Below are 72089 nucleotides of genomic sequence, written 5' to 3' on the forward strand. Positions count from 1 at the left end.
CTCCCTCCTCCTCCCTCCCCCTCGCCGTCACCGGCGTAGAGCTAGCTAGCGCGGAGGACCCGCCCCCGACTCCCCGCGCGCCGACCCCTCCCGCCGCCGACGTACGGACCCCGGCCGAACTCGCTCGGCCAGCCCGTCTCGACTTCCGTTTCCTTCTAGCAGACGCCCCGGTAGGCGCTGGTCCGGCTCCGCTCTGCGCAACCCGCCCCGAATTCTCGCCCGCATCGCGGATTTCGTTTCTCGCTTGTTGAAATGCTGGGGAAATGTTTCGAATCCGGGCCGGGGTTTCTCCCGTGTCCGAATCGCGGGGTGGTTTCGGTTTCTGAGGGTTCGGTCGTTGCTCGAGGGAGATGGTTCTAGAACGCTCGTGCTCGACTCCGCGTCTCTGCTATTTCGAGCACGGAACGCGCTGCAAACCCGCGATTCGAGGTTGGGTTTTTTCCAAGGTTTTTGGTGGGTTTTTGGTTGGTCCTTGCGCGCGGGAGCGGTTTCGATCGGATTTCGGGTGCGGATTTCTAGGGTTTTGTGCTGTTGATCCGAGCAGGGGGCTCGAATTGGACCAGTGCTGCTGGATTTGGGGGTTTCTCCCGGCGCAGGTACGGCCGGCCAGAGATGGAGTCCATCTCGCCCCTGCTTTTCCGTGTAATTTTGGGCCGTGCTCGAGGTCTATGTGGGTGGATTTTCCGCGATTTCACGCAACCTCGTCCTTGATTTGGCCATTTTCTCTCCATCTTAGGCCTTCCGATCGAGCAGCAGGCAGCAGCGCGATCGATTTCCCGATTTGGGGGGAGAATGTTCCCTTGGGTACTTCCAACTGCACATCTGTTTTGTGGCGAAATGTCCGGAATGCTGTTCTAGTTCTGGTCGTAGTGCGTTTGAATCATCCGCGGCTGGCCATTTATAGCGTGTTAGCTTCTGTTTTAGGGTGCACCACATCCTGTCATCTTGGTTTCCTGGTTCCCACTTCAGAGGCTTTGCTCAGAAATCATTGTTATGCTGTATCTCCCGCAGTATTTGTTCAATTTGTGCTGAGTGAGTAGGTTAAGGACAGAGTGAGGTTTTCATGATTTTGTTGATAACTTCAGACACGCTGGTCGGTGCAAGACATCATATCAGCATGCAATGTTGTGTTCTGCCACCCCTATGCGATGATCCACCGGTTTGCTTTAATACTTGTTTCAGTGAGAGATTGTTGCATTTGCTTTTGAAGTCTATTTGAGCTGGAGCAAGTAGTATTCATCTCGGTGCTGTACATGAGAGAAGTATTTTACAGAGCTTACTGGGTAAACATACATAGAGGGGTTGCGTCACATTAAAATTATGCACTGTCCATAGCCCATCTTAGTTTTGGAGAGTAGAGAGTGGATTTGGTGACCGCGTGTATACGTGAGCACGTATCCATTACCGTTGGATGCATATCAGCACCGTTGGATCGGCTGACGGCCACTAAACGTCCGTTGGTGCATTTTGTAGACGTGTCGTTTTCTGGTTGGCTGAAACACGTCACATCCTCGATTCCCTTTTCCCCCGCCTATCTCTCCACCTCTTGTGACCTGTCCTCTGCTCGGCCTCCACGCCATCCCTGCCGTCCTTGGCTCACTTTTCAGATCGAACTAGCAATAATAGCTTTCCCACCGCTAGCCGAACCCACACAGGAAAGCGGAGCGGTCAAGATCTTGAGCTCGGCTACTCCTCCTAGGTGAACTACTGGAGGCAGTCAAGCTCGTTGACTCGAATTAGGCCACCATGGCCAACGGCCAATCCTCGAGCTAGCACTGACTGGAATTGGAGATCCATGCCTCCCAATTGAGCTCTCGATGACTAGAATTGGAAAGCCATTGCCTCCCATCGAGCTCACGTTGATCCCGATTTGGAGATGGACGCCATGTCCGCGTCGTTCAGCTCTTGTGGCGGCGTGGCGAGCAGATCGACGCTGGTGTGTTTGGGCAGCTTTGCCGTTGGTCCATGGGTCGCTCGCGTCTGCGACCGGCCGCTGCCACGAAGCAGACCGCCAGTCACGCCCGCACCATTCCATCGGCCCCGTATGCTCATCCCCATTACCTGAGATGCACCCGGGTACGATTAGTGTTGGGCTGTTGGTACTCCGCTGCCGGCCGCTTGAGAAGCAGCTCGCCTCAAGTCAAGCAGCTTTTCACCTTCGTGGAGTTCTTGCTCAGCATCCCGAGATCCGACCAGCATCTGCCCGAAGGCACAAACAAGATTAAACTGGCCGGCCAGCCATCCACCACTTCTGTACTAATTTTAACAAAAAAAACATTGTATGTACAGTATTAGCGCAACTCTACTGCTGTAGAGAGAGGGACGAAGATTGGAAGAACGGAGAGGAGAATAGAGCGGGCACGGGAGGAGGCACTTCGCGGGGCACTGCCGGCGCCGGAGAATGTATTTCACGCGGGAGCGAGGGAGGAGATGAGCGCCATCTTTGGATGGCAGCGACGAGCGGGAAGTCACGCGGCAGCTAGGGTCGACGGAGACGTGGGCACACGGAGGATCTCCGGGGCACTCCTCGACGGCTGCGGGGAGCTCCTGACTACGGGCGTACGAACCGGGTACTGCTGTATTAGCAGCTTTCCACCACATCGCTGCCATCCACAGATAAGGAAGGAAGAGGTGTTCTGAGTTGGGCGCGTGCAGGTGAGCGAACGATTAGCGAACGATTGGGTTATCACTTCACGGACAACAAACGTCGTTGGACACATGGCAGTCAGTCACCGCGTGCTCACGTATACACCCGGTCACCGGGCTTCTTTTGTTGGAGAGTAAGCAGCCTCAGGCAGTTTCACAAAACTATAGTTCTGTGAAGTATGTTTATGAACCACCAATGTTAGTACCTTTTTATCATATCCTTTCTCTATAGATAAAAGGATGCACTCCTCTTAATGCTGGTTTACGTTTGAATTTCACGGTAGTTTATTTATGTTTCCCAAGTAAGAACGTTTCAGTGCATGTTGTTTTATTTCGTTTTGCTTACATCTCTCTGGTTCAAGTTCTAGTATCATAGTTTGTCATTAGAGATGTTCGTCAAACATATACTTATTTCCACTTGAAGTAGCAAGAGCTACTGGTAGGATGCAATGTATTTTATGTAGAGTATATATTTTCTGAATTCGAAATAAATTTAACTCACTGACGGATATTTTTTAACTGGCATTTACCTTTTTGAATTCTCAGAGGTTTTCCTATTTTACAACTCTAGAAAGATGGTAAATGCAAGTTTTGCTATTCCTGCGAGTGAGTTCGCAGAACTGAAAATTGATACCAATTATGACTCCTCAAATCTGGAGCAGAAGACAAAATTGCGCCACATTGAACGGCACAAATCTTGTGGGGTGAGTAAAGCAATCTTATCTGATGGTTGTGGTGGTCAACCTTGCCATCCGCACCAAACCCTTGAGGAAGACGCTGCTTGGGAAGCCCTAAAGAAATCGATAGTTTACTTCAGAGGTAAACCAATTGGGACTGTTGCTGCAATAGACAAGTCTCAAGGAGAACTCAACTATGACCAGGTTACCTTTCCCTTTCCAGTTCAGCCATTGCTTTTTCAAATTCATTTTAGTTATGAACATCCCTTACTCCCTGTTACATCATGTTTACATGCCCTTCTCAATTCTATTTTTTGGAGCATGCTAGTCTCAGAATTCAGGAATGGCGAACATTAATGCTCGTAGTTATTCTGTCTTGTGTGAAAAGCACCTATTGTCCGTCTCATATACATACTTATAAATCTCCTTGTACCCTACATGCATTATTATCAACATTGATGGGATATTTTCAATATTCTTGAACAGGTTTTCATGAGGGATTTTGTTCCCAGTGCTTTGGCTTTCTTGATGAAAGGAGAACCGTTGATAGTGAAGAATTTCCTGGTAGAGACTGCTCGCCTTCAATCAAGAGAGAAGACGGTTGATCTTTTTAAGCTTGGACAAGGTGTGATGCCAGCGAGCTTCAAGGTGCATCATTCCGACCCTACAAAGAAGACTGAAATTCTGCTTGCTGATTTTGGTGAAATGGCTATCGGAAGAGTTGCTCCTGTGGATTCTGGCCTTTGGTGGATTTTTCTTCTTAATGCTTACACCAGTTATACAGTGGACAAGTCTCTGGCTGACACCCCTGACTGCCAAAACGCCATGTGCCTTATTCTCAAGCTGTGGCTCTCTGAAGGGTTTGATACATCTCCGGCCTTACTTTGTGCTGATGGATGCTCCATGATTGACCGTAGAATGGTAAGCCACTCAGACATCACTGAAATTTATTTTGTTCGTGTGGTGGACAGTATGTCTCTTGCGTCCTTGCCTACTTGCTTTTCCTTACGTCTTGTTACAAAGCTACAGTCCAGACACATTTTTACAAATGCAGCTCTTGATCAAAATTAAATCATGGTTTAGCTCATTTAGGAATAAGTTGATGCCTGTTAGATAATTTCTATGTGGTTTAAGGGAAGAACCTTGGAATGAAATCATAGATCTGATATATGATCATTCTGAACATTAATCATCTGATGCTGCACGATATTGCATTAGTTTTGGAAGATGTTTGAGCATCGTGTGGTCATGAAGAGTGTTCTGTGAGATAAGTGAATGCCATTAATCAAAGTGCTGAAGGGCTCAAGTGATTCATTTTAGGAGCCATGACTCTTTTTGAAGTAGGAACTGGTAACAAAATACACTTTCTGTTACATAATACTTCTGTAGAGGGTCAAGTAAAAAGTACAAAGCATCTATGTGCTTTTTGGGATGGGAAATTATCTAAATGTATATCTTGGGCATATGTTCATGGTCATTCGTTTCTCTTGGTTGCTAATTAAACTATCTGCAGGGTATATATGGCTATCCGATTGAAATCCAGGCTCTCTTTTTCATGGCTCTGAGATGCGCCTTAATTTTGCTAAAAGGCTCTGGTAATGACTTTGTGTCCCAAATATTAAGGAGGATCAAAGCTTTGCGCTACCATCTGCACAGTTACTATTGGCTTGACTTCCAGAGACTCAATGACATATATCGCTACAAGACAGAAGAGTACTCAGAGACAGCTTTGAACAAGTTCAATGTGATACCCGAGTCAATCCCTGACTGGATATTTGACTTCATGCCTAGCCGTGGTGGTTACTTCATTGGCAATGTCAGTCCTGCTAGGATGGACTTCCGCTGGTTCTGCTTGGGAAACTTCATTGCGATTCTGTCATCATTAGCAACTGGAGAACAAGCTGAAGCAATACTGGATCTCGTGGAGGGACGCTGGGAAGAACTTATTGGACAGATGCCCTTGAAGATCTGTTACCCTGCAATGGAAAACCAGGAATGGCAGATAGTCACTGGATGCGACCCAAAGAACACCCGATGGAGTTACCACAATGGAGGATCATGGCCAGGTAAGTCTCACAATAGTTTCACTTGATAGTTCAAATTTTAGGCTGGTTTAGGAGTAATATTGATCTGTTTTGGCTTGCTCTTCTTTCAAGGATTGATTTATGTATGATTCCTTTGTGAACCTTTTGAGCTTAAAATAGTATCTCACACATAGGAAAAAATCTTTGTCTACCAATACTCCTATCGTATGCATCGGAGCTGATTATGGTGATCCTTAGGCATTTATTTTTGGAAAAAAGTTGTGTACAGTATCAATACTTTTTTTCCGAACCATGCAGTATCAGTATTTCCAGGAAAACTGATGATGACACCCTATTTTCTTCATGAAAAATGTTGACACTGTCGTATCATGCCCTAAAACACGTCCAGTTGTTTTATGCCTGTGTGATAATAATACCGGTTTAGCACTTGAGGAAACACTTGCCTTGAGTGGTAAAAAGGCTTACATTTCGGAATAGAGGCAATAGTATTTACTTTTCTGTTCAGCTTTATTCCTGTCCATGGTATATATATGGATGTCCTGAAATCAGAGAACCAGATGAGATTGGTTGTTCGTCACATATAGATGATCTTACAGTAAATAGCTTCAGAAGTTTTATGCCTGTCACCGCCATTTCTCATCAAATCTATGTTTGTTTTCTCCTTCGGATATGTGCCTGCGCATTATATTTCTCTTCTTTTGATATAGCTACTACCTTTCTGTATATGGCAAACTGTTTACCCTTTTTGTTTTCCTTTTCCAATGCAGTGCTGCTGTGGCTCCTGGTAGCCGTGAGCGTGAAGCTGGGGCGCCCCCACATCGGCCGCAACGCCTTGGAGCTGATGGAGCAGCGGCTGGCCAAGGACGACTTCCCCGAGTACTATGATGGGCGGGCGGGGCGGTACGTTGGGAAGCAGGCGCGCAAGTTCCAGACATGGTCGGTCGCGGGCTACCTGGTGGCTAAGATGCTCCTGGACGATCCCACCAAGATCGGCATCGTCAGCCTGCCGGAAGATGGCCAAATCCGGGAGCCCGTCCTCAAGCGCAGCAACTCCTTTCCCTGAAGCAAAACATTGACACTGCAAGTAAAGTACAAGGTTTAACTTCGTTCTGATGGAGAGATAGAGGAGGTACATTACATACGTCGCACGGTTGCTGCCAAGTTGGCGTGACAGGTTGAAACACATTTGCATAGATCGCTGTGTTTGGAGAGCAAGCTTTTTTTTCGTTGTTGTCTCGCTGTCACTTGTTACGGTAGAAAGAAATATTGGTAGGATCGAGGAAATGGTGAGGATTTGCTTGTGCATGCACTGGTTCACCAGATAACTCTATGGCCGGTGAAAGCAAGTTTTAGTGTAAGTAGTTATTCGCATGCACGGATTTTGGGCGGACATAGATGTAGTTGTCCAGTGGTTTACTGGTGGAATGATGGATGATGCTGAGTGTTCTTGGATGATACATGATACATAGATGCAGTACATTGTTGGCTGTTTGTCTGTGTGTGTTCATAGTCAAGAAATGGCTGGTTTTGGGATGGTGACGTGTGTGGGTTACTCGCTGTACCGCCTGCTTGTTGATCAGTCCTTTCTAGTCTTCCGTGTGTTGGCTGCTCGCCCCGCCGGGATGTCGTTGCCACTTGGACAGTACTCCGGATGTTACAACTATGATAGAGAATCGACGTTGATGAGCATCGAGGTGAAAATGTGAAATAGACAGTCTGGCATAGGGGTGCGCTCAAGTGTTGAAACATGTGATCGCGCTGCTCGCAGCATGCACTTGCACCTAGCATTAGGCTGGTGTCAATGCATAGCCTCACTCTCACCCGCCACGTCAGCTTTTTTCCTCACTCTCACCCCACTCTTACCCCACGGTGCCAGTGTACATGCTATAGTGCTACCTTTACTTCTCTTTCCTCCACGTCAGCTTTTCTCTCTCCTCGACATCAGCATTTCATTTTCAGATTACAACAATATAAATAATGCAAGGAAATTATGTTATTGAACTAAAATTGTTACCGATTACATCATAAAATAGTGCCAGCTCTGTTTAAATTTTTGTGCAAAAAGCCCCTCAAAATTTGGCTCAAAACACCCTAAAATGCCAAATCCTACCATGTTTTTATTTTTCCTAAGCAAATCCTAAAGTCCAGGGGGTTTTCTGCAAAACCATCTTCTTCTCCACGCACGCAGCCAAGCTGCTGCTTGCCGACGCCGTGGCCGTCGATGGCGCTGGGGACGGCAGCGATTCCGGCCCCTCCCTCTCGCCCCGCCTCTCGCCCCCCTCTGCCAGCGCGCCGCCCCGCCTCTCGCCCCTCTCTCGCCTCGCTGTCGCCCCCAGCGCGGGCGGTAGCCGGGCGGCGGCGGCGGTACCGCCGGCGCCAGCCCCAGCGCCCCGCGCTCGCGTCCCGCCCCACTCCCGCCCGCCTCTCGCCCGGCGGCGGGCGTTACCGCCCCGCCTAACGTCTCCATTGGCACCAGCCTTAGCATATTCGGTGGACGAGCACACTAGTTGGTTCGTGGACGGCACGAATGAGGTAGAGTAGAAGAATTGTGCGTTCATTACAACATGCTATCTTCGTTCAAGTAATAAAACGCCAAATCGTGTTTTTTTGTTTTCTTCGATAGAGGATATTTTATTGATTCAACTATCACAGTATGTTGTGCAATACAACCTCAAAGGACGAGTTTGGTTACTCGCAAGGTTGTTTTCCGCATCTGGTGGGGCAAAAAACGCACGCTTGCTTGACCACGAAATTTTTTCTTCTTGTATAACACGGTTTTTAAAAGCAGCTCATCGGTGCTAAAACCTTGGCCCGCGTGGAACGCTTGATTTTTGCGTTTCCGCGAGCGCAAGGGTGGGACTTTATAGGTAACCATGCATCTAATTTGGTTTATCTTAATCCTTCTCTAATCTATATAACAATGGTTCGATTCGAGATGAGCTTTACATGAAAATGATGTGTCTCGATGTTGCGAATCCATTCCCATAACCAGTTTGGAGTTTCGTCGAGTTTTTGATTGTATATTTCATGTTTCCTGTGGAGCTTTTTTTGTCGAATTTTGTCAAATTCGTGCGACATGGTCGCCTGTTTAAAATTTTCTTGGAGGAGTAAGGCGTGTCCCACGAATTTGATAAAATTCATCCAAATAAGCTCCAGAGGGAACACGAAACCATGTTTTAAACACTCAACGAAACTATTAACCAATCATGAGAATGAAATCACAATGTCGAGATGCATGTTTTTCATGTACACTTTATCTCGAATCGAACAATGGTTGTGTAGATTAGAGTGGATTAAAATGAATTAGTTTGGTTAAACACAATGCACTCAAAGCCTCATGCTACTAGTAACTAATCCTCTTGTATGTTTTTCTTCCACGGCGTGCAAATGGATTTGTTGGTATCCAACAGTAGTGCATAAAGAGGCCCAAATCAAGTTTCCACTCATACTATTTCTAGCAGGCTAAATTGCACTATTACGGAATAAACCCATGCGAGCAACCAAGCTCACCCAAGGAGTTCTAATAACCGGTCTATGTATAACAATATATACACTGTACAAATTGTCCCTTCGTGTTCAAGGAGAATTAGAAGAATTTTCAGACAGTGTAGAATGAAAAGGTGGAAGTTCTAATTAGCCTAAGAGTGTCTCCAGCAGCGCCCTATTTTTAGCACTCGAAGACCATTTGGGTGGACCAACTATTTTATAAGCACCCATTTTGGCTATCTTCTTATCTTTTTTTTTTTTTTTTTGAGAATAGGCTATCTTCTTATCATTCTTCTTATTTTGCATCCTCGTTGTTTTTATTACACATGTCTCAAACCATACTGGAAAATATCCATCGGACCACATTGCTCATCCAAATGCACAAAATTAACCGAAAAATGTACCTTGTAGGCTACAAGTTGCACGTCTTGTCTCTGTGTTTGAGGCCGGGGGGAGGGGCAGAGCAATAGAGCTCCGGCAAAGGTTGAGGTCATGTCAATGCGAGATCGTGCACAATCCATGGCAGAGGGCTATGGGAGCCAGAGGGAAGGGGTGTCAAAATATTCTTCTAGGAGAAGTAGATGAGAAATTAGGAGCTATGTCGAAGGAAGTAGGGGCTCTTAGACAATTTGGGTGCCTAAATACTCTGGATTCATGTAAAGAAGGCCTACAAGGCATGTATAATGCATTAATTTAGCACGTAGGATGATTAATGAGTTATAAGAAGGTGAAATAGGAAGCTTATCTTCTTTTAACGGGCATGGACAATAGAGTAACGGCAGCTTCTCTTATGCTTGCAACGTCGGTTTTTTTTAAGGAGAGAGAATCAGAAAAGATAAGGTTTCCTTTCATTAGCTAAGAGGTCATCTCTTATGAAGTAACAGAAGGATATTTTCTTTATTGTACCATTTGTCTCCCCTAACGGATTTTTTCCAAAAATTAATTAATTCTCATTTATTCCTAGGGATGGCGATAAGAGATAATGTATTTTGCCACCTATATATACTTCCTCCATTTCTTGATATAATCCATATAAATTTTTACAGGGAAATTAAAAAAACGCACGTTGAGAAAAAAATTACTCTATGTTTAGGTGAGATTACAACTAAACAAGTAACGTGAGAGAATAGGGGACTTTGCATAAGATAAGGAAACATAACAATCCTTTAAGAAAAATTCGAGACAAAGGATACAACCCTAGCTTATATCTATATGGCTTATATTATGGATTTTTTTTCTCAAAAACTATATAGTTTATATCTACAAACGGAGGGAGTATTGTTTTCTCTAAATAACATAGATGGCTAAGAGAAGCCATGTCTTACCTACAATTGTACATGCCTTCCCTAATCCCTATCATTATACATGCTACCTTAATAGGGAAGATAAGACGGTGCTTCCATTGTACAAAATGTTACCTCTTAGTTATATATTTTCTGGTTTAATTTGAACACAGCAAATTTTAGCAGCATGAAAACGTTAACCTACTGTATAAAGTTTTCTTTGTCTTATCTAAAATGCCATATTGCCATGCAACACAAGAAAATATCGCCTCATCGACCATTGTACAGGCGTAGGCATTTTTAGAGTTCGGCCGATCGTAGCCCGTCCACGCAGGCAGCCACGTCAGCGGCTCGTCCGCCAGCTCAGCAAAAAAGGCAAAGAATAAGGCCCGCACTCTGACACGCACCCGCACTGCGTCCTCCAACCCTCTCTCGCTCGCTCTATCCTCAAAGGCGAAGAAGGGGATAGAGTGAGGAGCTCACTTCAGCTCAGCTCAGCAGCCAAGCCCAAGAACCTCATGGCCATGGCGACCTCCACCTTCTCCCCCCACCCGCTCCCGCTCAAGCCCCAGCTCGGGCCCAAGCCCCACCGCCTCCACCTCGCCCCCTTCCCGCGCCTCCACGCCCACCGCCGCCTCGCCGCCGCCGCCGGGGAGGCCCCCGTCGAGGCGCCGCCCAAGCCGGAGGCCGCGGATCCCTCCCCGGCTGCCTCGAACGGCTCCGCTGCTCCGGCCCCGGCCAAGGCCAAGGTCAAGGTTGAGGCGGTGGAGGCGGTGGCTTCGCCCAAGTTCCAGGACTCGAGGTGGGTGAACGGGACCTGGGACCTCAGCCGGTTCGGGAGCACGGGCGGCGCCGTCGATTGGGACGCCGTCATAGACGCCGGTGAGACTACTTACTAATGGCCCCCTTCCCTTCCCTTCATGACGCTCCCTATAGCAGTCGACAGTAGCTAAGCATATTGGTAGCATTTCATGTTCCATCCGGATCCAGATGGGTTTGCTCGTCTGCCAATAGAATAAGTGCACGTAGTATTTGCTTGAGGATTCTAGAAATAGAGTAAGTACATTTGTGTGTGCTGTTGTTGTTAAATGGCGTATGATGGATGAGAGCAGCGCCCTTTCGAAGTTGAGGAAATCGCGAATTAGGTATCGGTCTGATTTGCTAGTGTTCTTGACGAGATAATGTTCAGGACGATGCAGGTTGAATGAGAAGGATTTGCAAGTTGCAACTATGTGACATGCTCTCTCCATGGGTTTGTAAACCAATGGGAGCATGTTGCACATTCTCCATCTTCCGCGGATTTTTGCACGGTTTCGATGTCCCGATATGCATTGCTCCATTTCCGAAGGAGTGTTTTTAGATGGAACTTTTTTTGACAACTTAGACGGTTCCCATTGAGAAATCGCTACTTTATGTAAACGAGCTCTCAGGTAAAAGTTCTAACTAGAGTTTGAACTGGTTTCAAAGTACAAATAGATATATTCTCTTAACTAATTCCAAATTGCTCTACATTGCAGCTGTTTTGCATTCATGTTGCTTTTTTTTTTTTGCAAGAACTAACCTGAACAAAGTTTGTACATATGTGGCATGTGACAGTGAGCACTTGTAATCATGCAGCAGTTTTTTTGACACTTGTATGTGCTGCAGTGAACAGAACAAACATTGCATTCCCTGACAATCATATGAGACTGAATGGCATCTTTGTCTGTTTCCAGAGGCCAGGAGGAGGAAATGGCTTGAAGATTCCCCAGAGGCAAGCAGCAGTGATGACGCTGTTGTTTTTGACACTTCGATTATCCCATGGTGGGCATGGATCAAGCGTTTCCATCTCCCTGAAGCCGAGAAGCTAAATGGTTGTTATTCTTGAATGCTTTCCTTTAACTATGTGTTTTCAAATCATTTCAAACCACGGGTGCAAACTTTCCGGTATGGCAAAGTACACAAAGAACAGATATGTTCATATCTAGCTACATCTTCACATTTTCACATCTTCACATCTTCTAATTGTGGTGTAACCAATGTCTGTGCAGGACGTGCTGCCATGGTTGGCTTCTTCATGGCCTACTTTGTCGATAGCTTGACAGGCGTGGGGCTTGTTGACCAAATGGGCAACTTCTTCTGCAAAACATTGTTGTTCGTTGCTGTGGCTGGCGTGCTGCTGGTCAGGAAAAACGAGGACATCGACAATCTGAAAAAGCTCATCGATGAGTCAACGTTCTACGACAAGCAATGGCAGTCAACCTGGCAAGATGATTCCCCTTCCGGACCGAAGAAGTAGCTGGGGGGTTGAATTTTGGGGTAGCTGAGAGGCGTGATGTGGACTTTCTCCTCCTTATCTTGTGCTGTTCCTTTTATCAGCCTTTTGTTTCCTGATTTTAGTGAGGCTCGCTACCTGTCGACAATCTTCGTAATAATATCTACGCCATCCTGTAAAAAGTACGAACTCACTTCTGTGCTAAAGTTAACACTGCTGTGGGTTATTTAGCTGAATTTGCATTGCGAATAAAATTGCCAGATTACAATCTTCTTGTGTATACTCGCTAACTGATAGTAGTACTGTACAAGTTTTGTTTTGGCCAAATACTGTACACATTGTTGGATGCAGTTTATGCACTAGAGACCTACAGGCCGGTTGTTTGGTTTATAGCGTATTTCAGTAAGCAATTGGGCTGATCTTATTCCAATAAAACATATCCCAAAGATACTTAAATAGCCTTACTGCCGTGTTCATTGTTATTATTGTGTATTCCTCTAAGTAGCGGAGCCTATTTTTTTTCCAACAAAACAAATCCCCAAAGAAACTGAAATAGACTTATTTGTGTGTCCACGCTGTATGGGAAATCATTATTTTCCATCATTCTTCCACATCAGCATAGAAGGTTTCAAGTGTTACAGGTTCATGTTTCACACGGAGAATGAATAAGTTACAAAATTAGTGTGCACTTTCTGCTCAGATAATGTCCACAAAATTTATACTCCAGGTCCCCTAGCTGTTAATATACTGACATCCCTTCAAATATACAAACATGATGTGTTCCCGCACAGCGATTCAGCCCTGTAGAAATCAGATATGTGGTGATATGAGATAGATAATTGTAAACGTCGAAACAAATTCAATCCTGAAAGGCACATCTGGCAAACCTGTAAAGAAAAGGTATGCAGCCTGGCCTTTCGCTGTTTACAGATTACTGCCTTTGATCTGGCATGGAATTCAAATCAGGCATGACACGGATGAATTCTGACCTGCAAACACAGCACATTAATATGAACTTGCTGTTGTCGCATATGGAAATAAGTGTCGCAGAGAAAACGGCAACTACTTTACAAGAATTAAAAAATACTGAAAGTGCAACCGTTTCTCAGCTGAAGGGAATAGCATGCCGAAGGTTAATAATACAAATAACTGTAACCTGCTGGACCAAACGTAATCTCATGACATCTTCACTCCAAAAAAATTCAATAAAGACTCCAAATATAAATAAATACAAAGGTATTTAAGTAGGCCTAATATTCAGACGAACATGATAAAAAAATGGGAGTCCCCATGTGAATGTATAATAGTTGTTCAGGTAGACAAGTAAATTTAGTAGGTGAACTCATCGAGATATTTATTTTTTAACTAGCGAACATGTTCAGCATAACCAATGGCCATTACGGGCAATGCCATATCAACCTAGGGCCAAAATTCAGGAAAAAGTTAAGACTTGGTTGGAGAGGGGCAAACTAGTGAAGAAAGCAGAGACCATGCATGAATGTCACAAAAAAAATTCAAATATCACACTCTAGAAACGAGAAAAAGACTGATTGTTGCTGAAAGAAAAATTAAGCATCTCACAATAAAAGGCAAGAATAATTAAAAATAAAGCTACAACATACCCACAAGTTGAACATTTCTTATGGTACTTGCAGAATATTGACAAGCAAACTGAACAAACATATCCCATGTCAATAGTCTTCTTGTGGCAGAAACATCTGTGGAGCAATAAAACAAGTTAGAGGCTGTCGATTGTCAATCAAATTGGCTAACTGAGCTGAACTAAAAAAAATTACGGAACCCTAATCTGGTACTCCTAACCAGAACTTTGGTTAACTGAACCATGAAAATAAATTAGCTCTGAAACATAATTTGCATTGCAGTTTTGATGTAGTTTTATGATGTATTAGTGGTTCTATAGCTACTTGTTGAATTTGATATCCAGTAAAACAAATTGAGAGAAAAGGGAAGGAAAATCTCCTGTATGTGCCCCGATCGTGGGCATCAAACCCACCTATTGTGATTACAGATTTTATTTATTAACAAATGTTCTTACAACCGATGATAATATTCTGACCAACATTGATCGCTATCACGTGTTAATTTTGGATAAATAAGTTCGGATCATTGCAAGCTTTCATGTTTGATGTTCCATGATGAAGCCAATGAAGATGTGATTTTTTTCTCAACCATGGACACCAACAATGATGTCATTTATTTGAACAGATGTTACCACTGTAAGCCACCAAGAGGGTAGTGCCGACGGTGGCCCTTGAACGTTTGCTGACCATCTTCCACGACTACTGCCATGGCTATCCCTTAATGGCCTCTACTGATTCTAGCCAGTGCCTATTCTCTACATTAAGAGGTGTTCTATTCACGAGATTAAGGTCCTAATGATGTCAACCCTAAAACATAATGCTAACACTATCATGTCAGAGTTATGAGATAGAGACTTTTGAAATGATAGTTAACATAGCAGGGGGGAGGGGGGACTGAAAAGAACTTACGAGGCACGGAAATCCACTCCCAGGGTCTTAGGGAGGCGCAGGAATGCTCTCGAGTGTAAATCAGATGCAAATACAGCCTGTGTATGTTTTCAATGAGCCATGAACACAAGCAAACTAATCATTTGAACTAAAATAAAAGCATCCATAGTCAAAAGACAAGATAAGCAGACACAGAGGGGAACCATTTCAAATACAAACAAAGTAAACACAAAAAAAATCCTGGTGCTGCCAAAGGAAGGGATGGCACTGAAACAAGATATTTGCATCACAACACAGTGTTACAAACATATGATGTCCTTATCTAGACAGTGTCTCTAATATTTGATTTCGGTCGAGAGATGATTTATATATATACAGCCCTTGAAACAGAAAATTCTCAACTGCAGCACAAATGTATCATTAATGAAATCCATAAGCATATTCGTGCATTTAAATATGGAAGACAAGTTGTTCTACTCATACAGTGACGGGGAACTTCTCTGCTCAGTTCTCGGAAAAAGAAAAGGTAAGGGATTAGCAGATGAACATAGTCGGTGAGTGTGTATTCGGCTTTTATAGCCTGGAACATTCCAGAACTATTTTAGATAATCAGTTCAAAGATGCAACCCTGAAGACAACTACTGATGAAAAAATCCATGTGGATTGTCATATTCCCCGTTACTTATTCTAATATGCAAAATATGATGGAAGAGAATGTGGACTGTAACAAGAAAATAATACCACAAGCTTTATATAAATACATCACACTTCCAAAAAGATAATGACACTACTAAAGAAGAATAACTTACAGCAAGATATTGAAATAGGCCACTTAGTTCTTGGGGCTTCATATAAACTCCTCCTGTTATATATGAAGCCTGCAAATAAGCACCAGTATGTATTGAGCAAAGAAAGGAAATGTTAAGGGGCTAACACTTGAAAATAACGATATAATCAGTAAAATGCAAGCAGGGGCAAAGAACATCACCTGCTGCAAGAAAGCAGAGTCTTGGGTCCCCACGATACATGAATCAATTGGAACCTAAAATATTAGGTAAGCATTTTAAGTATTATGCAGTGCAAGTAGTTTAAACAAACCAACATATGTCAACATTTCACAAGATAATGTTGTTTGCAGTAGGAACTGACTAAAATCACCACACTTGGGAAGTAATGGAATAAAAAATTATCAAAATAAAAAGAAACAGCCAAGGAATCCAAATTCAAGTCTGATAAATAATAAAGTAGCTCACACAATACCATGGAACGTTGTGCCGAAAATATTGAATTCATCACTGCCACATATCTGCATAGCATCTGGTAAGAACATGTCCAGGAAAATATATGTGTGCGTAAAAATGCATTGATGTGAAGAAGTGCGCCTACTGTTCAGGTCCATCTGGAGAACCCTGCAGGCACAAAATCTGTACTTCATGTTAGCATAAGGCATGGTGCTAAGGTATTGTATGTGTAAGAACACTTACTAGAACAATTCAAAAGAACTAATACTCCCTCCGATCCATAATAACTGTCAGGGATTTAGGTCCAAATTTGAACTAAACCCCCGACAGCTATTATGGACCGGAGGGAGTATTAAAGATGTATCATCAACTACGAGTCAGGTTTTTGTCAGTCATTATGCCCATTTTGCAATCACATATGCTAAACAGGTACACTTTCTCTTGTACATCACTTCATGGGTAAATCAACAGAAGTGCTTCAAAAACAGGTGCTACTGGAAATTAGATACTCACCCGAGGTTGCGGATGCCGAGTGCCAGACCGAAAAATCCTCTGTATATCTGACCATCCGATACATTAAGGACACATATGCACCAAGGAAAAGAGGCCTCATTGCACAGCAAGCAAGAAATTTGATCACAGGATACAGCAAAGAGCAATGGACAATGCGCCAGAAAACAGCGACGCGGCACCGCCAGCAGCAACTGTGCCATTGCTGGCAGTCTCACGGGCGTCTTGCTTAATGAACTCCTCCACCTTGCGGCTCGCCTTGTCTAAGGTGGCAGCAACGTCGGCCGCACCGGAGGCGCCGGCATTGCTCGAGTCGAAGACATACGCGCAGGAGCTGACACCCGCAGCGATGACGACCACATGGTTGAGGTGGTTCAGCAGCAGGAGCGAGTTCACGAAGTGGATCAGCTGCACCAGCACAAAACTCAGTAAATGGCATCAAATGGTAAGAGGAAAAAATTAATGGAAAACCCAGCCAAAATTAAATTAAATAAATTGAATTAGCTAGATCAGCGCAGAACTAGACCCGATTGCTTCAAAAAGGGCTATGAAATTTAAAATTGAAAAGGGGAACATGTAGTGGGAAGGCTGGGGTTAGGGTTTCCGGAGCTCGGCCGTGCGTACGTGGGAGAAGAAGTCGGCGAAGGGGAGGGCGGCGCCGGCCCAGAAGAAGGGGTTGGTGTCGACGACCACCACGACGAGGCTGACATCATCTGCGAGGCGCATCGTCAGCCGGAGCGAACACGGTGGGAAGAGAGAGAGGTGTGATGTGGCGTACCGGCGTAGAGCTTGGAGTGCGTGGTGGTCATCTCCGGCAGCGGAGACGGTGCCGGTGATCAGCGCCGACCGGTTCTGGACGGCAGATTCGTAGAGCGGCACCGCGCGCTGGAGTGGGGCGGCGCGGCCGGGGACGGGAGTTGGGGCGGCGCCGGCGGCAGAGGACGGGAGGGAGCGCGGTGGCTGCGGCTCGGAGGTGCAGAGGGCTTCGACTTGGGAGCAGGCCGGGATTCTCAGTGGAGATATCGGCCCAGTTAAAGCGCAGTCAAATCTTGGCCTTGAAACGAGTTTTATGCTCTTTGCCTCAAAGGCCTAAAGCCCATCAGAGAGGAATAGACATACTAACTTGAGTGGCCAACCTCAAAAAAAAAAAACCTAACTTGAGTGGCTGGCGAAGGCATTACACGGGCGGATCTTTTAAAACCGAAGAAAGTCCACTTTTGGTCCTTGAATTCTAGTGAAGGTTCACTTTTGGTCCTAGAACTTCTGTCTGGTTTAAAATGAACCTTGAACTCTCAGAATCATTCACTTTTAGTCCTTATCCCGATTGACCTAGGCAAATATCTGCCATAGGTGCCCAAAAACTCAAGGTAACGGTGCAAGGGTAGAGAGGCGGAACGATGTTGATAAGCAGACAAGGAGATCTTTGTGGCGCAACGCTTCACGTGAATTAGAAGAGAGAGAAATCAAGGGAGAGACCGGTTCAGGGACCCAAGGGTTTGGTTGTTTTTTGCATTGGGACGTTTGGTTCAATATCTCAGGTAGTTTGGGCTTGGTCTGGTTCTAAACCAGTTTGGTTGGTTCCCTATTTTTTCTTTCCACGCCAGTAATTTTCTCAACTCAACTGCAAAGGGATGAAAAATGAACTATTATGAGAGTTCAAGGTTCATTCTAGACTAAAAATAAATTTTGGGACTGAAAGTGAACTTTCCCAAGAGTTCAAGGATGAGAATTGGACTTTCTTCTTTAAAACCCCTTTGTGTGCATGCTTTCGTGGAACGTTTTGTGGCGAATCTTCAGCATCCCGCAAACCAAGGGGGAGAAGGCGACCACCACCGGTGGTGACCATGACATGGATCCCTCAACATTTGGAAGTAATAAAGACCAATGTTGATGTCGTAGTTGGGAAGAACACGGGCTGTGGATCGGTTGTAGCAATGGCCCGAGATGCGGAGGGGCGTTTCATGGGAGCCCCGGTCACAGTTTTTTGAGGGAAAACAGCAGGAGACATTGGAAGCATCGGTCTGTCAAGAGGCGATCTCTCACGCAGGATATCAGCGCAAGGCATGTGACAGTGGCGAGTGACTGTCTAAACCCTGTTACAAGTCTGAGCATGGAATAATGGGAGTATTGGCACACAATGTGTGGGGGAGATTAAAGAAACTGCGGATGAATTTGAGGTGGTAGTTTTTGTCCATGAGTTTTTTTGAAATGGGGTTCACCCCGGTTCTGCATCGGTTGATGCACACAACTTTTTATTAAAACCTGAATATTCAAAGTTTACAGATCATGGATCAACGAGGGTCGATACAAAAATCAACCACCGAAAAAGGCTACTAAGCAATCTAGGCATCTTCTAATCTCTTAATAGGCCTCCAAGTAGCATGGTAGAAAATATCCTAGGCAACCATTCGAAGACGATTGCATCCACAAACCATGCACTTCCGCTAGTTCTCCGGGAGCAAGAAGCGCCAAAGCTGGATCCAGTGAACCATAGTAGAGTCCTTTTTGTTAAAAACAATATCGTTTCTGCAATTCCATATTGACCAACATAAAGCCGAAACACCAATACGAATCCTAACTTTATCAGTTTTGTCAGTTACATTAAGCCAATTCCCAAACATACTTGTGACATTGGATGGAGGTGGAATATTATATGCCTCAAAAACCACCCGCCAAATAAGCCTAGCAAAAGGACAGGAAATAAGCAAATGTTCAATTGATTCCTCAGCGTCACAGAAAGAGTATTTCGTATTTCCATTCCAATTTCTTTTTGCTAGATTATCACGAGTCAATCTTACTAAGGAACCACATAAATATTTTATTTTTTAGTGGGATTTTTAATTTCCAAAGATATTTACGAAGGAAGGTTTTTGGTGACTCATTTAATATATGACCATACATAGATTTGACAGTGAATTTTCCTGAAGATGTTAGACCCCAAACGAACTTACACTGGTGGAAAAAGGGCCTTCCATCCAGCCCCATTAGTCCCCAAATCTTTCGAACCGTGACTAATGGGATCTTTAGTCGCGGTTCGGGAGGCGAACCGCGACCAAAGGCCTGGGCCCAGGGCGCTCGGTGGCCAGCTGGTGCACGTGAGGGGCTTTAGTCGCGGTTGGCCAGGCCAACCGCGACTAAAGGCCTTCGGGCACCTTTAGTCGCGGTTTGCCAGGCCAACTGCGACTAAAGCCCCTCCCCTATATATACCCATCCAGCAGGCTCACTTAGCCATTTGGTGCCACTTTCTTCACAACCTTCACAAGTGGGTGGTTGGTTTGATTTTGGTTCCTCTTATGCATAGAAGGTGTTCGATGAAATGCCCGAGAGATAGAAAGAAACATGATATGAAGTGTCCGAGCCACACTTGAGCTTTCTCATTTATTTTTCCTCGATCGCGGTTAGCAACTTGAACCTTTCATGTGTCATTGATAAAATATGCATGTGTGTAGTTAATTGTTTAATTTCTATTATTTCTATCTAGTTAGTTTAACAAATGCATGATGGTTAATTATATACTTTATATAATAATAATGCAGATGAATCGGCAATGGATGTACGGTAACCGACTCTCCGGCGAGTTCACTACGGGTTTGAAAGATTTCCTCGTAGTGGCTAATGCGAACAAGCAGGGGGGTTTTGTTACCTGTCCATGTGTTTGCTGTAAGAATCAGAAGGGTTACTCTTCCTCAAGAGAAGTTCACCTGCAGCTGCTTCGGCACGGTTTCATGCCAATCTATAATTGTTGGACCAAGCATGGAGAAAGAGGGGTTATAATGGAAGAAGATGAAGAAGGGGATGATTTCATCGATGAGAACTATCTTGATCATTTCGGTGATACTTTCATGGAGGATGCTGAAGGTGGGGAAGGTGAAGGGGAAGGTGAAGGGGAGGCACGTGATGAGCCCGTTGATGATCTTGGTCGGACCATTGCTGATGCACGGAGAAGCTGCGAAACTGAAAAGGAGAAGGAGAATTTGGATCGCATGTTAGAGGATCACAAAAAGTCGTTGTACCCCGGATGCGATAATGGTCTGAAAAAGCTGGGCTTTACACTGGATTTGCTGAAATGGAAGGCACAGGAAGGTCTATCTGACTCGGGATTTCAAAATTTGCTGAAAATGATGAAGAATATGTTTCCAAAGAATAACGAGTTGCCCGCCAGTATGTACGAAGCAAAGAAGGTTGTTTGCCCTCTAGGTTTAGAGGTTCTGAAGATACATGCATGCATCAACGACTGCATCCTCTATCGCGGTGAATACGAGAATTTGAATGGATGTCCGGTATGCACTGCATTGCGTTATAAGATCAGAGGCGATGACCCTGGTGACGATGTTGAGGGCCAGAAACCCAGGAAGAGGGTTCCCGCCAAGGTGATGTGGTATGCTCCTATAATACCACGGTTGAAATGTCTGTTCATGAACAAAGAGCATGCCAAGTTGTTGCGATGGCACAAAGAGGACCGTAAGTCGGACGGGGAGTTGAGACACCCCGCAGATGGAACGCAATGGAGAAAGATCGACAGAGAGTTCAAAGATTTTGCAGCCGACGCAAGGAACATAAGATTTGGTCTAAGTACAGATGGCATGAATCCTTTTGGCGAGCAGAGCTCTAGCCATAGCACCTGGCCCGTGACTCTATGCATCTACAACCTTCCTCCTTGGTTGTGCATGAAGCGGAAGTTCATTATGATGCCAGTGCTCATCCAAGGTCCGAAGCAACCCGGCAACGACATCGATGTGTACCTAAGGCCATTAGTTGATGAACTTTTACAGTTGTGGGGCAGACCTAGTGTACGTGTGTGGGATGAGCACAAAGAAGAGGAATTTTACCTACGAGCGTTGCTTTTCGTAACCATCAACGATTGGCCTGCTCTTACTAACCTTTCGGGACTGTCAAATAAGGGATACAATGCATGCACGCACTGCTTACATGAGACTGAAAGTGTATATTTGCCAAATTGTAAGAAGAACGTGTACCTTGGGCATCGTCGATTTTTTCCGAAAATTCATCCAGTAAGAAAGAAAGGCAAGCATTACAACGGCAAGGCAGATCACCGGCCGAAGCCTGCGGACGCATCGGGTCTTTGAGGTATTTGATATGGTCAAGGATTTGAAAGTCATCTTTGGAAAGGGTCCTGGCGGACAATGAGTTCCGCAGGGAGCTGACGGGCACGCACCCATGTGGAAGAAGAAATCTATATTCTGTAGGATAACGTTGCATAGAAAACAAAAAATTTCCTACCGCGAACACGCAATCCAAGCCAAGATGCAATCTAGAAGACGGTAGCAACGAGGGGATTATCGAGTCTCACCCTTGAAGAGATTCCAAAGCCTACAAGATGAGGCTCTTGTTGCTGCGGTAGACGTTCACTTGCCGCTTGCAAAAGCGCGTAGAAGATCTTGATCACCGGCGCCACGAACAGGCAGCACCTCCGTACTCGGTCACACGTTCGGTTGTTGATGAAGACGACGTCCACCTCCCGTTCCAGCGGGCAGCGGAAGTAGTATCTCCTCTTGAATCCGACAGCACGACGGCGTGGTGTCGGTGGCGGTGGAGAACTCCGGCGGAGCTTCGCTTAAGCACGCGGGAGCTATGGAGGAGAGGGGGGCGGCTAGGGTTTGGGAGGGGGTGGCCGGCCACTTGGGGGGTGCGGCCAGCTTGTGGTCTTGGGGTGGCCGGCCCCCTCCCCTTGTCCCTCATTATATAGGTGGAAGCCCCAAGGGTTGGACTACAAGTCTCCGAATAAGACCCGAACCCAAAACCTTCCATATGATAGGGAAACCTACCCAAGCTAGGACTCCCACAGAGGTGGGAGTTCCACCTTCCATGGAGGGGGTGGCCGGCCCCCTTTGGGGGAGTTGATACGTCTCCGACGTATCGATAATTTCTTATGTTCCATGCCACATTATTGATGTTATCTACATGTTTTATGCACACTTTATGTCATATTCGTGCATTTTCTGGAACTAACCTATTAACAAGATGCCGAAGTGCCAGTTCCTGTTTTCTGCTGTTTTTGGTTTCAGGAATCCTAGTAAGGAAATATTCTCGGAATCGGACGAAATCAACGCCCAGAACCCTATTTTCCCCGGAAGCTTCCAGAGCACCGAAGGAGGGTCAGAGGGGGGCCAGGGGGGCCCACCCCACAAGGCGGCGCGGCCAGGGGGGTGGGCGCGCCACCCTATGGTGTGGCCCCACCAGAGACCCTCTGACGCCGCCTTTCCGCCTACTTAAAGCCTCCGTCGCGAAAACCCTATCGCGTTCGACGAAACCCACAGAAACCTTCCAGAGCCGCCGCCATCGCGAAGCCAAGATCTGGGGGACAGGAGTCTCTGTTTCGGCACGCCGCCGGAACAGGGAAGTGCCCCCGGAAGGCTTCTCCATCGACACCGCTGCCATCTCCACCGCCATCTTCATCACCGCTGCTGCTCCCATGAGGAGGGAGTAGTTCTCCATCGAGGCTCGGGGCTGTACCGGTAGCTATGTGGTTCATCTCTCTCCTATGTACTTCAATACAATAATCTCATGAGCTGCTTTACATGATTGAGATTCATATGATGATGCTTGTAATCTAGATGTCATTATGCTAGTCAAGTGAGTTTTACTTATGTGATCTCCGGAGACTCCTTGTCCCACGTGTGTAAAGGTGACAGTGTGTGCACCGTGTGGGTCTCTTAGGCTATATTTCACAGAATACTTATTCACTGATGAATGGCATAGTGAGGTGCTTATTTATATCTCTTTATGATTGCAATGTATTTGTATCACAATTTATCTATGTGCTACTCTAGCAATGTTATTAAAGTAGTTTTATTCCTCCTGCACGATGTAATGGTGACAGTGTGTGCATCCGTGTTAGTACTTGGTTTATGCTATGATCATGATCTCTTGTAGATTGCGAAGTTAACTATTGCTATGATAGTATTGATGTGATCTATTCCTCCTACATATGCATGAAGGTGACAGTGTGCATGCTATGTTAGTACTTGGTTAGTCGAATTGATCTTTCATGCACTCTAAGGTTACTTAAATATGAACATTGAATTGTGGAGCTTGTTAACTCCGGCATTGAGGGTTCGTGTAATCCTACGCAATGTGTTCATCATCCAACAAGAGTGTAGAGTATGCATTTATCTATTCTGTTATGTGATCAATGTTGAGAGTGTCCACTAGTGAAAGTCTAATCCCTAGGCCTTGTTCCTAAATACTGCTGCGTTACTACTGCTTGTTTACTGTTTCACTGTGTTACTACTGCTGCAATACTACCACCATCAACTACACGCCAGCAAGCTATTTTCTGGCACCGTTGCTACTGCTCATATATATTCATACCACCTGTATTTCACTATCTCTTCGCCGAACTAGTGCACCTATTAGGTGTGTTGGGGACACAAGAGACTTCTTGCTTTGTGGTTGCAGGGTTGCATGAGAGGGATATCTTTGACCTCTTCCTCCCTGAGTTCGATAAACCTTGGGTGATCCACTTAAGGGAAAACTTGCTGCTGTTCTACAAACCTCTGCTCTTGGAGGCCCAACACTGTCTACAGGAAAAGGAGGGGGAAGTAGACATCAAGCTATTTTCTGGCGCCGTTGCCGGGGACCAGAAAGCTACACAACAGGGATTTCCTCCCTCGTCAACCACGCGCCAGTCCTGGACAGCATCAAGTATTTTCTGGCGTCGTTGCCGGGGAGGAAAGGTAAAAGGTACTCACACTCCGGATCTCGGCTACTAAGCTATTTCCCGGCGCCGTAAGTACTCGAAGCTATTTCCTTTAGATCCTGCAATTGCATCTTTTTGTTTCTTGTTTACACTAGTTTGGCATAATGGACAAGAATGAGCTTCTTATTCTATTTCCCGATTTAAAACATGGATTGTTTGATGCGAAAATTAAAAAACCTATGAAATCTTATTTGCATGCTGGTAGTAATATTAGTATGAACGCTTTGAACACCATTGTCGATAATGATATAGAAAGTTCTAAGCTTGGGGAAGCTGATTTTCATGATCTTTTTAGTCCCCCAAGCATTGAGGAGAAAATTTTCTTTGATGATACTTTGCCTCCCATATATGATGATTATAATGATAGTGGTCTTTTGGTGCCACCTACTATGGAGAGTAAATTTTGTTGTGATTATACTATGCCTCCAACACTTGATGAGAATAATAATGATAGCTACTTTGTTGAATTTGCTCCCATAACAACTAATAAAATTTATTATGCTTATGTGGAGAGTAATAATTTTATGCATGAGACTCATGATAAGAATGCTTTATGTGATAGTTATATTGTTGAGTTTGCTCATGATACTACTGAAAGTTATTATGAGAGAGGAAAGTATGGTTGTAGAAATTTTCATGTTACTAAAACACCTCTCTATGTGCTGAAATTTTTGAAGCTATACTTGTTTTATCTTCCTATGCTTGTTACTTTGCTCTTCATGAACTTGTTTATTTACAAGATTCCTATGCATAGGAAGCATGTTAGACTTAAATGTGTTTTGAATTTGCCTCTTGATGCTCTCTTTTGCTTCAAATACTATTTGTTGCGAGTGCATCATTAAAACTGCTGAGCCCATCTTAATGGCTATAAAGAAAGAACTTCTTGGGAGATAACCCATGTGTTATTTTGCTACAGTACTTTGTTTTATATTTGTGTCTTGGAAGTTGTTTACTACTGTAGCAACCTCTCCTTATCTTAGTTTTGTGTTTTGTTGTGCCAAGTAAAGTCTTTGATAGTAAAGTCAATACTAGATTTGGATTACTGCGCAGAAACTGTTTTCTTGCTGTCACGAATCTGGGCCTAATTCTCTGTAGGTAACTCAGAAAATTATGCCAATTTACGTGAGTGATCCTCAGATATGTACGCAACTTTCATTCAATTTGAGCATTTTCATCTGAGCAAGTCTGGTGCCCTTTTAAAATTAGTCTTTACGGACTGTTCTGTTTTGACAGATTCTGCCTTTTATTTCGCATTGCTTCTTTCGCTGTGTTGGGTGGATTTCTTTGTTCCATTACCTTCCAGTAGCTTTGGGAAATGTCCAGAAGTGTTAAGAATGATTGTGTCACCTCTGAACATGTGAGTTTTTGATTATGCACTAACCCTCTAATGAGTTTGTTTCGAGTTTGGTGTGGAGGAAGTTTTCAAGGATCAAGAGAGGAGGATGATATACTACTATCAAGAAGAGTGAAAGCTCTAAGCTTGGGGATGCCCCGGTGGTTCACCCCTGCATATATCAAGAAGACTCAAGCGTCTAAGCTTGGGGATGCCCAAGGCATCCCCTTCTTCATCGACAAATTTATCAGGTTCCTCCCTTGAAACTATATTTTTATTCGGTCACATCTTATGTACTTTGCTTGGAGCGTCGGTTTGTTTTTGTTTTTGTTTGTGTTTGAATAAATTGGATTACATCATGCTTGTGTGGGAGAGAGACACGCTCCGCTGGTTCGTATGAACACATGTGTTCTTAGCTCATAATATTCATGGCGAAGTTTCCTCTTCGTTAAATTGTTATATGGTTGGAATTGGAAAATGATACATGTAGTAATTGCTATAATGTCTTGGGTAATGTGATACTTGGCAATTGTTGTGCTCATGTTTAAGCTCTTGCATCATATGCTTTGCACCCATTAATGAAGAAATACATAGAGCATGCTAAAATTTGGTTTGCATAATTGGTCTCTCTAAGGTCTAGATAATTTCTAGTATTGAGTTTGAACAACAAGGAAGACGGTGTAGAGTCTTATAATGTTTACAATATGTCTTTTATGTGAGTTTTGCTGCACCAGTTCATCCTTGTGTTTGCTTCAAACAACCTTGCTAGCCCTAAACCTTGTATCGAGAGGGAATACTTCTCATGCATCCAAAATACTTGAGCCAACCACTATGCCATTTGTGTCCACCATACCTACCTACTACATGGTATTTTTCCGCCATTCCAAAGTAAATTGCTTGAGTGCTACCTTTAAAATTCCATTCTTCACCTTTTGCAATATATAGCTCATGGGACAAATAGCTTAAAAACTATTGTGGTATTGAATATGTAATTATGCACTTTATCTCTTATTAAGTTGCTTGTTGTGCGATAACCATGTTTCTGGGGACGCCATCAACTATTCTTTGTTGAATATCATGTGAGTTGCTATGCATGTTCGTCTTGTCTGAAGTAAGAGCGATCTACCACCTTATGGTTAAGCATGCATATTGTTAGAGAAGAACATTGGGCCGCTAACTAAAGCCATGATTCATGGTGGAAGTTTCAGTTTTGGACATATATCCTCAATCTCAAATGAGAAAATTATTAATTGTTGTTACATGCTTATGCATAAAAGAGGAGTCCATTATCTGTTGTCTATGTTGTCCCGGTATGGATGTCTAAGTTGAGAATAATCAATAGCGAGAAATCCAATGCGAGCTTTCTCCTTAGACCTTTGTACAGGCGGCATAGAGGTACCCAATTGTGACACTTGGTTAAAACATGTGCATTGTTATGATCCGGTAGTCCAAGCTAATTAGGACAAGGTGCGGGCACTATTAGTATACTATGCATGAGGCTTGCAACTTGTAAGATATAATTTACATGATACATATGCTTTATTACTACCGTTGACAAAATTGTTTCATGTTTTCAAAATCAAAGCTCTAGCACAAATATAGCAATCGATGCTTTTCCTCTATGAGGACCATTCTTTTACTTTCAATGTTGAGTCAGTTCACCTATTTCTCTCCACCTCAAGAAGCAAACACTTGTGTGAACTGTGCATTGATTCCTACATATTTGCATATTGCACTTGTTATATTACTCTATGTTGACAATATCCATGAGATATACATGTTATAAGTCGAAAGCAACCGCTGAAACTTAATCTTCCATTGAGTTGCTTCAATGTCTTTACTTTGAATTATTGCTTTATGAGTTAACTCTTATACAAGACTTATTGATTCTTTAAGTACTATTCATGAAAAGTCTTTGCTTTATGATTCAGTTGTTTTCTCATGTCATTACCATTGTTTTGATCGCTGCATTCATTACATATGCTTTACAAATAGTATGATCAAGTTTATGATGGCATGTCACTCCAGAAATTATCTTTGTTATCGTTTTACCTGCTCGGGACGAGCAGAACTAAGCTTGGGGATGCTGATACGTCTCCGACGTATCGATAATTTCTTATGTTCCATGCCACATTATTGATGTTATCTACATGTTTTATGCACACTTTATGTCATATTCGTGCATTTTCTGGAACTAACCTATTAACAAGATGCCGAAGTGCCAGTTCCTGTTTTCTGCTGTTTTTGGTTTCAGAAATCCTAGTAAGGAAATATTCTCGGAATCGGACGAAATCAACGCCCAGAACCCTATTTTTCCCGGAAGCTTCCAGAGCACCGAAGGAGGGTCAGAGGGGGGCCAGGGGGCCCACCCCACAAGGCGGCGCGGCCAGGGGGGTGGGCGCGCCACCCTATGGTGTGGCCCCACCAGAGACCCTCTGACGCCGCCTTTCCGCCTACTTAAAGCCTCCGTCGCGAAAACCCTATCGCGTTCGACGAAACCCACAGAAACCTTCCAGAGCCGCCGCCATCGCGAAGCCAAGATCTGGGGGACAGGAGTCTCTGTTCCGGCACGCCGCCGGAACGGGGAAGTGCCCCCGGAAGGCTTCTCCATCTCCACCGCTGCCATCTCCACCGCCATCTTCATCACCGCTGCTGCTCCCATGAGGAGGGAGTAGTTCTCCATCGAGGCTCGGGGCTGTATCGGTAGCTATGTGGTTCATCTCTCTCCTATGTACTTCAATACAATAATCTCATGAGCTGCTTTACATGATTGAGATTCATATGATGATGCTTGTAATCTAGATGTCATTATGCTAGTCAAGTGAGTTTTACTTATGTGATCTCCGGAGACTCCTTGTCCCACGTGTGTAAAGGTGACAGTGTGTGCACCATGTGGGTCTCTTAGGCTATATTTCACAGAATACTTATTCACTGATGAATGGCATAGTGAGGTGCTTATTTATATCTCTTTATGATTGCAATGTATTTGTATCACAATTTATCTATGTGCTACTCTAGCAATGTTATTAAAGTAGTTTTATTCCTCCTGCACGATGTAATGGTGACAGTGTGTGCATCCGTGTTAGTACTTGGTTTATGCTATGATCATGATCTCTTGTAGATTGCGAAGTTAACTATTGCTATGATAGTATTGATGTGATCTATTCCTCCTACATATGCATGAAGGTGACAGTGTGCATGCTATGTTAGTACTTGGTTAGTCGAATTGATCTTTCATGCACTCTAAGGTTACTTAAATATGAACATTGAATTGTGGAGCTTGTTAACTCCGGCATTGAGGGTTCGTGTAATCCTACGCAATGTGTTCATCATCCAACAAGAGTGTAGAGTATGCATTTATCTATTCTGTTATGTGATCAATGTTGAGAGTGTCCACTAGTGAAAGTCTAATCCCTAGGCCTTGTTCCTAAATACTGCTGCGTTACTACTGCTTGTTTACTGTTTCACTGTGTTACTACTGCTGCAATACTACCACCATCAACTACACGCCAGCAAGCTATTTTCTGGAACCGTTGCTACTGCTCATATATATTCATACCACCTGTATTTCACTATCTCTTCGCCGAACTAGTGCACCTATTAGGTGTGTTGGGGACACAAGAGACTTCTTGCTTTGTGGTTGCAGGGTTGCATGAGAGGGATATCTTTGACCTCTTCCTCCCTGAGTTCGATAAACCTTGGGTGATCCACTTAAGGGAAAACTTGCTGCTGTTCTACAAACCTCTGCTCTTGGAGGCCCAACACTGTCTACAGGAAAAGGAGGGGGAAGTAGACATCAGGAGTCCACTTGGGACTCCTCCCCCCCTAGGGTTAGCCGGCCATGGAGGTGGAGTCCCTCCGGGACTCCACCTTCCTTGGTGGTTTCTTCCGGACTTTTCTAGAACCTTCCATAGAACCTTCCGCATCATTTTAATTCACATAAAATGACATCCTATATATGAATCTTATTCTCCGGACCATTCCGGAACTCCTCGTGATGTTCGGGATCTCATCCGGGACTCCGAACAAATATTCGCAAGTTCTACCATTTCAACATCCAACTTTAAGTGTGTCACCCTACGGTTCGTGAACTATGCGGACATGGTTGAGTACTCACTCCGACCAATAACCAATAGCGGGATCTGGAGATCCATAATGGCTCCCACATATTCCACGATGACTTTAGTGATCGAATGAACCATTCACATACGATACCAATTCCCTTTGTCACGCGATATTTTACTTGTCCAAGGTTTGATCATCGGTATCACTTCATACCTTGTTCAACCTCGTCTCCTGACAAGTACTCTTTACTCGTACCGTGGTATGTGGTCTCTTATGAACTTATTCATATGCTTGCAAGACATTAGACGACATTCCACCGAGAGGGCCCAGAGTATATCTATCCATCATCGGGATGGACAAATCCCACTGTTGATCCATATGCCTCAACTCATACTTTCCGGATACTTAATCCCACCTTTATAACCACCCATTTACGCAGTGGCGTTTGGTGTAATCAAAGTACCTTTCCGGTATAAGTGATTTACATGATCTCATGGTCATAAGGACTAGGTAACTATGTATCGAAAGCTTATAGCAAATAACTTAATGACGTGATCTTTATGCTACGTTTATTTGGGTGTGTCCATTACATCATTCATACAATGATATAACCTTGTTATTAATAACATCCAATGTTCATGATTATGAAACTAATCATCCATTAATCAACAAGCTAGTTAAGAGGCATACTAGGGACTCTTTGTTGTTCACATAACACACATGTATCAATGTTTCGGTTAATACAATTATAGCATGATATGTAAACATTATCATAAACACAAAGATATATTATAATAACCATTTTATTATTGCCTCTTGGGCATATCTCCAACAGTCTCCCACTTGCACTAGAGTCAATAATCTAGTTTTCATTTGTAAAGATATAACACCTTGGCCTTCCGGTGCTTTATCATGTTTTGCTCATGAGAGAGGTTTTAGTCAACGGACCTGACATGCTCAGAAACGTATGTATTTTGTAATTCATTTGCGTCTCAACGCATCACTCATTTCCAAATGAGTCGGCATTAAATATGTTTGGTCTTCTGGTGGAACCTTAATTCCGCGGTCTGAAATATGTCACTAATATTGTCATACACAATATAGCTTCAAAGTTCTGACACTATCGGAACTACATCAAGTTCTCAAAGAACCTTTTGACTTAACATCCTTTGTCATTGTCAAAACAATGACATACTCTGCCTTCTTTCGTAGAATCCGTCACAATATTTAGAACTCTTCTAAATCTAGCATAGACAACTTCTATCTCATTGTGCTACCTTTTAAACAACACTTAGCCTAATTGAGATTGAAATTTATTTTATATGCGACCAAACTAATATCGGTGTAACACATTACATCGATTTGTTTGTCATTACACCATATAAAATTATATATATAGATATATCCTTAGATCTTCTAAAGTACTCAAGGATATTCCTACTGTTTGTCCAATAATCATCACATGAATTATTCTGGTATATGCTCCTAACTCTTTAGAGCACAGGACATCTGATTTTGTACATATTCTTTGTGATCTAAAATCACTCATGTGTTTTTACTCATCGAGTGTCAAATACACTCAAGTCTTGTTAAACCTTCACATGAAAAGAACACCTTCTTAATATTTCTATGTACTTTGACTTAAACTTATTATGTATTCCAATCTATCTTCATAGATCTTGACACTAAATATGTTTCAGTCCATATCCTTTCATTGAAGTTAGTTTCTCAATGAAACCTTTTAATCAAGTATATAATTACATCATTTATAACCAACTATATGTCATCTACATAAGTATTATAAATATGTCTCAGCGCTTCCACTTAATTTCTTGCAAATGCAAGTCTCTTCATCGTCTCTGATGAAATCAAAAACTCTTTGACTATTTCATCTGGTGAAGATTCCAACTCCGTGATACTTACTTCATCCAATTGAAGTTTGTATACCTATCTAGTATCCCATGGACCAGCAAAACTCTTGGTTGTATCTTGTATACACCTTTAATACATACTTCTGATAAGTAATGTATTTTTCCATCCTACTATCATATCTTATAAAAGAAATATGTAGTGATTACTAGAATAATCCACATAGACTATAAGCATTGCTACGGAAGATCTAATCTTATCGTAGTCAACTCTTTGAACTTTGTTGTAAACAATTTTTCGACAAGTCGAGCTTATTCAAGGATATTCCATCCAAGTCCATCAATTTTATAGATCCATTTACTTTCAAAAAGTATTCATCTATCTTGGATTTCATGGCGTACAACCATTTTAATGGAGTCAGAGCCCATCATAACTTCTTTGTTTGTAGTTGGTTTATCATTGTTCAAAATCAATCCTTTGTCCACAAATCATTTATTTGATCACAAAGTAAACCACACCTACAAGGTTCAATAAATACTTCGATCTCCATGGCTAAAACACTTTGTAGTCATGGATGCCATGATCGTTGTGGCCGCTTCCGGAAACATTTCCGATGCTGCGCTACTCTGATCATTATGCTCAGGTTCATAAACCATATCAAGTTCTATTGTCCTCCCACTCAAATACTTCGCTAGAAAACAATTTCTTGGAAATAAGAAACATTGACAAACACTTTTGTCTTTGTCTCGTGGGAAGAATTCCCAATCAAATCTCTGGGATAACCAACAAAGACATTCATCCGATTTTGGTTGTAAACTTATTTACTTATACTATGCATGCCAAAATTTAAGAAAAGACTATCAGGGTTCATACCCATGCCATAACTCGTATGGTGTCATTTCAACGGATCATGATGATGCTCTATTTAGTGTAAAAGCGGTAGTCACTAAAGCATAATCCACAAAAATATAATGGCATCAATATTTTATCTCATCATTGATCCAACAAGGTTTGGATACATCTCTTGGATACTTCATCATCACTATGATACTCCAAGAAACGTGAGTTGTAGAACTGTTATCACCAGAATTTGACCGGATCAGAGGTGGGCCGCGATTAAAGATGGGCTTGAAGGATATACGTGGAAGAAATACGTGAATCGGCCTTATATGCAAAGTTTGGGCTAGTTTGCCCGTGTATCTGTAATATAGTAGGATACGTGTCGGTTAGATAGAGTTTGGCCCGTGCCCGGTTGGGATTATTCCCACGTTAAAAAGTCTACGGACTATAAATATGTATCTAGGGTTTATGAAATAAACAACAATCACGTTCACCACAAACCAATCTTGGCGCATCGCCAACTCCCTTGTCTCGAGGGTTTCTTCCGGGTAAGCATCATGCTGCCTAGATCGCATCTTGCGATCTAGGCAGTACACGTTTATTCGCTGTTCATGCGTTGCTCGTACTGAAGCCTTTTTGATGGCGAGCAACGTAGTTATCTTAGACGTGTTAGGGTTAGCATTGTTCATCGTATCATATGCTGTCGTCGTGCAACCCTTAGACGTCTAGCCGCCCTTACACCTATCTTAGGTGTAGGGGCGGCACCCCGCTTGATCGTTATTTAGTAGATCCGATCCATTATGATTGCTCCTTGTTCTTCAAGGATTAGTTTAATATCTGCATAGTTAGGCCTTACAAACGGGTTGAAGGATCCAGTGGCGCGTAGGGTGTAGTTTGCTAGCCCTAGACAGGATGTTCCGGGGATCAACTTCGTGTTGGTTTTTAGGCCTTGTCTAGGGTCGGTTTACGATCACCGTGCATGGCCGCCAGGCTCAATCACGAGTAGGATGTTCCGATTATGTGGTGAAAACCCTAAATCGTAGTAGGTCGTTTTAGCTTTATTTTGATCAAGCAGGACCACCATATATTCGTACACCTCGTACGGATCATGGGTGGATCGGCTCTTTGAGCCGATTCACAGGACAACCTGAGAGCCGATCGAGGCTCGTATTTAATGTTTACGTGTATGCCCTGCAGGAAACTAAGCGAGGCACATCCATCACCTTCCTGACCAGGTATAGGTCAGGTGGCACGCCCTTGCACCAGCATCGGACGTGCGTGCCGAGTCTTTGCGGGCCGTCGCTCGGAGGGACCAGGGCCAGCCGCAGCCCTGGGAGCCTCCCGGCTCTACTGTGTTGCCCGTCGCTGCTCGCCGGTGGGTTTCTGACCGCAACACATTCTGGCACGCCCGGTGGGACAGTCTTCGACATCAACCGCATCGCCATCTACATCTGAGATGGCGGAAGGCACTCCAGTCACGTACGAGGATCTGACCGAGGAGCTCGAGAAGAAGTATGACGAGGTCAAAGCAATCCTCGAAGCCGACCTCATCGGCTCTTTTCACAGAACCCGCTCACATGGCATCAGGTGGAAAGGGTTCTCACCTGAAGGCGCGCTCGATGGAGTGGACCTGTCCGCCCCGTCAGAAGAACGCACCAGGTCCCTGCGTCAGGAGATTAACTTCATGGTAGCTCACTCGCTGCACCGCCATTCTGAGAGCCTGGTGAACACTTTGGAGCGTGTCGCTCTTCGGGTGATCCAGGAAATCATGAGGCATCAGTACTCTCCGTCAGGACCTACTCTAGGAACTCATCAAGGGGAGCTACCACTCCAGAGCCGACTGATGTCTACGCCCCCTCCTTTTCCTGTAGACAGTGTTGGGCCTCCAAGAGCAGAGGTTTGTAGAACAGCAGCAAGTTTCCCTTAAGTGAATCACCCAAGGTTTATCGAACTCAGGGAGGAAGAGGTCAAAGATATCCCTCTCATGCAACCCTGCAACCACAAAGCAAGAAGTCTCTTGTGTCCCCAACACACCTAATAGGTGCACTAGTTCAGCGAAGAGATAGTGAAATACAGGTGGTATGAATATATATGAGCAAAGAGCAACGGCACCGAAAAGTGCTTTGCCCAGGACAGTAAACAAGCGTAGTAACGCAGCAGTAGTAACGCAAAGAAACAAGAAACAAGCAGCGATAGCAGTATTTAGGAACAAGGCCTAGGGATCATACTTTCACTAGTGGACACTCTCAACATTGATCGCATAATAAATAACTCTTTCTCATATGTGCTACATACACTCTTTTGTTGGATGATGAACACATTGCGTAGGATTACACGAACCCTCAATGCCGGAGTTAACAAGCTCCACAATTCATTGTTCATATTTAAATAACCTTAGAGCATAATAGATCATTGCAAAATAAACCAAGAACTAACATAGTGCACACACTGTCCACATTACACTATGAAGGAGGAATAGATCACATCAATACTATCATAATGATAATTAACTCCACAATCTACAAGAGATCATGATCATAGCCTACGACAAGAACCACATGGTGCACACACTAGTCACCTTTACACCATGCAGGAGGAATAGACTACTTTAATAACATCACATGAGTAGCACACAACTAGTAGCGATACAAAGCTCATATGAATCTCAATCATGTAAAGCAGCTCATGAGATCATTGTATTGAAGTACATGGGAGAGAGATTAACCACATAGCTACCGGTACAGCCCCGAGCCTCGATGGAGAACTACTCCCTCCTCATGGGAGCAGCAGCGGTGATGAAGATGGCGGTGGAGATGGCAGCGGTGTCGATGGAGAAGCCTTCCGGGGGCACTTCCCCGTCCCGGCGGCGTGCCGGAACAGAGACTCCTGTCCCCCAGATCTTGGCTTCGCGATGGCGGCGGCTCTGGAAGGTTTCTGTGGGTTTCGTCGATCGTCATAGGGTTTTCGCGACGGAGGCTTTAAATAGGCGGAAGGGCAGCCTCGGAGGGGGCCTGGGGCCACCACACCATAGGGCGGCGCGGCCCCCCCTCTGGCCGCGCCAGGGTGTAGTGTGGGGCCCCCAGGGCTTCCCTCTGGCGGCTCTCGGGTGTTCTGGATGCTTCCGGTGAAAATAGGAACCTGGGCGTTGATTTCGTCCAATTCCGAGAATATTTCGTTACTAGGATTTCTGAAACCAAAAACAGCAGAAAACAGCAACTGGCCTTTCGGCATCTCGTCAATAGGTTAGTTCCGGAAAACGCATAAATATGACATAAAATGTGCATATAACATGTAGATATCATCAATAATGTGGCATGGAACATAAGAAATTATCGATACGTCGGAGACGTATCAGCATCCCCAAGCTTAGTTCTGCTCGTCCCGAGCAGGTAAAACGATAACAAAGATAATTTCTGGAGTGACATGCCATCATAAACTTGATCATATTGTAAACATATGTAATGAATGCAGCGATCAAAACAATGTATATGACATGAGTAAACAAGTGAATCATAAAGCAAAGACTTTTCATGAATAGCACTTCAAGACAAGCATCAATAAGTCTTGCATAAGAGTTAACTCATAAAGCAATAAATCAAAGTAAAGGCATTGAAGCAACACAAAGGAAGATGAAGTTTCTGCGGTTGCTTTCAACTTATAACATGTATATCTCATGGATAATTGTCAATGCAAAGCAATATAACAAATGCAATATGCAAATATGTAAGAATCAATGCAAAGTTCACACAAGTGTTTGCTTCTTGAGATGGAGAGAAATAGGTGAACTGACTCAACAATAAAAGTAAAAGAATGGTCCTTCAAAGAGGAAAGCATCGATTGCTATATTTGTGCTAGAGCTTTTATTTTGAAAACATGAGGCAATTTTGTCAACGGTAGTAATAAAGCATATGTATTATGTAAATTATATCTTACAAGTTGCAAGCCTCATGCATAGTGTACTAATAGTGCCCGCACCTTGTCCTAATTAGCTTGGACTACCGGATCATCGCAATGCACATGTTTTAACCAAGTGTCGCAATGGGGTACCTCTATGCCGCATGTACAAAGGTCTAAGGAGAAAGCTCGCATTGGATTTCTCGCTATTGATTATTCTCAACTTAGACATCCATACCGGGACAACATAGACAACAGATAATGGACTCCTCTTTTATGCATAAGCATGTAACAACAATTAATAATTTTCTCATATGAGATTGAGGATATATGTCCAAAACTGAAACTTCCACCATGGATCATGGCTTTAGTTAGCGGCCCAATGTTCTTCTCTAACAATATGCATGCTTAACCATAAGGTGGTAGATCTCTCTTACTTCAGACAAGACGAACATGCATAGCAACTCACATGATATTCAACAAAGAATAGTTGATGGCGTCCCCAGAAACATGGTTATCGCACAACAAGCAACTTAATAAGAGATAAAGTGCATAAGTACATATTCAATACCACAATAGTTTTTAAGCTATTTTGTCCCATGAGCTATATATTGCAAAGGCGAATGATGGAAATTTAAAGGTAGCACTCAAGCAATTTACTTTGGAATGGCGGAGAAATACCATGTAGTAGGTAGGTATGGTGGACACAAATGGCATAGTGGTTGGCTCAAGGATTTTGGATGCATGAGAAGTATTCCCTCTCGATACAAGGTTTAGGCTTGCAAGGTTATTTGAAACAAACACAAGGATGAACCGGTGCAGCAAAACTCACATAAAAGACATATTGTAAACATTATAAGACTCTACACCGTCTTCCTTGTTGTTCAAAACTCAATACTAGAAATTATCTAGACTTTAGAGAGACCAATTATGCAAACCAAATTTTAGCATGCTCTATGTATTCTTCACTAATAGGTACAAAGTATATGATGCAAGAGCTTAAACATGAGCACAACAATTGCCAAGTATCAAATTATCCAAGACATTCTACCAATTACTACATGTATCATTTTCCAATTCCAACCATATAATAATTTAACGAAGAAGAAACTTCGCCATGAATATTATGAGTAAAGCCTAAGGACATACTTGTCCATATGCTACAGCGAAGCGTGTCTCTCTCCCACACAAGCATTTATTCAAACAAAACAAAAACAAAAACAAACCGACGCTCCAAGCAAAGCACATAAGATGTGACTGAATAAAAATATAGTTTCAGGGGAGGAACCTGATAATGTTGTCGATGAAGAAGGGGATGCCTTGGGCATCCCCAAGCTTAGACGCTTGAGTCTTCTTGATATATGAAGGTGTGTACCACCGGGGCATCCCCAAGCTTAGACCTTTCACTCTTCTTGATCATAGTATATCATCCTCCTCTCTTGACCCTTGAAAACTTCCTCCACACCAGACTCGAAACAAACTCATTAGAGGGTTAGTGCATAATCAAAAACTCACATGTTCAGAGGTGACACAATCATTCTTAACACTTCTGGACATTGCTCAAAGCTACTGGAAGTTAATGGAACAAAGAAATCCATCCCACATAGCAAAAGAGGCAATGCGAAATAAAAGGCAGAATCTGTCAAAACAGAACAGTCCGTAAAGACGAATTTTAAAAGGGCACCAGACTTGCTCAGATGAAAATGCCCAAATTGAATGAAAGTTGCGTACATATCTGAGGATCACTCACGTAAATTGGCATAATTTTCTGAGTTACTGATGCGTGTAGTTCACACGTCCGTTCGGAACCCCTTGAGGAAGGTGTGATGCGCACAGCGGCAAGTTTCCCTCATTAAGAAACCAAGGTTTAATCGAACCAGTAGGAGTCAAGAAGCACGTTGAAGGTTGATGGCGGCGGGATGTAGTGCAGCGCAACACCAGAGATTCCGGCTCCAACGTGGAACCTGCACAACACAACCAAAGTACTTTGCCCCAACGAAACAGTGAGGTTGTCAATCTCACCGGCTTGCTGTAACAAAGGATTAGATGTATAGTGTGGATGATGATTGTTTGCAGAAAACAGTAGAACAGTATTGCAGTAGATTGTATTTCAGTATAGAGAATTGGACCGGGGTCCACAGTTCACTAGAGGTGTCTCTCCCATAAGATAAACAGCATGTTGGGTGAACAAATTACAGTTGGGCAATTGACAAATAAAGAGGGCATGACCATGCACATACATATTATGATGAGTATTGTGAGATTTAATTGGGCATTACGACAAAGTACATAGACCGCTATCCAGCATGCATCTATGCCTAAAAAGTCCACCTTCAGGTTATCATCCGAACCCCCTCCAGTATTAAGTTGCTAACAACAGACAATTGCATTAAGTATTGCGCGTAATGTAATCAGTGACTACATCCTTGAACATAGCACCAATGTTTTATCCCTAGTGGCAACAGCACATCCATAACCTTAGAGGTTCTTGTCACCCCTCCAGATTCACGGAGACATGAACCCACTATCGAGCATAAATACTCCCTCTTGGAGTTACTAGCATCAACTTGGCCAGAGCATCTACTAATAACGGAGAGCATGCAAGATCATAAACAACACATAGACATAACTTTGATAATCAACATAACAAGTATTCTCTATTCATCGGATCCCAACAAACGCAACATATAGAATTACAGATAGATGATCTTGATCATGTTAGGCAGCTCACAAGATCCGACAATGAAGCACAATGAGGAGAAGACAACCATCTAGCTACAGCTATGGACCCATAGTCCAGGGGTAGACTACTCACACATCACTCCGGAGGCGACCATGGCGGCGTAGAGTCCTCCGGGAGATGAATCCCCTCTCCGGCAGGGTGCCGGAGGCGATCTCCTGAATCCCCCGAGATGGGATTGGCGGCGACGGCGTCTCAGTAAGGTTTTCCGTATCGTGGCTCTCGGTACTGGGGGTTTCGCGATGGAGGCTTTAAGTAGGAGGAAGGGCAGGTCAGGAAGGGGCACGAGGGGCCCACACCCTAGGTCGGCGCGGCTAGGGCTTGGGCCGCGCCGCCCTATGGTGTCGCCACCTCGTGGCCCCACTTCGTCTCCTCTTCGGTCTTCTGGAAGCTTCGTGGCAAAATAGGACCCTGGGCGTTGATTTCGTCCAATTCCGAGAATATTTTGTTACTAGGATTTCTGAAACCAAAAACAGCAGAAAACAAAGAATCGGCACTTCGGCATCTTGTTAATAGGTTAGTTCCAGAAAATGCACGAATATGACATAAAGTGTGCATAAAACATGTAGATAACATCAATAATGTGGCATGGAACATAAGAAATTATCGATACGTTGGAGACGTATCAGCATCCCCAAGCTTAGTTCTGCTTGTCCCGAGCAGGTAAAACGATAACAAAGATAATTTCTGGAGTGACATGCCATCATAACCTTGATCATACTATTTGTAAAGCATATGTAGCGAATGCAGCGATCAAAACAATGTATATGACATGAGTAAACAAGTGAATCATATAGCAAAGACTTTTCATGAATAGTACTTCAAGACAAGCATCAATAAGTCTTGCATAAGAGTTAACTCATAAAGCAATAATTCAAAGTAAAGGCATTGAAGCAACACAAAGGAAGATTAAGTTTCAGCGGTTGCTTTCAACTTGTAACATGTATATCTCATGGATATTGTCAACATAGAGTAATATAATAAGTGCAATATGCAAATATGTAGGAATCAATGCACAGTTCACACAAGTGTTTGCTTCTTGAGGTGGAGAGAAATAGGTGAACTGACTCAACAATGAAAGTAAAAGAATGGTCCTCCATAGAGGAAAAGCATCGATTGCTATATTTGTGCTAGAGCTTTGATTTTGAAAACATGAAACAATTTTGTCAACGGTAGTAATAAAGCATATGTATCATGTAAATTATATCTTAAAAGTTGCAAGCCTCATGCATAGTATACTAATAGTGCCCGCACCTTGTCCTAATTAGCTTGGACTACCGGATCATCGCAATGCACATGTTTTAACCAAGTGTCACAAAGGGGTACCTCTATGCCGCCTGTACAAAGGTCTAAGGAGAAAGCTCGCATTGGATTTCTCGCTGTTGATTATTCTCAACTTAGACATCCATACCGGGACAACATAGACAACAGATAATGGACTCCTCTTTTATGCATAAGCATGTAACAACAATTAATAATTTTCTCATATGAGATTGAGGGTATATGTCCAAAACTGAAACTTCCACCATGGATCATGGCTTTAGTTAGCGGCCCAATGTTCTTCTCTAACAATATGCATGCTTAACCATAAGGTGGTAGATCTCTCTTACTTCAGACAAGACGAACATGCATAGCAACTCACATGATATTCAACAAAGAATAGTTGATGGCGTCCCCAGTGAACATGGTTATCGCACAACAAGCAACTTAATAAGAGATAAAGTGCATAAGTACATATTCAATACCACACTAGTTTTTAAGCTATTTGTCCCATGAGCTATATATTGTAAAGGTGAATGATGGAATTTTAAAGGTAGCACTCAAGCAATTTACTTTGGAATGGCGGAGAAATACCATGTAGTAGGTAGGTATGGTGGACACAAATGGCATAGTGGTTGGCTCAAGTATTTTGGATGCATGAGAAGTATTCCCTCTCGATACAAGGCGTAGGCTAGCAAGGTTATTTGAAACAAACACAAGGATGAACCGGTGCAGCAAAACTCACATAAAAGACACATTGTAAACATTATAAGAATCTACATCGTCTTCCTTGTTGTTCAAAAACTCAATACTAGAAATTATCTAGACCTTAGAGAGACCAAACATGCAAACCAAATTTAGCATGCTCTATGTATTTCTTCATTAATGGGTGCAAAGTATATGATGCAAGAGCTTAAACATGAGCACAACAATTGCCAAGTATCACATTACCCAAGACATTTATAGCAATTACTACATGTATCATTTTCCAATTCCAACCATATAACAATTTAACGAAGAAGAAACTTCGCCATGAATACTATGAGTAGAGCCTAAGGACATACTTGTCCATATGCTACAGCGGAGCGTGTCTCTCTCCCATAAAGTGAATGCTAGGATCCATTTTATTCAAACAAAACAAAAACAAAAACAAAAACAAACCGACGCTCCAAGAAAAGCACATAAGATGTGACGGAATAAAAATATAGTTTCAGGGGAGGAACCTGATAATGTTGTCGATGAAGAAGGGGATGCCTTGGGCATCCCCAAGCTTAGACGCTTGAGTCTTCTTGATATATGCAGGGGTGAACCACCGGGGCATCCCCAAGCTTAGAGCTTTCACTCTCCTTGATCATGTTGCATCATACTCCTCTCTTGATCCTTGAAAACTTCCTCCACACCAAACTCGAAACAACTCATTAGAGGGTTAGTGCACAATAAAAATTAACATGTTCAGAGGTGACACAATCATTCTTAACACTTCTGTACATTTCATAAAGCTACTGGACATTAATGGATCAAAGAAATTCATCCAACATAGCAAAAGAGGCAATGCGAAATAAAAGGCAGAATCTGTCAAAACAGAACAGTTCGTATTGACGAATTTTAAAATGGCACCAGACTTGCTCAAATGAAAATGTCCAAATTGAATGAAAGTTGCGTACATATCTGAGGATCACTCACGTAAATTGGCTTAATTTTCTGAGTTACCTACAGAGAATTTAGCCCAGATTCGTGACAGCAAAGAAATCTGAAACTGCGCAGTAATCCAAATCTAGTATGAACTTTTCTATCAACGATTTTACTTGGCACAACAAAACACTAAACTAAGATAAGGAGAGGTTGCTACAGTAGTAAACAACTTCCAAGACACAAAATAAAAACAAAGTACTGTAGGTGAAAACCATGGGTTGTCTCCCATAAGCGCTTTTCTTTAACGCCTTTCAGCTAGGCGCAGAAAGTGTGTATCAAGTATTATCAAAGGGTGGTACTTCTACAGCGGGGTGTGGATTTTTCTCAACTATGCATCTTATCTTTTCTATGTGAGTTTCAGAGGCTCCCTTTTCATTAGTCTTAGACTTGCTACTCTCATCAAACAAATTTTCAGGAACAAGCCAAGCATAGTTATTTTCTAGTGCATCATTCATAGCTAGGAGTTTACATGGTATTGGTGCTTTGATCTCCCCTCCATCATCAATATTATTAGTGTATCTTATTCTATCCATGTCCATCTTTTCAAGGAGACTAACAAAATTAGTATGAGAACCAAGCATATTAAATTTAGCAAAGACCTTTCTAGCTTCTCTTGCTAGACCACCAAATTCTCTAAGAAGGGTTTCTAAAACAAAATCTTTCTTTTCCCCCTCTTCCATATCACCAAGTGTAAGGAACATGTGTTGGATTATATGATTGAGATTAACAAATTTAGTTTTCAACAGGCGAACTAAATGCGCAGCAGCAATTTCATAAGTGGGAGCAAGGTCTACCAAGTGTCTATCGTCAAAATCTTCAATGGTACTAACATGATTGAAAAATTCTTCTATATTATTTCTCCCAACTATAGACCCACGTCCTACCGGTATGTCTTTCGTGGTAAAATTAAAAGGAAACATGATGAATCAAGTAAAGTAAATGCAAGTAACTAATTTTTTTTGTGTTTTTGATATAGCAAACAAGATAGCAAATAAAGTAAAACTAGCAACTAATTTTTTTTGTATTTTGATTTAGTGCAGCAAACAAAGTAGTAAATAAAATAAAGCAAGACAAAAACAAAGTAAAGAGATTGGGATGTGGAGACTCCCCTTGCAGCGTGTCTTGATCTCTCCGGCAACGGCGCCAGAAATTTGCTTGATGCGTGTAGTTGACACGTCCGTTGGGAACCCCAAGAGGAAGGTGTGATGCGCACAGCGGCAAGTTTCCCTCAGTAAGAAACCAAGGTTTAATCGAACCAGTAGGAGTCAAGAAGCACGTTGAAGGTTGATGGCGGCGGGATGTAGTGCGGCGCAACACCAGAGATTCCGGCGCCAACGTGGAACCTGCACAACACAACCAAAGTACTTTGCCCCAACGAAACAGTGAGGTTGTCAATCTCACCGGCTTGCTGTAACAAAGGATTAGATGTATAGTGTGGATGATGATTGTTTGCAGAAAACAGTAGAACAAGATGTGCAGGAGATTGTATTTCAGTAAAGAGAATTGGACCGGGGTCCACAGTTCACTAGAGGTGTCTCTCCCATAAGATAAACAGCATGTTGGGTGAACAAATTACAGTTGGGCAATTGACAAATAAAGAGGGCATGACCATGCACATACATATTATGATGAGTATTGTGAGATTTAATTGGGCATTACGACAAAGTACATAGACCGCTATCCAGCATGCATCTATGCCTAAAAAGTCCACCTTCAGGTTATCATCCGAACCCCCTCTAGTATTAAGTTGCTAACAACAGACAATTGCATTAAGTATTGCGCGTAATGTAATCAGTGACTACATCCTTGAACATAGCACCAATGTTTTATCCCTAGTGGCAACAGCACATCCATAACCCTAGAGGTTCTTGTCACCCCTCCAGATTCACGGAGACATGAACCCACTATCGAGCATAAATACTCCCTCTTGGAGTTACTAGCATCAACTTGGCCAGAGCATCTACTAATAACGGAGAGCATGCAAGATCATAAACAACACATAGACATAACTTTGATAATCAACATAACAAGTATTCTCTATTCATCGGATCCCAACAAACGCAACATATAGAATTACAGATAGATGATCTTGATCATGTTAGGCAGCTCACAAGATCCGACAATGAAGCACAATGAGGAGAAGACAACCATCTAGCTACAGCTATGGACCCATAGTCCAGGGGTAGACTACTCACACATCACTCCGGAGGCGACCATGGCGGCGTAGAGTCCTCCGGGAGATGAATCCCCTCTCCGGCAGGGTGCCGGAGGCGATCTCCTGAATCCCCCGAGATGGGATTGGCGGCGGCGGCGTCTCAGTAAGGTTTTCCGTATCGTGGCTCTCGGTACTGGGGGTTTCGCGACGGAGGCTTTAAGTAGGCGGAAGGGCAGGTCAGGAAGGGGCACAAGGGGCCCACACCCTAGGTCGGCGCGGCTAGGGCTTGGGCCGCGCCGCCCTATGGTATCGCCACCTCGTGGCCCCACTTCGTCTCCTCTTCGGTCTTCTGGAAGCTTTGTGGCAAAATAGGACCCTGGGCGTTGATTTCGTCCAATTCCGAGAATATTTCGTTACTAGGATTTCTGAAACCAAAAACAGCAGAAAACAGCAACCGGCACTTCGGCATCTTGTTAATAGGTTAGTTCCAGAAAATGCACGAATATGACATAAAGTGTGCATAAAACATGTAGATAACATCAATAATGTGGCATGGAACATAAGAAATTATCGATACGTTGGAGACGTATCAGTTACCTACAGAGAATTAGGCCCAGATTCGTGACAGCAAGAAATCTGTTTCTGCGCAGTAATCCAAATCTAGTATGAACTTTTCTATCAACGACTTTACTTGGCACAACAAAACACAAAACTAAGATCAGGAGAGGTTGCTACAGTAGTAAACAACTTCCAAGACACAAATATAAAACAAAGTACTGTAGCAAAATAACACATGGGTTATCTCCCAAGAAGTTCTTTCTTTATAGCCATTAAGATGGGCTCAGCAGTTTTAATGATGCACTCATAAGAAATAGTAGTTGAAGCAAAAGAGAGCATCAAGAGGCAAATTCAAAACAAATTTAAGTCTAACATGCTTCCTATGAAGAGCAATCTTGTACACAAATGAATTCATGAAGAACAAAGTGACAAGCATAAGAGGATAAAACACGAGTAACTTCAAGATTCTCGACATAAAGAGGGGAAACTTAATATTATTAAGATGCATACAACCATATTTCCCTCTCTCATAATAACTTTCAGTAGCATCATGAGCAAACTCAACAATATAACTATCACATAAAGCATTCTTATCATGAGTCTCATGCATAAAATTATTACTCTCCACATAAGCATAATCAATTTTATTAGATGTAGTGGGAGCAAATTCAACAAAGTAGCTATCATTATTATTCTCATCAAGTGTTGGAGGCATAGTATAATCACAACAAAATTTACTCTCCATAGTAGGTGGCACCAAAAGACCACTATCATTATAATCATCATATATGGGAGGCAAAGTATCATCAAAGAAAATTTTCTCCTCAATGCTTGGGGGACTAAAAAGATCATGAAAACCAGCTTCCCCAAGCTTAGAACTTTCTATATCATTATCAACAATGGTGTTCAAAGCGTTCATACTAATATTACTACCAGCATGCAAATAAGATTCCATAGGTTTTTTAATTTTCGCATCAAACAATCCATGTTTTAAATCAGGAAATAGAATAAGAAGCTCATTCTTGTCCATTATGCCAAACTAGTGTAAACAAGAAACAAAAAGATGCAATTGCAGGATCTAAAGGAAATAGCTTCGAGTACTTACAACGGCGAAAATAGCTTAGTAGCCGAGATCCGGAGTGTGAGTACCTTTTACCTTTCCTCCCGACAACGGCGCCGAGAAAATAGCTTGATGTCTACGCCTCCTTTTCCTCAGACAGTGTTGTTCCTACAAGATCAGAGGTTTGTAGAACAGCAGCAAATTTCCCTTAAGTGAATCACCCAAGGTTTATCGAACTCAGGGAGGAAGAGGTCAAAGATATCCCTCTCATGCAACCCTGCAACCACAAAGCAAGAAGTCTCTTGTGTCCCCAACACACCTAATAGGTGCACTAGTTCAGCGAAGAGATAGTGAAATACAGGTGGTATGAATATATATGAGCGATAGCAACGGCACCGAGAAAAGTGCTTTGCCCGGGACGATAAACAAGCGGTAGTAACGCAGCAGAGTAACGCAGTAAAACGATAAACAAGCAGCGATAGCGATATTTAGGAACAAGGCCTAGGGATCATACTTTCACTAGTGGACACTCTCAACATTGATCGCATAATAAATAACTCTTTCTCATATGTGCTACATACACTCTTTTGTTGGATGATGAACACATTGCGTAGGATTACACGAACCCTCAATGCCGGAGTTAACAAGCTCCACAATTCAATGTTCATATTTAAATAACCTTAGAGCATAATAGATCATTGCAAAATAAACCAAGAACTAACATAGTGCACACACTGTCCACATTACACTATGAAGGAGGAATAGATCACATCAATACTATCATAATGATAATTAACTCCACAATCTACAAGAGATCATGATCATAGCCTACGACAAGAACCACATGGTGCACACACTAGTCACCTTTACACCATGCAGGAGGAATAGACTACTTTAATAACATCACATGAGTAGCACACAACTAGTAGCGACACAAAGCTCATATGAATCTCAATCATGTAAAGCAGCTCATGAGATCATTGTATTGAAGTACATAGGAGAGAGATTAACCACATAGCTACCGGTACAGCCCCGAGCCTCGATGGAGAACTACTCCCTCCTCATGGGAGCAGCAGCGGTGATGAAGATGGCGGTGGAGATGGCAGCGGTGTCGATGGAGAAGCCTTCCGGGGGCACTTCCCCGTCCCGGCGGCGTGCCGGAACAGAGACTCCTGTCCCCCAGATCTTGGCTTCGCGATGGCGGCGGCTCTGGAAGGTTTCTGTGGGTTTCGTCGATCGTCATAGGGTTTTCGCGACAGAGGCTTTAAATAGGCGGAAGGGCAGCCTCGGAGGGGGCCTGGGGCCACCACACCATAGGGCGGCGCGCCCCCCCCCTCTGGCCGCGCCAGGGTGTAGTGTGGGGCCCCCAGGGCTTCCCTCTGGCGGCTCTCGGGTGTTCTGGATGCTTCCGGTGAAAATAGGAACCTGGGCGTTGATTTCGTCCAATTCCGAGAATATTTCGTTACTAGGATTTCTGAAACCAAAAACAGCAGAAAACAGCAACTGGCCTTTCGGCATCTCGTCAATAGGTTAGTTCCGGAAAACGCATAAATATGACATAAAATGTGCATATAACATGTAGATATCATCAATAATGTGGCATGGAACATAAGAAATTATCGATACGTCGGAGACGTATCACCGACCACCGCTGCCGTTCGCGCTGGCAGCACCAGAGGTGCCGAATACACCGGCATTCGTTGTCTACAAGATCGGGGGCGATCTTAGTGATTACCAGTTCTTGTACGAAGCACCCAAGGAGATCCCTTACGGATACACGTGCACGTACGTGCCAGACTGCAGTAACTGGGCACTCACAAACCAAACTGCAACAGCAGGGACTTCTGGAACAGCAGGAGGAACTGCGGGAACAGATCTTGAGAAGCAGACGTGGCTAGCTAAGTACGCCACTCCGACAAACCTCCAGAGCTCAGCTCCTGCAGTTGGCTCAGAGCTGGAAAAGCAAGCATGGCTGGCTAAGTATGCCACTCCGGCGAATCTTCAGAGTTCGACTCCTGCAGCCAGCACCGCGGATCAGATCAGTACAATCCTGAGAGACCAGTTCGGCATGGTGCCGAAAAGGAGGACAATCGGCTATTCCAAGCCGTACCCCAACGAGTACGAGTTGATCCCGCTACCACCCATATATCGGCTCCCTGATTTCTCCAAGTTTAATGGATCAGATGGTTCCAGCTCCATCGAGCATGTGAGCCGATATTTGGCACAGCTGGGCACGATCTCAGCGTCAGACGAGCTGCGTGTGAGGTTCTTCGCACAGTCCCTCACAGGATCGGCTTTCGGGTGGTACACATCGCTGCCACCAGATTCAATCCGGGCTTGGAAGCAGTTGGAAGAGCAGTTCCACATGCAGTATCACTCAGAGGCTTCCGAGGCTGGCATTGCCGATTTAGCGCAAGTACGACAGAAGCGCGGAGAAACAGTGTCAGAATACGTCCAGCGCTTCAGGACCGTTAGGAACCGATGCTATTCGGCTCGTGTGACTGAAAAAGAAGCAGTCGAGTTGGCAGTGGTGGGCCTTGCATCACCAATCAAGGATATGGCCTCCCAAGCAGACTACCCTTCACTGGCGCACATGGTTCAGAAACTGTCGTTATATAAACAGCGCCACCCAGACTTGTACCAGGACAAATTCAAGCGTGCGGTAGTCTTGGTTGAAGCAGATGAAGATGAAGGGTCCGCGGGAGATCAAGAGGTAGCAGTAGCTGAATGGACTCGGGGGGCAACCCCCGTGTCCTGCAAATGGGTGAAGCCACAAGGTCCTCCTAGAGGGTTTGACTTCGACGTGACCAAAGCTGAGCAAATTTTTGATCTCTTACTCAAGGAGAAGCAGCTGAAGTTACCCGACGGTCTCAAACTCCCCACAGCACAGGAGCTGAATGGAAAGCCATATTGCAAATGGCATAACACGTTCAGCCATAACACCAACGACTGCAGGGTGTGGCGTCACCAGATCCAAATGGCGATAGAGCAAGGGCGTCTAAATCTTCAACCAGTACGCCATGAAAGTCGACACACGCCCCTTCCCTGCCGTTAACATGGTGGAGTGTACTTACCCTGGAGGGTGCCAGCCAGGATTCTCGTTCAACATCAACATGGTAGGACCTGGATACCACTCTGGTAAGGACGAAGACGAGGGCAGCTGCTTGATGTCTACGTTCCCCCTCCTTTCCTGTAGACAGTGTTGGGCCTCCAAGAGCAGAGGTTTGTAGAACAGCAGCAAGTTTTCCCTTAAGTGGATCACCCAAGGTTTATCGAACTCAGGGAGGAAGAGGTCAAAGATATCCCTCTCATGCAACCCTGCAACCACAAAGCAAGAAGTCTCTTGTGTCCCCAACACACCTAATAGGTGCACTAGTTCGGCGAAGAGATAGTGAAATACAGGTGGTATGAATATATATGAGCAGTAGCAACGGTGCCAGAAAATAGCTTGCTGGCGTGTAGTTGATGGTGGTAGTATTGCAGCAGTAGTAACGCAAAGTAAAACGAAGAAACAAGCAGTAGTAACGCAGCAGTATTTAGGAACAAGGCCTAGGGATTACACTTTCACTAGTGGACACTCTCAACATTGATCACATAACAGAATAGATAAATGCATACTCTACACTTTTGTTGGATGATGAACACATTGCGTAGGATTACACGAACCCTCAATGCCGGAGTTAACAAGCTCCACAATAATGCTCATGTTTAAGTAACCTTTAGTGTAAGATAGATCAACGCTACTAAACCAAGTACTAGCATAGCATGCACACTGTCACCTTCATGCATATGTAGGAGGAATAGATCACATCAATATTATCATAGCAATAGTTAACTTCGCAATCTACAAGAGATCATGATCATAGCATAAACCAAGTACTAACACGGTGCACACACTGTCACCATTACACACGTGCAGGAGGAATAGAACTACTTTAATAACACATCACTAGAGTAGCACATAGATGAATTGTGATACAAAACTCAGATGAATCTCAATCATGTAAAGCAGCTCATGAGATCATTGTATTGAAGTACATAGTAGAGAGATTAACCACATAGCTACCGGTACAGCCCCGAGCCTCGATGGAGAACTACTCCCTCCTCATGGGAGCAGCAGCGGTGATGAAGATGGCGGTGGAGATGGCAGCGGTGTCGATGGAGAAGCCTTCCGGGGGCACTTCCCCGCTCCGGCAGGTGCCGGAACAGAGATCCTGTCCCCCAGATCTTGGCTTCGCGATGGCGGCGGCTCTGGAAGGTTTTCGTGGGTTTCGTCAATTGATATAGGGTTTTCTGATCCAGGGGCTTCTTATAGGCGAAGAGGCGGCGCAGGAAGGTCGAAGGGGGGCCCACACCCTAGGGGGGCGCGCCCCCCCCTAGGCCGCGCCGGGGTGTGGTGTGGTGGCCCTGCCTCCCTTCTCTGGCGGTTCTCGTGTGTTCGGATGCTTCCGGGTAAAATAGGAACACAGGCGTTGATTTCGTCCGATTCCGAGAATATTTCGTTACTAGGATTTCTGAAACCAAAAACAGCGAGAAAACGAGGAACTGGCACTTCGGCATCTTGTTAATAGGTTAGTTCCAGAAAATGCACGAATATGACATAAAGTGTGCATAAAACATGTAGATAACATCAATAATGTGGCATGGAACATAAGAAATTATCGATACGTCGGAGACGTATCAGCATCCCCAAGCTTAGTTCTCGCTCGTCCCGAGCGGGTAAAACGATAACACGTATAATTTCTGGAGTGACATGCCATCATAATCTTGATCATACTATTTGTAAAGCATATGTAATGAATGCAGCGATCAAAACAATGTATATGACATGAGTAAACAAGTGAATCATATAGCAAAGACTTTTCATGAATAGCACTTCAAGACAAGCATCAATAAGTCTTGCATAAGAGTTAACTCATAAAGCAATAATTCAAAGTAGAGATATTGAAACAACACAAAAGAAGATTAAGTTTCAGCGGTTGCTTTCAACTTGTAACATGTATATCTCATGGATATTGTCAACATAGAGTAATATAATAAGTGCAATAAGCAAGTATGTAAGAATCAATGCATAGTTCACACAAGTGTTTGCTTCTTGAGGTGGAGAGAGATAGGTGAACTGACTCAACATTGAAAGTAAAAGAATGGTCCTCATTGAGGAAAAGAATCGATTGCTATATTTGTGCTAGAGCTTTGATTTTGAAAACATAAAGAGAGCATAAAAATAAAGTTTTGAGAGGTGTATGTTGTTGTCAACGAATGGTAGCGGGTACTCTAACCCCCTTGCCAGACAAACCTTCAAAGAGCGGCTCCCATTTTATTTTATTTTGGGTGGCACTCCTTCCAACCTTTCTTTCACAAACCATGGCTAACCGAATCCTCGGGTGCCTGCCAACAATCTCATACCATGAAGGAGTGCCTTTTTATTTTAGTTTTATTATGATGATGACACTCCTCCCAACCTTTGCTTACACAAGCCATGGCTAACCGAATCCTTCGGGTGCCGTCCAACAATCACATACCATGGAGGAGTGTCTATTTTTGTTAATTAATTTGGGACTGGGAATCCCATTGCCAGCTCTTTTTGCAAAATTATTGGATAAGCGGATGAAGCCACTAGTCCATTGGTGAAAGTTGCCCAACAAGATTGAAAGATAAACACCACATACTTCCTCATGAGCTATAAAACATTGACACAAATCAGAGGTGATAAATTTTGAATTGTTTAAAGGTAGCACTCAAGCAATTTACTTTGGAATGGCAGAAAATACCATGTAGTAGGTAGGTATGGTGGACACAAATGGCATAGTGGTTGGCTCAAGTATTTTGGATGCATGAGAAGTATTCCCTCTCGATACAAGGTTTAGGCTAGCAAGGCTTATTTGAAACAAACACAAGGATGAACCGGTGCAGCAAAATTCACATAAAAGACATATTACAAGCATTATAAAACTATACATCGTCTTCCTTGTTGTCCAAACATCTTACTAGAAAATATCTAGACTCTAGAGAAACCACTCATGCAAACCAAATTTTAACAAGCTCTATGTATTTCTTCACTAATAAGTGTAAGGTATATGATGCAAGAGCTTAAACATGAGCACAACAATTGCCAAGTATCACATTACCCAAGACATTATAGCAATTACTCCATGTAGCATTTTCCAATTCCAACCATATAACAATTTAACGAAGAGGAAACTTCGCCATGAATATTATGAGCTAAGAACATATGTGTTCATACGAACCAGCGGAGCGTGTCTCTCTCCCACACAAGCATTTATTCAAACAAAAAAACAAAAACAAGAAACATACAGACGGTCCAAGTAAAGCACATAAGATGTGACCGAATAAAAATATAGTTTCAAGAGAAGGAACCTGATAATTTGTCGATGACGAAGGGGATGCCTTGGGCATCCCCAAGCTTAGACGCTTGAGTCTTGTTGAAATATGCAGGGATGAACCACCGGGGCATCCCCAAGCTTAGACTTTTCACTCTTCTTGATCGTAGTATATCATCCTCCCCTCTTGACCCTTGAAAACTTCCTTCACACCAAACTTCTCATAAACTTCATTAGAGGGGTTAGTACATAATCAAAAACTCACATGTTCAGAGGTGACACAATCATTCTTAACACTTCTGGACATTGCCCAAAGCTACTGGAGTTTAATGGAACAAAGAAATCCATCCCACATAGCAAAAAGAGGCAATGCGAAATAAAAGACAGAATCTGTCAAAACAGAACAGTCCGTAAAGACGAATTTCTAATAAATACTTCCGTTGCTCAGATCAGAAAACTCAAAACTAATGAAAGTTGCGTACATATCTGAGGAACACGCACGTAAATTGGCATATTTTTCTGATTTTTCTACAGAGAGAAAATCCCAGATTCGTGACAGATAGAAATCTGTTTCTGTGCAGAAATCCAAATCTAGTATCAACCTTCGATTAGAGGCTTCACTTGGCACAACAAAACACAAAACTAAGATAAGGAGAGGTTGATACAGTAGTAAACAACTTCCAAGACACAAATATAAAACAAAGTACTGTAGCAAAATAACACATGGGTTATCTCCCAAGAAGTTCTTTTCTTTATAGCCATTAAGATGGGCTCAGCAGTTTTAATGATGCACTCGCAAGAAATAGTATTTGAAGCAAAAGAGAGCATCCAGAGGCAAATACAAAACACATTTAAGTCTAACATGCTTCCTATGCATAGGAATCTTGTAAATAAACAAGTTCATGAAGAGCAAAGTAACAAGCATAGGAAGATAAAACAAGTGTAGCTTGAAAAATTTCAGCACATAGAGAGGTATTTTAGTAACATGAAAATTTCTACAACCATATTTTCCTCTCTCATAATAATTTTCAGTAGCAACATGAGCAAACTCAACAATATAACTATCACATAAAGCATTCCTATCATGAGTCTCATGCATAAAATTATTACTCTCCACATAAGCATAATCAATTTTATTAGTTGTAGTGGGAGCAAATTCAACAAAGTAGCTATCATTATTATTCTCATCAAGTGTAGGAGGCATAGTATAATCACAACAAAATTTACTCTCCATAGTAGGCGGCACTAAAAGACCAGTATCATTATCATCATAAATAGGAGGCAAAGTATCATCAAAGAAAATTTTCTCCTCAATGCTTGGGGGACTAAAAATATCATGAAAACCAGCTTCCCCAAGCTTAGAACTTTCTATATTATTGTCAACAATGGTGTTCAAAGCGTTCATACTAATATTACTACCAGCATGCAAAGAAGATTTCATAGGTTTTTTTAATTTTCGCATCAAACAATCCATGTTTTAAATCAGGAAATAGAACAAGAAGCTCATTGTTGTCCATTATGCCAAACTAGTGTAAACAAGAAACAAAAAGATGCAATTGCAGGATCTAAAGGAAATAGCTTCGAGCACACACACGACGGCGCCGAGAAAAATACTTTACACAGGACCGTAGTATGAGAGCCTTTTACCTTTCCTCCCCGGCAACGGCGCCTTAAAAGTGCTTGATGTCTACGTTCCCCCTCCTTTCCTGTAGACAGTGTTGGGCCTCCAAGAGCAGAGGTTTGTAGAACAGCAGCAAGTTTTCCCTTAAGTGGATCACCCAAGGTTTATCGAACTCAGGGAGGAAGAGGTCAAAGATATCCCTCTCATGCAACCCTGCAACCACAAAGCAAGAAGTCTCTTGTGTCCCCAACACACCTAATAGGTGCACTAGTTCGGCGAAGAGATAGTGAAATACAGGTGGTATGAATATATATGAGCAGTAGCAACGGTGCCAGAAAATAGCTTGCTGGCGTGTAGTTGATGGTGGTAGTATTGCAGCAGTAGTAACGCAAGAAACAAGAAACAAGCGTAGTAACGCAGCAGTATTTAGGAACAAGGCCTAGGGATTACACTTTCACTAGTGGACACTCTCAACATTGATCACATAACAGAATAGATAAATGCATACTCTACACTTTTGTTGGATGATGAACACATTGCGTAGGATTACACGAACCCTCAATGCCGGAGTTAACAAGCTCCACAATAATGCTCATGTTTAAGTAACCTTTAGTGTAAGATAGATCAACGCTACTAAACCAAGTACTAGCATAGCATGCACACTGTCACCTTCATGCATATGTAGGAGGAATAGATCACATCAATATTATCATAGCAATAGTTAACTTCGCAATCTACAAGAGATCATGATCATAGCATAAACCAAGTACTAACACGGTGCACACACTGTCACCATTACACACGTGCAGGAGGAATAGAACTACTTTAATAACACATCACTAGAGTAGCACATAGATGAATTGTGATACAAAACTCAGATGAATCTCAATCATGTAAAGCAGCTCATGAGATCATTGTATTGAAGTACATAGTAGAGAGATTAACCACATAGCTACCGGTACAGCCCCGAGCCTCGATGGAGAACTACTCCCTCCTCATGGGAGCAGCAGCGGTGATGAAGATGGCGGTGGAGATGGCAGCGGTGTCGATGGAGAAGCCTTCCGGGGGCACTTCCCCGCTCCGGCAGGGTGCCGGAACAGAGATCCTGTCCCCCAGATCTTGGCTTCGCGATGGCGGCGGCTCTGGAAGGTTTTCGTGGGTTTCGTCAATTGATATAGGGTTTTCTGATCCAGGGGCTTCTTATAGGCGAAGAGGCGGCGCAGGAAGGTCGAAGGGGGGCCCACACCCTAGGGGGGCGCGCCCCCCCCCTAGGCCGCGCCGGGGTGTGGTGTGGTGGCCCTGCCTCCCTTCTCTGGCGGTTCTCGTGTGTTCTGGATGCTTCCGGGTAAAATAGGAACCTGGGCGTTGATTTCGTCCGATTCCGAGAATATTTCGTTACTAGGATTTCTGAAACCAAAAACAGCAGAAAACAGGAACTGGCACTTCGGCATCTTGTTAATAGGTTAGTTCCAGAAAATGCACGAATATGACATAAAGTGTGCATAAAACATGTAGATAACATCAATAATGTGGCATGGAACATAAGAAATTATCGATACGTCGGAGACGTATCACTGCTCTCGTAGCAAGGACACAGAGGAAGCCGTTCCACGAGATCGGCTCCGTCACGATGGCTAGCGCTACATCACAGAGGGAGAAGTGAAAAATGTGGGATATCAACGACGTCTCTCTGATCACCTCCTCAATAAATACGTGAGTCAGTATGACCAGCGCCGGCGGTACAATAGCGATGATGAAAGGGATCGTCTAGCTAGCAGGAATGCCAGGAGACATCGTCGGCATGATCGCGACGAGGAGAGATATGAGCGCCACGCCAAAGAAAAGTCGAGAGAGCAAGACGACAAGGATAGGCACTGGGACTGTCCCTTCTTCAGACACTGCTGGGATTCAGGAATGAGCCGATTGCCTACAATCGGCAACTGCCCAGAATGTAGACACAAGAAGAAGGATGCAGCTAACGTGTCCGTGTTCAGACGTCTAGGGCCTCTCCCGCCTCGGAACAAGCACGTTGAGTCCCCTCGGGTGGAAGATCTCGAGGAATTGGAAGACGATGATGGAGAAGAAGATAAGTACCACCGGCCAAGGTGGTGCCCTGATGGACTCAGCCGTTCCCAAAAGCGTAGGGTTCAGCGACTACGTGGCTTGGAGGAAGCCGAAAGGTTATACCTGCACACGTTGAGGAAGGCGCGGCCTGATCTGGCCGCTAAAATTCAGCGAACCCTGGACGAAGAAGGTCGGCCACAAAGGAAAGAGTGGCGCCCCAGACAAAAGAAAGCCAATGATGAAACATCGGCTGGCACAAACATGGTGTTCATCCTTCCGACGGAGTTTAGTGCTCCAGGATTAGACGAAGCACCTGTGGCACAACTTGACTGCGGTCCACGGCCAGTTATCTTTGAGAAGCCACGAGAAAGAAGGTACAGACATCTGAAGGCCCTGTACTTGCGAGGTTATATCAATGGGCAGCCTGTCAACAAGATGCTGGTGGACACCGGAGCGGCAGTCAACATTATGCCATACTCCATGCTACGTCGGTTGGGACGCTCTGGCTCGGATCTGATCAAGACCAACGTAACATTGAGCGATTTCAACGGCCAAGCGTCTGATGCACAAGGTGTTCTGAACGTGGATCTGACCGTAGGAAGGAAAACCATTCCTACGACGTTCTTTATTGTCGATAGCAAGAGCACCTATGCTGTCCTGCTAGGAAGAGATTGGATCCACGCCAACTGTTGCATTCCATCCACGATGCACCAATGCTTAATACAGTGGGATGGAGATGAAGTAGAGGTCGTCCAGGCAGATGACTCAGCCGAGATTTCAATGGCTGGCATGAACGTTTGGGAGACAACAGGCCAAGAGCCACTCTCAGGCATCAATTTGGACGACTGCGAGCGCATCGACGTGACGAAGGACGGGGTTAGGCTGGTCTTATCCATCGGTCTGACCATATAGCAAGAACAAACCTATGGACAAACGTGGCGAGGCCGATCCTTGGGATCGGCCCCAAAGATCTATGGAGGAACATTGCAAAACCTCCATTGAGCGATTCAATCAACATGGAGGCCGATTCCAGCAATCGGCCAAAATTATCCTCACCACACGTTCCGCCTGTGTTCAACGTCGATCTAATGGGCAGCGGTTTTACGTCGGCTGATGAGAGTCAACATTAGTCCTAACGGAGCCGACGTTCAAATACAGTGCCATGACTAACTACAGAGCCGATATCCGCAGTTACCTGACAGATTCGGCTCGGGGGGCACCTAATCAGATGAACATGTGCGATACATGTGCAGTGAAATATTGGGGGCCGATAGAAAAATCGGCCAGTAAAAAAAAATTCTCATGGTATAAAGCCGATGCATAGCCATCGACTCTAGTACAAATTCTACAAGATCGGCTTTCAACGGAAGAAGAGGCGATCGATGGGGGCAAGTTTGGGCTGGCTCTGCATGGTAGCTGTCTCAGAATTACTTGAGTTCAAAGCCCTTTGTCTGATCTGTGCATCCTCACCGCTACTCTCGCCTTGACTGAGGCTCGGGGGGCAGCTGTCCTGGTAGATGCTCTGTTTTTGGAAGCCGATTGGGGTGTCATCGGCTGGTCCTTCGTCGCAACCTTCTTCAAAAAAAATGGTGAGTTCTTGCAGAAGAGGATCACTGGAGCTGGTGGGAGGAATTTAAGGGCTCTCTTGAAGGCAAGGGTCTTCCACATTATCCACCAGGTCCCAAAGTCATCCGTCGAAGGGGTGAAGGATAGATTGTGAAGAACCGAGGCATTGCCATCGGCTCATTGAGCATTGGCTAAGTGAACAATCGGCAAAGTCAGTATGAGGGGAAATCGGCTAAATTAGCTTGAAGGAAATCGGCAAAATCAAACTGGGGAAAATTCTTCATTGATAAAGAGGATTTCTTACATAAAGAGCTGATTGCTCTCAAAAGGAAGTACTAGGGGATACATTGCCCCATCTACTACTACTGATCCTATGCTAAGGGTCCTATCTACGGGCCGTCGCTGCCCTCGTCGTCACCGTCGTCGCCGCTGTCGGCGCTACTCCCGGCGGGCTCGTCGTCGCTGCTGCAGCGGCCGCCGGCAGGGCCCTCGTTGTCCTCGTCCTCCTCGTCAGCATCGTCGTCATCGCTGTCGAAGTCGCTGAGGTTCCCCAGCCAGGGGCAGAAGCGCTTGGCCGGCGGTTCGTCGGAGGAGGTGTCGTCCTTCTCCTCCTTCTCCTCCTGGGAGGTGAAGTCACAGGAGAAGCGATCGTCATCGCTCTCCTCCTCTGTTTCCCCGTCGGCAAGGAAGCGGAGGTCGCTTTCCCCGTCGGTCGAGGACTTGTCGTCCTCAGACCGGACGGAGGAGTCGTGACTGGACTCCTCCCCAGCCTCGATGGCGCGGCGGATGTTGGCCGCGTGGGCCTCCTCCGGGTCCCACTCCGGCGTCGGCTCGCGGGAGGAGGAGGATTGGGTGGAAAGACCCGATGAGACAGAGGAGGAAGAAGACATGGTGGCGCAGGAGGGCTTTTGGAGTGCTAATGCGAAGGGGATGAAGAAGCAAACTGTTTGGAGCGAGCTAATGCCCGGTGGGTTTCTTGTTAGGTTTCATAACTCTCTTAGATGTTCGCTAAAAACTCGTAATTCAAATATTTCCACCATGATCCAATCATAGATATTTGATTTTTCTATTACGATGATTTCCACTTCATGCTGAAATTTATTTGTAGTCTGGGTAGTATTGGCATAAACATGAACTAATTATCATAAACATAGTCTGAGTAGTCTGAATAGTCTGAGTAGTCTGCCAAAACATGAACTAATTATCATAAACATAGTCTGAGTAGTATTTTGAATTAATTTTGTAGTATTGGCATCCGTTTCCTACCATGCGCTAGTCTTGTAATTGAGATAGAAATACTGTTAAAATCTAACAAGAAACTTTACGGATTGATACCGTATTGTTAAAGTAACAAGAATTGATTAAGTCCTATTGCAAACTTTTAGTAAACCTCACATTGTTGATTCAAAGAGCTATGGTTTCAATTAGTACCTAAAGTTATCTTGTCTCCGTGAAACTTGAAGTTCAAATCTGTTTGAAAAGTAAGGAGCTGAAAATTTAGTTTTCAGAAATAATCAAGGTATGAGATATATGTGATATCTAAGACCTTATTGCAAGATGATAGAATATAATTTGGTGAGACTACATGAACTCATAAGTTTTATGGGAATGTACGAAGGTTGAAGACGCAAGGCGTCACAATCCTCCAACTATTGGGGCACTAACGATATTTGCATATCCATGAAGTGATTGTCCTTAGTATGCACCGTTGCTAAGACTCGTTGTTTCGAAGCATCACGTGATGATCGGGTGTTATAGATTCTACGTGTGCTTACAACGGATGCAAGCCAGATTTGCACATGCGAATACTGAGGTTAAACTTTACGAGCCTAGCATGTACAGACATGGTCTCGAAAAGTCGTCATGATATGATGGATAAAATTATGAGTGAAATTGTTCATCATATTACAAAGTTACTAATAGTGAAATCTGAAACACTTGTCATATGATGATCAACTTCAAAGTAAGAACCTCAAGGTTATTGGTATTTGACCAACAAACCTAGAAGTTATTGAAGGAGAAATGTTTTCTGAATAATGAGGAAAGCTAAAAGAGAAATTACAAAAGATATTTTGGCAGAAAAAAAAGAAAAGACTAGAAAGTCTAGCTCAGGTATATATCAATGATATACATGTTATGGATGTATTCCTCGTTTGGTCACAAAATGAAATTCTTGGGTATTTGTACCATATTGGTTGGTATGAAGTGTCATACAAAACAGCACAATACAAGAATACAATGGCCTAAGTGACTGACAAGGAATATGATAGGAATGCACGTCTGGAACAAAAATAAAGTGTTATTATGTTCATCGTTGGCATTCTATCTAGCCCTTAGAATTTATAATAAAGAACTTAATAATTGTTATTTTGCTCTTGTCAAATAAAAACAATGAGTTGTTCAAATTATGACATTACTCCATGAACGATGGATAAGTTATTATAAATTTTAATGGTGAAACACACATACATAACACTGACGCTAAAATGTCGTAAGGCAAATGATTTGAATTCCACTTATTTGTGGAACCGCCATTTAGGTCATGTTGGAAAGGAACGCATAAAGAAACTCCATGCAAATGGATTTTTGGAGTCATTTGATTTTTTGAATCGCTTGGCGCTTGCAAATCTTTTCTAAAGAGAATGACTAAAATATCGTTCATAGGCCAAGATTTGAACGGGCAACTAACTTAGTGGAAACATACATGATGATGTATATGGTTCACTGGGCATAGTTGTGTGCGGGAGATTCTTCTACTTCATGAAAACTTCAAACAATGAATTGAGTATATATATGTGGATATATTCGATAAGGAAGAAGTTTGAAACATTTGAATGGATTCAAATAAATTTCAGCATGAAGTGGAAATCATCGTAATAGAAAAATCAAATATCTATGATTGGATCATGGTGGAAATATTTGAATTACGAGTTTTTAGCGAACATCTAAGAGAGTTATGAAATTGTTCTACAACTCACGTTTCTTGGAGTATCATAGTGATGATGAAGTATCCAAGAGATGTATCCAAACCTTGTTGGATCAATGATGAGATAAAATATTGATGCCATTATATTTTTGTGGATTATGCTTTAGTGACTACCGCTTTTACACTAAATAGAGCATCATCATGATCCGTTGAAATGACACCATACGAGTTATGGCATGGGTATGAACCCTGATAGTCTTTTCTTAAATTTTGGCATGCATAGTATAAGTAAATAAGTTTACAACCAAAATCGGATGAATGTCTTTGTTGGTTATCCCAGAGATTTGATTGGGAATTCTTCCCACGAGACAAAGACAAAAGTGTTTGTCAATGTTTCTTATTTCCAAGAAATTGTTTTCTAGCGAAGTATTTGAGTGGGAGGACAATAGAACTTGATATGGTTTATGAACCTGAGCATAATGATCAGAGTAGCGCAACATCGGAAATGTTTCCGGAAGCGGCCACAACGATCATGGCATCCATGACTACAAAGTGTTTTAGCCATGGAGATCGAAGTATTTATTGAACCTTGTAGGTGTGGTTTACTTTGTGATCAAATAAATGATTTGTGGACAAAGGATTGATTTTGAACAATGATAAACCAACTACAAACAAACAAGTTATGATGGGCCCTGACTCAATTAAAATGGCTGTACGCCATGAAATCCAAGATAGATGAATACTTTTTGAAAGTAAATGGATCTATAAAATTGATGGACTTGGATGGAATATCCTTGAATAAGCTCGACTTGTCGAAAAATTGTTTACAACAAAGTTCAAAGAGTTGACTACGCTAAGATTAGATCTTCCGTAGCAATGCTTATAATCTATGTGGATTATTCTAGTAATCACTACATATTTCTTTTATAAGATATGATAGTAGGATGGCAAAATACATTACTTATCAGAAGTATGTATTAAAGGTGTATACAAGATACAACCAAGAGTTTTGCTGGTCCATGGGATACTAGATAGGTATACAAACTTCAATTGGATGAAGTAAGTATCACGGAGTTGGAATCTTCACCAGATTAAATAGTCAAAGAGTTTTTGATTTCATCAGAGACGATGAAGAGACTTGCATTTGCAAGAAATTAAGTGGGAGCGCTGAGACATATTTATAATACTTATGTAGATGACATATAGTTGGTTATAAATGATGTAATTATATACTTGATTAAAAGGTTTCATTGAGAAACTAACTTCAATGAAAGGATATGGACTGAAACATATTTAGTGTCAAGATCTATGAAGATAGATTGGAATACATAATAAGTTTAAGTCAAAGTACATAGAAATATTAAGAAGGTGTTCTTTTCATGTGAAGGTTTAACAAGACTTGAGTGTATTTGACACTCGATGAGTAAAAACACATGAGTGATTTTAGATCATGAAGAATATGTACAAAATCAGATGTCCTGTGCTCTAAAGAGTTAGGAGCATATACCAGAATAATTCATGTGATGATTATTGGACAAACAGTAGGAATATCCTTGAGTACTTTAGAAGATCCAAGGATATATATATATAATTTTATATGGTGTAATGACAAACAAATCGATGTAATGTGTTGCACCGATATTAGTTTGGTCGCATATAAAATAAATTTCAATCTCAATTAGGCTAAGTGTTGTTTAAAAGGTAGCACAATGAGATAGAAGTTGTCTATGCTAGATTTAGAAGAGTTCTAAATATTGTGACGGATTCTACGAAAGAAGGCAGAGTATGTCATTGTTTTGACAATGACAAAGGATGTTAAGTCAAAAGGTTCTTTGAGAACTTGGTGTAGTTCCGATAGTGTCAGAACTTTGAAGCTATATTGTGTATGACAATATTAGTGACATATTTCAGACCGCGGAATTAAGGTTCCACCAGAAGACCAAACATATTTAATGCCGACTCATTTGGAAATGAGTGATGCGTTGAGACGCAAATGAATTACAAAATACATACGTTTCTGAGCATGTCAGGTCCGTTGACTAAAACCTCTCTCGTGAGCAAAACATGATAAAGCACCGGAAGGCCAAGGTGTTATATCTTTACAAATGAAAACTAGATTATTGACTCTAGTGCAAGTGGGAGACTGTTGGAGATATGCCCAAGAGGCAATAATAAAATGGTTATTATAATATATCTTTGTGTTTATGATAATGTTTACATATCATGCTATAATTGTATTAACCGAAACATTGATACATGTGTGTTATGTGAACAACAAAGAGTCCCTAGTATGCCTCTTAACTAGCTTGTTGATTAATGGATGATTAGTTTCATAATCATGAACATTGGATGTTATTAATAACAAGGCTATATCATTGTATGAATGATGTAATGGACACACCCAAATAAGCGTAGCATAAAGATCACGTCATTAAGTTATTTGCTATAAGCTTTCGATACATAGTTACCTAGTCCTTATGACCATGAGATCATGTAAATCACTTATACCGGAAAGGTACTTTGATTACACCAAACGCCACTGCGTAAATGGGTGGTTATAAAGGTGGGATTAAGTATCCGGAAAGTATGAGTTGAGGCATATGGATCAACAGTGGGATTTGTCCATCCCGATGACGGATAGATATACTCTGGGCCCTCTCGGTGGAATGTCGTCTAATGTCTTGCAAGCATATGAATAAGTTCATAAGAGACCACATACCACGGTACGAGTAAAGAGTACTTGTCAGGAGACGAGGTTGAACAAGGTATGAAGTGATACCGATGATCAAACCTCGGACAAGTAAAATATCGCATGACAAAGGGAATTGGTATCGTATGTGAATGGTTCATTCGATCACTAAAGTTATCGTTGAATATGTGGGAGCCATTATGGATCTCCAGATCCCGCTATTGGTTATTGGTCGGAGTGAGTACTCAACCATGTCCGCATAGTTCACGAACCGTAGGGTGACACACTTAAAGTTGGATGCTGAAATGGTAGAACTTGAATATGGAATGGAGTTCGAATATTTGTTCGGAGTCCCGGATGAGATCCCGGACATCACGAGGAGTTCCGGAATGGTCCGGAGAATAAGATTCATATATAGGATGTCATTTTATGTGAATTAAAATGATGCGGAAGGTTCTATGGAAGGTTCTAGAAGGTTCTAGAAAAGTCCGGAAGAAACCACCAAGGAAGGTGGAGTCCCGGAGGGACTCCACCTCCATGGCCGACCAACCCTAGAAGGGGAGGAGTCCCAAGTGGACTCCCCCAAAGGGGGCCGGCCACCCCCTCCATGGAAGGTGGAACTCCCACCTCTAGTGGGAGTCCTAGCTTGGGTAGGTTTCCCTATCATATGGAAGGTTTTGGGTTCGGGTCTTATTCGCAGACTTGTAGTCCAACCCTTGGGGCTTCCACCTATATAATGAGGGACAAGGGGAGGGGGCCGGCCACCCGAACAAGACCAAGGTGGCCGCACCACCTAGATGGCCGGCGCCCCTCTCTCCCAAACCCTAGCGGCCTCTCTCCTCCACCACATCCCGCACGCGTAGCGACGCTACGCCGGATTTCTCCACCACCACCGACACCACGCCGTCGTGCTGTCGGATTCAAGAGGAGCTACTACTTCCGCTGCCCGCTGGAACGGGAGGTGGATGTCGTCTTCATCAACAACCGAACGTGTGACCGAGTACGGAGGTGCTGCCCGTTCGTGGCGCCGTGATCAAGATCTTCTACGCGCTTTTGCAAGCGGCAAGTGAACGTCTACCGCAGCAACAAGAGCCTCATCTTGTAGGCTTTGGAATCTCTTCAAGGGTGAGACTCGATAATCCCCTCGTTATTACCGTCTTCTAGATTGCATCTTGACTTGGATTTCGTGTTCGCGGTAGGAATTTTTTTGTTTTCTATGCAACGTTATCCTTCAGATCCAAAGCGCCACATTGTTCTTTCAGGGAAAAGAAACATCGTGGGAGTGGAGGACAAGACAGACATGTCAGAAGATTATAATATGTTTGGTGAAATTCCGCCCTTCAAAGTGAACACCGACCCAAGCATTAAGTTAAATGATGATGATGCTCCATGGATACGGCCCAATCGTAAGCAATCAGGGACACAAGGGAAGAAATGATGCGTAATAATTTATTGTACCAAACTTTGTTGAATGGATCATGTGAATTATATTATCTGTGATGTGTTTGGTGTCCATTTTCGAATGATTCGATTGATTCGAGATACCACTGATGATACATGAAATTTGGAGTGACTAAGTCATACTCCTGCCTAGGCGTATAATGGCAAAAGGACTAGAGGAGCCGTAATTGCGTGGGATTTGGTGGATCTAGCATTGCCGAAATTGATTGTCCATGCCATAAATACCACTGATGATACATGAAATTTGGAGTGACTTAGTCATACTCCTGCCTAGGCGTATAATATGCATACTCGTAGTCTTCATAGTCGCCGCCGTTGTACTGGTAGTCGTCGCCTTCTAAGTTGCCTCCATTGTCGTCGCTGCTGTCGTCGTCGCTGTCGTCGGGCGGCGCTCGTGGCTCGAACTGAGGGTAGCGCAGGCGGGGGATATCGCCGGTCGTGATGTAGTCCATGACGCTCTGTAGAGTCCGGCCGTACCACCATAGCCGACGGCCGGCCTCGTGGAAGTTCCCAGGAGGCAGACCGTCCTCCTCATACCTGGCGAGCGCCCTGTCACGCCGATTGATGAAGAAGGCGTCCCAAGTATGCTTGTTATCGGGATGCCAGCGGGGATTCATCCGCTGCTCCGGCGTGAGATCGAGGTAGTAGTGGTTCGTGATGGCCGCCCGGCGCGCAGTACCCTGAGGGACGGGAGGGACCGGCACGCCTCCGGCGCTTAGGCTCCAGCCGGCGGGGACGCGGTAGCCCGGTGGGCAAGGGTAGTTCGAGGCGCAAAGCTCCTCCACCTGCTGGTAGGTTAGAATGGGTGCGGTGGAAGCCATGAGAGAGTGATGAGAGATTGTAGAGATGTGATAATGCTGGCCAAGCCGGGCTACATATATGTAGTGAGAAATGGCGGGAAAAATGGGAGCGGGAAGACAGGAGGCGGGAAGAAAGTGGCGGGAAGAAAGAGGCGGGAAGACAGGGAAGAAATGGCGGGAAGAAGAGGAATCCAGAGCTGGTCATCTAACCTTCAGTCCCGGCTGGTGGGTGCAACCGGGACTAAATGTGGTTTTTGTGTCATCTAAGAAAACTGTCGGTGGGATAACGACGTTTGGGTAAGCTTTAGTCCCGGCTGGAGGGTGCAACCGTGACTAAAGCTGTCGGCAGGATAAGGACGCGTGGGTAGCGCACGATGCCCTGTCGGAGGAACAAGACAAAGCAGAAGCGGCGCCGTGCCTATAAAAGGAGCATCAATACGCGGGAAGATAGAGGCGTGAAGAAATGGCGGGAAGACATAGGCGGGAAAGAACTGGCGGGAAGACGGGCCGGGAAGAACTTGTGGGAAGACAGAGGCGGCCGGGAAGAACTTCTCTGAATTTTTTGATATATAATTTGTATTTTTAAGATTTTTAAATGAATTAGTTCTATTTTTCTGAATTTTTTGATATATTATTTGTATTTTTAACATTTTGATTTGAATTAGTTTTATTTTTCTTAATTTTTTGATATATTATTTGTATTTTTAAGATTTTGAAATGAATTAGTTCTATTTTCTGAATTTTTTGATAAATTATTTGTATTTTTAACATTTTGAATTGAATTAGTTTTATTTTTCTTAATTTTTTGATATATTATTTGTATTTTTAACATTTTGAAATGAATTAGTTTTATTTTTCTGATTTTTTTGATATATAATTTGTATTTTTAAGATTTTGAAATGAATTAGTTTTATTTTTCTGAATTTTTTGATATATTATTTGTATTTTTCACATTTAGAAATGAATTAGTTTTATTTTTCTGAATTTGTTGATATATTATTTTGTATTTTTAACATTTATAAATGGAAAGAATTTTGAAAAAGGCCTTTAGTCGCGGTTGGCCAGGCGAACCGCGACTAAAGGCCATTTCCGCGGGAACCGCAAAAACGGGCGAAAAAAGGACTTTAGTCGCGGTTCGTGTGGCCAACCACGACTAAAGGGTACCCTTTAGTCGCGGTTGGTGTAAATACGCGCGGGCGGCGCGGGCGATTCACTTCTTCTTCCTCGACCGCCTCCATCTGCCGATCGCCTCGCCCTCGTCGCCGTCGCCTCGCCCTCGCGCCGTCGTCGTCGTCGTCCCCGCCGTCGCCTCGCCCTCGCGCCGTCGCCGTCGTCGCCCCCTCCATCGCCGTACGTCCGCGCCGCCCTCGGCCCCCGCCCGCACCGCCGCGCGCCTAGCTAGCCGCGCCGCCGCCCGGTGTACATCGCGCCGCGCGGCCGCGCCCTCGATCGCCCGCCGCCGCGCCGCCCTCGCCCGTCGTCCGCACCGCCGCGCGCCGCCGCCCGTACATCGCGCCGTTACAGAGAGAGAGGAGAGGGAGAGCGTGAGGGAGAAGGGGTCGGCCCTTTTTTTTTTCATGGACTCACATTTTGTTAATTAAAATTGACTTAAAATTTTGTGAACTTAAAATTTTGAAAACTTAAAATTTTGTAAACTTAAAATTTTGAAAACTTAAAATTTTGTAAACTTAAAATTTGAAAACTTAAAATTTTGTAAACTTAAACGCACCGACCCCTCATGCCCCTCCGTATACGCGCGGGTTTTTTTTGTTTTTTTACGAGAGAGAGGATCGCCATAGCCACCGCCACCGCCCTTTCGCCACCGCCACCGCCCTTTCGCTACCGCCACCGCCACCGCCTACTTTCGCCACCGCCACCGCCCCCCTTTCGCCACCGCCAGGATTAATTTGTTTTTACTACATGTTTTCAGGAGTGACACATATGGCGGACGATAGAGCCGACCCGATTAGGGATAACTATAATCCGGAAGCTGAGGCACATCTTTTCGGCATCATAACCGGCGACATTCTTTATGTGCCGGCCGAAGAAGATGAAGAAGAGGATATCTCTTCTTATCTGAACCTTGGCGGTGAAGATGAAGGTCGTCAGCGAGGTGATGACGAAGGAATGGGCAATGTTGATGGAGGTCAACCGTCGACAAACACCTCCGGCGATGTTGATAAGCAATTAGCAATCACCACCTCCGGCGAGGTATATATATACATTGTGCCTCTGGTGATACAAATTTACCGATTTCAATAAATATGTGTATTAACTCGACTCTCTTTCTTATTTTAGCCCTCGGCCAGCGGATCGTCGAAAAAATCGGTGAAGACAAAGCATGGCAAAACCAAGACGCTGAAACAAGGAGTAACATATAACATTGATGTTATCAGTCCAACCGGCAAGCCGCTGGAGCCCGAAGAGGCGTACACCAAGTTCATCAACCAATGTGGAGTCGTTGTTAGAGACAGCGTCCCGATCACCGTGCAGGAATGGCATGAGCCAGTGAAGGCACGTGTTGGTTCCAGTTTCGTCAGCAAGAGAAAGAAAAAGGAATGCTGGAGAACGCTTATGGAGCATTTCGTTCTACCTCCGGAATAAAACAACAAAGATGAATTCGGTAACGACGATCCGGAGGGACGTAAGAGGAGGAGGCTGGTCAAAGAGTTCGCTCTTCAGAAGATGGCCACAGCATTCCGGACATACAATAAAAATTTAGTGGCTCAATATGTCGAGAAGGGTGATACGTCTCCAACGTATCGATAATTTCTTATGTTCCATGCCACATTATTGATGTTATCTACATGTTTTATGCACACTTTATGTCATATTCGTGCATTTTCTGGAACTAACCTATTAACAAGATGCCGAAGTGCCGATTCTTTGTTTCTGCTGTTTTTGGTTTCAGAAATCCTAGTAACGAAATATTCTCGGAATTGGACGAAATCAACGCCCAGGGTCTTATTTTGCCACGAAGCTTCCAGAAGACCGAAGAGGAGACGAAGTGGGGCCATGAGGTGCCCAAACCCTAGGGCGGCGCGGCCCCCCCTTGGCCGCGCGGCCCTGTGGTGTGGGGCCCTCGTGCCGCCTCCTGACCTGCCCTTCCGCCTACTTAAAGCCTCCGTTGCGAAACCCCCAGTACCGAGAGCCACGATACGGAAAACCTTACTGAGACGCCGCCGCCGCCGATCCCATCTCGGGGGATCCAGGAGATCGCCTCCGGCACCCTGTCGGAGAGGGGAATCATCTCCCGGAGGACTCTATGCCGCCATGGTCGCCTCCGGAGTGATGTGTGAGTAGTCTACCCCTGGACTATGGGTCCATAGCAGTAGCTAGATGGTTGTCTTCTCCCCGTTGTGCTATCATTGTCGGATCTTGTGAGCTGCCTAACATGATCAAGATCATCTATCTGTAATTCTATATGTTGCGTTTGTTGGGATCCGATGAATAGAGAATACTTGTTATGTTGATTATCAAAGTTATGTCTATGTGTTGTTTATGATCTTGCATGCTCTCCGTTACTAGTAGATGCTCTGGCCAAGTAGATGCTTGTAACTCCAAGAGGGAGTATTTATGCTCGATAGTGGGTTCATGCCTCCATTGATATCTGGGACGATGTGAGAAAGTTCTAAGGTTGTGGATGTCTTTGTTGCCACTAGGGATAAAACATTAGTGCTATGTTCAAGGATGTAGTTACTAGTTACATTACGCGCAATACTTAATGCAATTGTCTGTTGTTAGCAACTTAATACCGGGAGGGGTTCGGATGATAACCTGAAGGAGGACTTCTTAGTCAGAGATGCAGTTAGATTGCGGTCTATGTACTTTGTCGTAATGCCCAATTAAATCTCACTATACTCATCATAATATGTATGTGCATGGTCATGCCCTCTTTATTTGTCAATTGCCCAACTGTAATTTGTTCACCCAACATGCTGTTTATCTTATGGGAGAGACACCTCTAGTGAACTGTGGACCCCGGTCTTATTCTTTACATCGCATACAATCTACTGCAATACTTATTCTACTGTTTTCTGCAAACAATCATCTTCCACACAATACGGTTAATCCTTTGTTACAGCAAGCCGGTGAGATTGACAACCTCACTGTTTCGTTGGGGCAAAGTACTTTGGTTGTGTTGTGCAGGTTCCACGTTGGCGCCGGAATCTCTGGTGTTGCGCCGCACTACATCCCGCCGCCATCAACCTTCAACGTGCTTCTTGGCTCCTCCTGGTTCGATAAACCTTGGTTTCTTTCTGAGGGAAAACTTGCTGCTGTGCGCATCATACCTTCCTCTTGGGGTTCCCAACGAACGTGTGAGTTACACGCCATCAAGCTCTTTTTCTGGCGCCGTTGCCGGGGAGATCAAGACACGCTGCAAGGGGAGTCTCCACTTCTCAATCTCTTTACTTTGTTTTTGTCTTGCTTAGTTTTATTTACTACTTTGTTTGCTGCACTAAATCAAAATACAAAAAAATTAGTTGCTAGTTTTACTTTATTTGCTATCTTGTTTGCTATATCAAAAACACAAAAAAATTAGTTACTTGCATTTACTTTATCTAGTTTGCTTTATTTACTGTTGCTAAAATGGCCAACCCTGAAAATACTAAGTTGTGTGACTTCACAACCACAAATAATAATGATTTCTTATGCACACCTATTGCTCCACCTGCTACTACAGCAGAATTCTTTGAAATTAAACCTGCTTTACTGAATCTTGTTATGCGAGAGCAATTTTACAGTGTTAGTTCGATGATGCTGCTGCCCATCTCAATAATTTTGTTGAATTGTGTGAAATGCAAAAATATAAAGATGTAGATGGTGACATTATAAAATTAAAATTGTTCCCTTTCTCATTAAGAGGAAGAGCTAAAGATTGGTTGCTATCTCTGCCTAAGAATAGTATTGATTCATGGACTAAATGCAAGGATGCTTTTATTGGTAGATATTATCCCCCTGCTAAAATTATATCTTTGAGGAGTAGCATAATGAATTTTAAACAATTAGATACTGAACATGTTGCTCAAGCTTGGGAAAGAATGAAATCTCTGGTTAAAAATTGCCCAACACATGGACTGACTACTTGGATGATCATCCCAACCTTCTATGCAGGACTAAATTTTTCTTCGCGGAATTTATTGGATTCAGCTGCTGGAAGTACCTTTATGTCCATCACTCTTGGTGAAGCAACAAAGCTTCTTGATAATATGATGATCAACTACTCTGAATGGCACACGGAAAGAGCTCCACAAGGTAAGAAGGTAAATTCTGTCGAAGAAACCTCTTCCTTGAGTGATAAGATTGATGCTATTATGTCTATGCTTGTGAATGATAGGACTAATATTGATCCTAATAATGTTCCGTTAGCTTCATTGGTTGCACAAGAAGAACATGTTGATGTAAACTTCATTAAAAATAATAATTTCAACAACAATGCTTACCGGAACAATTCTAGTAACAACTATAGGCCATATCCTTATAATAATGGCAACGGCTATGGTAATTCTTATGGGAATTCTTACAACAATAATAGGAGTTCACCCCCTGGACTTGAAGCCATGCTTAAAGAATTTATTAGTACACAAACTGCTTTTAACAAATCTGTTGAAGAAAAGCTTGGGAAAATTGATATACTTGCTTCTAAAGTCGATAGTCTTGCTGCTGATGTTGATCTTTTGCCTAATGAAAATCATCATAATAAAATTGTTACTACAGCAAATGCCATCCAAGTTAGAATTAATGAGAATATAAGATTAATGGCTGAATTGCGTGCTAGGTGGGATAGAGAAGAAAATGAAAAACTAGCCAAAGAGAAAAATGTAGCTAAAGTTTGGACTATTACCACCACTAGTAATGCTAATGCTACACATGTTGCTGCACCTCCTACTATTAATAATAAAAGAATTGGTGTTAGCAATGTTTCCACTTCTAATGCAAAGCGCGAGAAACTGCCTGAAACTGCTAAAACTGCTGAAACTGCCTGTGATAAAACTGCTGAAATTTTTTCCAACATTGGGGATGATGATCCCATTGCTTTAGATTATAATGGTTTGAATTTTGATGATTGCCACATATCTGAAGTTATAAAGTTCTTGCAAAAACTTGCTAAAAGTCCTAATGCTAGTGCTATAAATTTGGCTTTCACACAACATATTACAAATGCTCTCATAAAAGCTAGAGAAGAGAAACTAGAGCGCGAAGCCTCTATTCCTAGGAAGCTAGAGGATGGTTGGGAGCCCATCATTAAGATGAAGGTTAAAGATTTTGATTGTAATGTTTTATGTGATCTTGGTGCAAGTATTTCTGTTATGCCTGAGAAAATTTATAATATGCTTGACTTGCCACCGCTGAAAAATTGTTATTTGGATGTTAATCTTGCTGATCATTCTACAAAGAAACCTTTGGGGAAAGTTGATAATGTTCGCATTACCGTTAACAATGACCTTGTCCCCGTTGATTTTGTTGTCTTGGATATTGAATGCAATGCATTTTGTCCCATTATATTGGGAAGACCTTTTCTTCGAACTGTTGGTGCTATCATTGATATGAAGGAAGGTAATATAAAATATCAATTTCCTCTTAAGAAAGGTATGGAACACTTCCCTAGAAAGAGAATGAAGTTACCTTTTGATTCTATTATGAGAATAAATTATGATGTTGACACTTCGTCTCTTGATAATACTTGATGCACACTTTCTGCGCCTAGCTGAAAGGCGTTAAAGAAAAGCGCTTATGGGAGACAACCCATGTTTTTACCTACAGTACTTTGTTTTTATTTTGTGTCTTGGAAGTTGTTTACTA

At 43.3% G+C, this 72089-nt stretch overlaps 3 protein-coding genes across 3 annotated transcripts in view; 2 read left to right on the plus strand and 1 right to left on the minus strand.

Moving 5' to 3' along the window:
- Window positions 1-6905, plus strand: part of LOC127308611 (probable alkaline/neutral invertase F) — a 7013-nt gene extending 108 nt beyond the window's left edge. Inside the window, exons 2-5 of the mRNA XM_051339476.1 lie at window positions 3193-3527; window positions 3810-4244; window positions 4837-5389; window positions 6136-6905. Of these exons, the coding sequence (XP_051195436.1) occupies window positions 3222-3527; window positions 3810-4244; window positions 4837-5389; window positions 6136-6431 (1590 nt within the window). The 5' untranslated portion in view covers window positions 3193-3221 and the 3' untranslated portion in view covers window positions 6432-6905. The remainder of the gene's footprint in view (window positions 1-3192; window positions 3528-3809; window positions 4245-4836; window positions 5390-6135) is intronic.
- A 3658-nt stretch (window positions 6906-10563) lies between these two features.
- Window positions 10564-12661, plus strand: LOC127308610 (light-harvesting complex-like protein 3 isotype 1, chloroplastic). The gene is made up of 3 exons (XM_051339475.2): window positions 10564-11019; window positions 11853-11990; window positions 12168-12661. Exons 1-3 carry the CDS (start codon window positions 10656-10658, stop codon window positions 12413-12415), a joined length of 750 nt encoding a protein of 249 aa, XP_051195435.1. The 5' UTR covers window positions 10564-10655; the 3' UTR covers window positions 12416-12661.
- A 310-nt stretch (window positions 12662-12971) lies between these two features.
- Window positions 12972-17637, minus strand: LOC127308609 (general transcription and DNA repair factor IIH subunit TFB4). The gene is made up of 12 exons (XM_051339474.2): window positions 17410-17637; window positions 17256-17344; window positions 16769-17039; window positions 16635-16681; window positions 16267-16304; window positions 16141-16186; window positions 15869-15922; window positions 15690-15758; window positions 14902-14978; window positions 14014-14109; window positions 13279-13380; window positions 12972-13192 (listed from the first exon to the last, which is right to left on the minus strand). Exons 1-11 carry the CDS (start codon window positions 17438-17440, stop codon window positions 13323-13325), a joined length of 876 nt encoding a protein of 291 aa, XP_051195434.1. The 5' UTR covers window positions 17441-17637; the 3' UTR covers window positions 12972-13192; window positions 13279-13322.
- Window positions 17638-72089: the final 54452 nt, after the last annotated feature.

Source organism: Lolium perenne, chromosome 6 (assembly GCF_019359855.2).
Source record: "Lolium perenne isolate Kyuss_39 chromosome 6, Kyuss_2.0, whole genome shotgun sequence".
In the NCBI taxonomy this organism is placed as follows: domain Eukaryota; kingdom Viridiplantae; phylum Streptophyta; class Magnoliopsida; order Poales; family Poaceae; genus Lolium; species Lolium perenne.

Excerpts from the sequence above, each read along its gene's own strand:
- LOC127308610 (XM_051339475.2), top strand. The coding sequence starts at position 10,656 with ATGGCCATGGCGACCTCCACCTTCTCCCCCCACCCGCTCCCGCTCAAG. Across the intron at positions 11,020-11,852 it reads GGACGCCGTCATAGACGCCG|AGGCCAGGAGGAGGAAATGG; the intron begins GTGAGACTACTT and ends GTCTGTTTCCAG. Across the intron at positions 11,991-12,167 it reads TGAAGCCGAGAAGCTAAATG|GACGTGCTGCCATGGTTGGC; the intron begins GTTGTTATTCTT and ends ATGTCTGTGCAG.
- LOC127308609 (XM_051339474.2), bottom strand. The coding sequence starts at position 17,440 with ATGACCACCACGCACTCCAAGCTCTACGCCG. Across the intron at positions 17,040-17,255 it reads TCGCCGACTTCTTCTCCCAC|CTGATCCACTTCGTGAACTC; the intron begins GTACGCACGGCC and ends GTGCTGGTGCAG. Across the intron at positions 13,381-14,013 it reads AAGAAATGTTCAACTTGTGG|GTCAGAATTCATCCGTGTCA; the intron begins GTATGTTGTAGC and ends CTGTGTTTGCAG.